The 72,089-nt window shown below is 44.6% G+C and overlaps 2 protein-coding genes and 1 long non-coding RNA gene across 3 annotated transcripts in view; 1 reads left to right on the top strand and 2 right to left on the bottom strand.

The window, feature by feature from the left end:
* LOC108925854 (uncharacterized) overlaps positions 1-6,561 on the bottom strand; it is a 7,445-nt gene extending 884 nt beyond the window's left edge. Inside the window, exons 1-2 of the long non-coding RNA XR_001965438.1 lie at positions 6,373-6,561; positions 1,717-1,876 (exon numbers count right to left, since the gene is read on the bottom strand). This is a non-coding gene — a long non-coding RNA (uncharacterized LOC108925854). The remainder of the gene's footprint in view (positions 1-1,716; positions 1,877-6,372) is intronic.
* Positions 6,562-47,175: 40,614 nt separating this feature from the next.
* opn3 (opsin 3) lies at positions 47,176-54,467 on the top strand. Its single transcript, XM_029254366.1, has 4 exons — positions 47,176-47,686; positions 50,656-50,975; positions 52,695-52,946; positions 53,305-54,467. The coding sequence occupies exons 1-4, from the start codon at positions 47,275-47,277 to the stop codon at positions 53,566-53,568; spliced, it is 1,248 nt and encodes a 415-aa protein (XP_029110199.1). The 5' UTR covers positions 47,176-47,274; the 3' UTR covers positions 53,569-54,467.
* Positions 54,468-54,852: 385 nt separating this feature from the next.
* On the bottom strand, positions 54,853-71,625 carry kmo (kynurenine 3-monooxygenase). The gene is made up of 16 exons (XM_018738014.2): positions 71,570-71,625; positions 71,012-71,096; positions 69,811-69,880; positions 69,434-69,531; positions 68,448-68,537; positions 66,807-66,855; positions 65,538-65,625; positions 64,376-64,541; positions 63,836-63,907; positions 61,770-61,891; positions 60,901-61,048; positions 60,006-60,063; positions 59,645-59,727; positions 58,862-58,963; positions 58,176-58,235; positions 54,853-56,826 (listed from the first exon to the last, which is right to left on the bottom strand). Exons 2-16 carry the CDS (start codon positions 71,063-71,065, stop codon positions 56,686-56,688), a joined length of 1,401 nt encoding a protein of 466 aa, XP_018593530.1. The 5' UTR covers positions 71,066-71,096; positions 71,570-71,625; the 3' UTR covers positions 54,853-56,685.
* Between the last annotated feature and the right edge of the window lie 464 nt (positions 71,626-72,089).

Raw genomic sequence — 72,089 nt, 5'->3', positions numbered from 1 at the left:
CCTCAGCAATGTGACGTCTAGCTCAACGCATAAGAGCCCAACGCTGTAGGCGGCTTGAAAGACAAACCAAATTATTAAACAGTTTTTAAAAATCGATTTCTAATTTTAAAACTAATTTTGGTGCTTTCCATGTGAACCTGCACGACTTTTTTGTCTTTACGCGGAGCAAACGGCTGGTAAACGGATTAAGAAAAAGAGCCGCAACGGCGACTCCTTTCTGTCGCAAACAGCCTGCGGAGGCGTTCGACTCAAAGTGAGCCAATAAAAGTGGGGAAATAACACAGCTGTCTCCTTCTAGCTCCCTCGATGCCTTTAAAAGCGAATGTTGTTGTAACACTTTGAGTAAAGGGCTCAGCAGAAGACACTTGTAATGCCTTCATATGCTTTGCATTATAGCTTCAAAAGAAAACCATAAGCGTCCTTAAGTGCTGATGTCAGCAATCATACATCGGTAGGTTTAAGACTCGCTGTGAAAGGGCCTTGATGATCATTTTGCAAACACCTCCGAACGCAACGCATCACGCATTCCTGAGCTGCGCGTGCACGTTCACGGAGGCAGCACGGCTTCCGAAGTTCCTGCGCTCTTGTGCGGAGCCTTTCGTTCGAAATTCTTCACGTTACTCTGTTTTCACATGGTCGCGGAGGCCGTTCCAAGGGCCGAAACAACAGTTGTTAACAGTCGCTCTCGCGCCAGCCGCACCTCTGCTCTTCGTCCAAAGTTCCCTCCGCGCCGCCGCTTTGGTGCCGCAGAAGGCGCTCGCATGTATTTTTACCGATCGAGTTCATCTCGAAGTCGCCCCGGACCAAGGCCGAAGGCCAAGTGAAGAATTAAAAGACGATAACGGAACCAACGGAGCGACAACGTTCTCTTCGGAGGGGACGGCCGGAGAGCGAAAGAGCTCTCCCGTTTTCGGAGGGAGCCGGAGCTGCCGGGTTTTTGATGAAAAGGCACTTTGGCGAAGGCCGGCGCGCCAAAGCAAGCACGCTTCAGACGGGAGGATTTTTCCAGCCCCGTCCAGCGAAAGCCTGGAATAATGCGTGGATTGTGCGGCGTGTGAGGTGCTACACACACTCTCGGTCAGAGCGCCGCCTGCATGCGCTCGCTTGGGCGCCGACGCTGGAAAAGTGAATCAGGTATTTCCACAGGCTCCGCACCTCTGCGCGCCGTCCAGAGGCGTCTTCTGGGGCACAAAGACTTTCTTGTGTGTTCGGTCCCCCTCTCGGACGAACCGGCACACCTGCGCCTCCCGAATTCTTCGGAAAATATGGCCGTGGTTTCACTTGCATTGCTCAGCAAGATACGTTTTACGCGACTTCCAATGAACTCTATGTAGTGTTACTATGAGCCCACACACCTTTTCGCCGCGGTGACTTACACTGCTAGATCCGCTACTTACGATGGGTCACTCATCCGTGCGTCAGTGGAACGCACACACCCTCTACAAATAAAAATAAGATAAATTACGATTAGACAGAAATAAGAGCTGAACGTAGCCCTCCTTCAGCCCAACACAAGCGTCGGGGAATTTACGTCGCGGGGCTATCGCTGAACGTCCGGGGCCTCCCAACCCCGCTGACTCGGGTAAGGGGATCGAGTTGACCTCGGAGACACCGCCACGCAGAAACGTGACTTCCAGCAAGGTGGCCGGGAGCAAGAGAGAAGCGTGATGAGAAGCAGGGGTGGGCAGCAGCGGTGGCTGCGGGGGGTGCGCATACCTTAGGGCCGCTCGCCGTGATGTGTTGACTGCTGTTTTGGCTGCCGTTGCCATAGAGACCATGTCCTGCTTCTGCGGAGTTCCACATCCCCCGCCCGGCGCACGGTAAGTCCAGGCTTTGAAGGCCAAGGGCCACAGGTTGGCCTTTGGTGCCACGTCAGCTGGAAAACAAGGTCGGAACGAGCAGATAAAACAAGACATTCCGGCGCAAGGCCTCAGCAGAGCAGCACGAGCACGATGTGCATCGCAGGTATGAGGTTCGGCTTCGGTTCTCCAAGGAACGAGACATCGTGTGTCTCGTTGCTTCCGTGTTCACAAGTTAGTCCCATTATTATGTGTGCGGAAGAATGTCTGTCTCTCTCTCTCACACACACACACACACACACTGTCTGAACCATTTGTCCCATACGGGGTCGCGGAGAGCCAGAGCCTAACCCGGCAACACAGGGCGTAAGGGGACACACCCAAGACGGGACGCCCGTCCACAGCAAGGCATCCCAAGCGAGACTCGAACCCCAGACCCACCGGAGAGCTGGACCCGGTCCAACCCGCTGTGCCGTGGAAGAACGTGATCCGTGAATTTGTGTGTGTGCGTTCAGCACAAAACAGATCAGGTCACTTTCTCATATTTGGTTTGGAAAGCAGTTGCTGTACAGCAAAGACAGGGAGGTTAGATAATTCTTTCGGGAATATTTTAATAGGCAACATGATTGTACTTACTGTTCTGTCATTGATCCACTTGATCCGAGACCACTTTCTGAGCTTTACAGCTTGAAATCCGTAAGAAGAAAACGAAATGTGCAAACACACACACACACACACACACACACACACACACACACACAGTATTGAAGAAGCACAGAACCTTTCCGTTATGATTGCTACAGTATCGCCAAGAAAGTGCGAAGGTGAAAACAAAATTTAAACCTGTAAATAGCAAAAGTGCTGCTGTTTGGGATATTTAACAAGAAATAAAAGAGCTACTTTCTGCAAATTCACCTCTTGCTCAGAGACAGAAGTCAGTACACTAAACTGGAGACCTTAGAATAACTATCCCTTCTCGTGCAAATGAATCTGGGCGTAAACAAATCCCAAATATTCTTCATGTGCGCACTTAATTTTAACATTTATGTTTGGCATGTGCAAAGCATGCATCAGTCAAATGTTTGAGTACACCTGGGCAACACTCGCGTGGGACAAACTGGACGGAAGGGTCAGCGGAAGGCTACACACACGTGTCCTTCATGTCTAGGAGTAGCTGCTGAAGATCTGGGAAGATCTGGGAAGGCGTGTTGACTGATTTCCTGCCCAAACGTGTTCATAGAATTTCTTGTGAGTTTCTAGCCAGTGTACTGATGGAACTTTTGACTTCTACTCTACTCTGTGTTTACAGTTACCCGTAAAATTTGGTGAACTGAGGCAGTTGCCTAAGGGCATTGAAGTTTTGGGGGCACACAATTTTTTTTTGCCTAAAATCAAAACATACATTGTAAAGCAAAAATTAATTAATAGAAATCTGCCTTAATAATAAGCAGCCATTTTATTAGAAAATTCACAATTTGCAAATCCTTGTATATTATGGAAACATTGTGCGATGCGCCCCCCACCCCGTGTCCTTGAAGTTTCACAAGTTTCTATGAAGGTAACATTTTTTATTAAATAAACCGTCAATCTACACAGTAAATAGTATATATCTCCCGATCCCCTCAATAAACGTTAATCTTTCGGCTTTCGATCATCAAGTATCTCTGTGCATTTATAAAGTTCTCATACATGTCATCAGAAATACAGTGGAACCTCGGAACTCGAACCTAATTGGTTCCAGAAAGGCGTTTGAGTTCTGAATCAATTTTTCCCATAAGAAATAATGTAAATTGGATTAATCCGTTCCAGACCCCCAAATGATTGCCTATTTAAACCTATATACATACATGCGGCCTGATGCTAAAACCATAAATAAAAAGTGTAAAAAATCTATTTTTCCCATAAGAAATAATGGTCTGGCCAAGCTCGCTGCGGCACCACGTCCCCGTGCTATGAACAGAATTTTAAAAAATTTTTTACATTTTTCTAAGTAGTTAAATGTGTATACATTGCAGTCTAGCTTACAATATACAGTACAGTATATAACAACTACAGTGGAACCTCGGAACTCGAACGCTTCGGAACTCGAACAATTCGGAACTCGAATGAGTTGTTCGAGAAAAAAATATCTCAGAACTCGAACGAAATTGCGGAAGCTCGGACCGTTCCGAGGTTCCACTGTAATTACATAAAAAATAATGTATTTATAAAATTATTTTTACCCTTATGGTTTGTATGGGTGTATATCTAGAAAAAAAAACTGTTTTGTCATATACATACAGTATATACATATTTAGAAACTTCTAAAAATATATAATAAAAACTCATCCATCCTTGTAACCTTCTAGTATCAGTAACTGAGTGTCCACTTCAGGTTTGCAGGAGTTCAGAGTAAAGGATGTTTAAATCATTGTTTAAATCAATACAGTGGCCTTAGCGTTCCGTTTTCTTTTTAAATGCATAAAAAGCGAAATTTTCTCAGATTCTCCTTTTAACTCATTTAAACTGTTATGCTGTGATAAATATGACAAAACGTGATATAACACCGCACAATGTGCACCCCACAGAGTTCTCCCTGAAGCTGTAGGAACTTGCTTGGTATCTGTGCAGTGATTCCGGACACAAAGGGGCCGCAAAGTTTAAGGGGTAAATCTTACAGCTCTCGCTTGGCAGCCCATTCTTATGATTTATGGCTTTTATAACAAAAATACTGTGAATTACTCATATTCGCCCAGTGTGAAAAGAATCAAATATTTCCGCGTGAACAGAAGAATTTAAAATGTCCTCATTGGCTCTCAAGAGGACGCAGAAACAGTAATGAAATAGTTTCATGTCAGAATATTAAATTAGCCATTGCCAATAACGTACACTCTTATTTTATTTCATGAAATATTTGAGACACACACCCCAGTCACCTAATAACTGAAGAGAATGTGATTTAAGAAGCATCGTACCACTTTACCCGGCTGTTATAAAGTAAGAACATTACTTTTCTAGTACCGATCCTTAATATTCTGCAGCTTTCTAACCGTCAACGAATATTTGCCAATATCCTGACATTGTAAATTTCAAGGTTTGTTCATGATACTGAACAATTCATGCCTCCACGGTAGGGAGGAACAAATCCAGCCTTCCGGAGAAGAGGGAAAGTTTCCAGTTTCACCTTAAGTATTGAACAATGTGGGGGTGTGTTGTTACATTTACATTTATTTATTTAACAGACGCTTTTCTCCAAAGCGACTTCCAATGAACTCTATGTAGTGTTACTATCAGTCCACACACCTTATTTACCGCGGTGACTTACACTGCTAGATACACCACCTACACTGGGTCACTCATCAATACATCAGTGGAACACACACACACACACACACACTGGGTGAACTTGAACAGCATGTCTTTGGAGTGTGGGAGGAAACCAGAGCACCCTGGGGAACCTCACACAGACACAAGATGTGAACTCCAAACGGACTGAGCGGGGGTCGAACCCATATCCTCTCGCACCACCCAGGTGCTGTGAGACAGCATCGCTACTCGCCGTGCCCCACGTTCACGTAAATGTGTTTGTCACTTGCGTAGTAAAAGGTAAAAGCAGAGAAATGGTAGTAACCAGCAAGAAACAAGGTATGCGCAGAGTAAAACGAAGGTGTGAGGTGTTTCCTTTAGGAGTTCCCTGCGAGCAACAATAAACCAGGAGCCTGTAAGACTTAAAAGACATCACAGTATCGGCCCCCACCCTCAGTCAACGTCTTCAGTCGGTTCACGTCCGCTAAAAAGTCCGTCAGATGAGACACAAGAAGCTACGAAGCAAAAGAATGTATAACCACAAACGCAGTATTTCACCCGGGAAGTAAATCACATGTGAAGCTGTCATATGAACGGTTGATCTTTTTGGGTTGGAAAGGTTCACTGGACAAAAAAAGAAAAAAAGAAAGAAATATGCAAACGTGTATGAAGTTCTACTTCTGCATCATACATTATCGCTTTCGAAGGATATTTGAGATCCTAGCGATGCAACAGCATGCGGCCCTGGCAGGCGCGGTTGGGCTCCCGCCGTCGAACCAAGGCGAGACACGCGGACGGGGACGGTAACGCTTCTGTAAGCAGGAGACAACACGCAGATGGAGCAGTTCGAGGCGCCGCGAACCTGAGCGCAACCCGCCGCTCCGCTTTGTTACGCGGGCAATAATTTGTGTTGGAGAAGAGGAACATGTTTCCTTTCTCCGCTTTTTCACGTCGAAGAAACTTAAGGGTTCGGGTCAGAGGGCCGCATTCCTCCCGCGATGGCGGAACCTTCGCTCGTTTCTGCCTTTTAAGGTAAATCCTCCCGTCCCGTGCGTCCCCTCATCCGTCGGCCCGGCCGCCACATCCGCAACACATTTCGAACGGGTCTTTCCGAGCGCCCCGAGACCCCACGGCTCGCGGTCACGGAATTTCTGTCACCCAGTACATTTACGCAACATGATTTACCGCGTTAATTCGCCGCCGTAACACCGAGCAACGGACACGTCTCAACTTCGTTTCTAAAGCCGAAGGCACAAACACCTCAGCGATTCACTTTCTTTGTATTTACCTCTAAAGCCCCGTAATAAAAAAGGAGGACACGACACTGGAAGAAAAAAAAAAAGTGTAGAAAGCGCACAAAGTTCTTCCACATCTTACACTCAGAGTGTGTGTTTGGGTGAACGAGACGCTTTCCCCTAAACCGTGGACGCTACCGCAGCGCCTTCAGCCTTGACGAGCGTAAAATGACGAAAATGACGATGAAAACATGTTACCACGCAACACGGCACAGAGATGAAGTGCAAAGGGACTAACGCTGGGCTCAGGGAGGGGACCAGATCAACTCCTGGTGTTTCTGCAAGGAAATAGTGTGAACAAGCAGTGCCCCCTTCAGGTTGACGGTCCCGGCATCGGTCCGCATTTCACACATTTCCCTGCACTAAGTCAATGTGTTTTCAACTGTGCTTACATACATAAAAGACATAAACTTTGGGGTAAAAAACAAAATATGCATATACTGTATATTTACAGTATTGTCACGTCCACACCCACAACTCAATCGACAGCACCCGACTCCAGTTCAGCACCCACCCTTTAAGACACTCCGCAACTCCCAGACCTTTGCGGAATCTCGTCAGGGACGACCGCCCTTTCTTGTGACTCTTCGTTCACGTCCTCCGCTTTCCGACTCTTCGCTTCGTTTCCCGACCACGTCTACGGATCTCGTTCCTGTCCTGCTCGCCGTTCGACCGACCCTTCGCTAAGACCCCTGACCTCGGCCACGGATCTTCGCTCTGACCCTGACCACCGTTCGACCAACCCTTCGCTAAGACCCCTGGCCTCGGCCATGGATCTTCGCTCTGACCCTGACCGCCGATCGACCGACCCTTCGCCTGTCTCCGGACGAACGATGCTGCACTTGGGTCCAGTCGTCCCAGGCCCCTAGGGTGTGTGTGTGTGTGTGTGTGTGTATTTTATATACGTCTACATATATATGTATGTATATATATGTTTAGGATGTATGTGAGCTGTACACAAACACTTCACCCTTCAAACACTGGGAGTGCTGCACAAATCAAAACCCTCAAAAGATATAATCCTGCTCATAGGAAACATTGCGCCTGAGCGCTCCGACTGTATGTGGGTTTCCCGTGTTACATCACGGGTGTCGGGGTAACACAGCGAGTAGTGCTGCTGTCTCACGGAGCCTTGGTGGTGTGAGAGGACGTGGGTTTGATCCACGCTCAGTCTGTGTGGAGTTTACATGTTCTCCCTGTGTCTGCGTGGGTTTCCTCCGGGTGCTCTGGTTTCCTCCCACACTCCAAAACCGTGCTGTGAGTCACAGAGAGAGTGTGTGTGTGTGTTCCACTGATGTATGGATGAGTGACCCAGTGTAAGTAGTGTATCTAGCGGTGTAAGTCACCGCGGTGAATAAGGTGTGTGGGTTCATAACACTATGTAGAGTTCGTTGGGAGTCGTTTTGGAGAAAAGCAGCTGCTAAATAAATAAAAACACATTAACGCTGATGGTGTCGAGGTGACTTGAGCAAAAGTTACACAAACCGAGATATAAATTCACCGGTGACCTGCTTTGTTAGCCGTTTTCTGCAAAGGCAGCGTGACTCTGAGTTAGCGTGAGCGGCGGAGAGGTCACTTAGTGAACTTCAACCGCTGTCAAAATAAAGAGAGAGGCTTTGGGCCGCTAATCTGACAAAGTTATGTTTGCCTAATGTGATTAGAAGAGCTTTGCCCGGAGAAGCCGGGGGGGGGGGGGAGCGTTTAACGGGGCCCTAATGCTTCACGAGATCTGGCCGAGGCCTCGGGCCTTCGCATGCAACGCGCTCATTTAGCCGCTAACGCCTCCCTTGCGTGCCTGCTGATCGCTTTCGGACTCGCCGGCAATAAAAATGCATCAGATCGGTCAAATGACCGAGTCGCCCCGATCTAGAGGCGATTGCCCCCCGCCCCGAGCAGCGTAGCACGGCGTAGGTGAGGCCAGCGGGCCAAGCTCCTCGCACAGGAATTTTAATTAGCAGTCAGCAAACACGAAACGCTTAAGGGGCTGAGCGGCGGAAGACGAAACAAGCGCTACTGTTTGGGATTAGCGCGTCTCGCAGCCGCTCGGAAGGGGGAGGAGGACGAAAGTCTGCTGATCGCCGAGATGGAAATCCGAAAACAAAACAGGCTTTCTGACGTAAGCTGATCGGAGGGACTTTGACGAAGTATTAAATGCACATTTGTGCTGCTCTTGACAGTTTTCCAAGTTAAACGAAATGTGAAAAGCCTATTATGTTGCACGCACAGCGGGCCGAAGCGGGAACGAAAGGGGAAGGGGAGACCGACGAGTTTCGCTCACTCTCGTCTTTTCCCACAATGCACTGCTCTGCTGCCCTGGCCGCACTCTTTCGTCCGCCGCGTCTGCTTCGTTACCCGTTCGTGCAGCGACCGCGCGTCTCTGTACTGTGCACCTTTCCCAGCATTTTGACCGGACACCAACGCAGCAACCAAGTCTGCAAGCACATCGAGTGATGTGTTGTAAGCAGTATGACACTTCGGGTTAAAGAAGAGCTGCCATGTCCATCTGTACGTGAATCCATCACGTGACACTCAAGGCTGAACTAGAAACGTTAGCCAGAATCCCACACGTGTTCACCTGCTCGGCTGTACTTCCTCTCCCCTGGCCTTCTCTGGTTCATTCATTCATCCAGTTATTGTAGAATGACAACTACAGTAATTCACTCGACTGTTTTTAACGATAATATGAGTAATTAGGACCACTGCAAACCAGCGTCTATCATGGGACTGAAAGGCTATGAGGCGAGATGCCTTCTGGATCAGTCGCTTCGCTCTTACAGGCACAAACTCACAAAGGGCAGTTCGGTGAACTGAGTAGCAGATCATTTAGTCAAGGGCAAATCAGTGCTTTGTGTGTATTACATGCAGAAAGACTTACCTGGATTTACATTCCCGCTCTGTTTATACATCATGTAGGCAAAAAGAAAATGCTGACTACAGACAGCAATGCTGAAAGTTAAATTTTCAAGAAGAAAAATTATGCTACATCAGCCACCGCGAGACATTTCACCTGCTCAGTAGGCACGACACACTCCCTTTGGTTTATACATATCAAACTCACATCATCTACAAAGCGAACCACGTAACACACGCTTCCAGTTGAAAGTGTGAGCCAAATGCAGGAACAGTTTGATGAGTAGAAGGTGGTCAGATGGACCCATGAATCAAAAGTTGGAAGTTTGTAAGGTGCAGAGAAGGTGACTGTATGAGTTCTATCTGTGTAGCTGCCACGGTCAAGCATGGGGGAGGAGGCAGTGTCATGGTCGGGGGTACCTTTGCTGGGGAAAAACCAAGTTTTTGGTCTTGATCAAACCATAGTAAATTTAACCAGCATGTCTGTCACAGCCCTCGGAGACCCCTTTTAGCACTTTTTCATTCCACCAGGGTTATGGCTAGTTGGGTAGACCTTCATTCTTCGGCAAGTCGCAGACCTGAAACACACACCTCAAAGTTGCGCAGAAAGTGAAGAACAACTGAGACCAGTGGCCTGGATGTAACAGCATCAATTACGAAAGATAAAGTTTCCAGGTTTTGACTGCTGTGAGCTACTACTAGTTTTCGTCTCAAACCTCTTTTCTTTCTTTTTTTTTTTAAAAAATTGCAGATAATGTGATCGGTTTTGGCATGAATGACTCTAATTTGTGGTGTTTACTCTGTATGATTATGTCAGGCACAGGCAATTCATCTTTTGCACTTAAACACAAATAAAACACCTTATAGTTCTTGTGTAAACTAGTTTTATTCTTAATGAGAACTTTTTTTTGGAGCGGTGCAGGCTACGTAGAGCACTTCACGCAAAGGTGTTACGGCAAGGCTGCTTTGGGACCTTCAGTCAGCTAAGTTGAGCTTACGGGTCCATGTCCTTAACCGCCTGGCGGCCGCTACGTGTCGCTTTGTCATATCGGCAAGTAAACAACAGTATCAGAGTAAACCAAGGGACAAAGGGACACGTGCATTTTGGCCGCACTGATAATACTTAACGCCTAATGATCTAATACTGCTAACTGTGAGAAGGGACAAAACAGCTAACCCCTTGCATGTTAACTGATCTTTTTAAGGCCCAAAATGATCCCATTTAACACTGCTTTCCTAAATGGCATAAACCGCATTAGTGCAGTTAGTAACGAGCTGAAAGGAGAACGGTCACCGTGAAGCACAATGTCGGGAGGAACGGGACCGGTTTCCGAGGGCCGTTTCTCACTTTCGGTTCAACTGAGATTTATTATCTGAGAGCTATTCATATATGACCTGAGCTAACAGGCAGCGCATCACATACAGCACTGCCTATGACTCACCTGGGCTGATTGGGGCTGGCAAGTAAATGGTAAATACATCACTTGCTACAAGTCTGGGCCGTGCGACAAGGTGCGATGCTGTGCGGTAGGGTAAAGCGATGCGCACCGAGTGCGATTACCTCCTAGGCCGGTCCCTGTAGGCAAGAATCTGTACCTGGTATAAATAGACGATCCCACCCATCAGCGTGGACTGTCACTTTCAGGGTGTGATGCTCTTCAGAAACACCACGGGGGAATGAAACACAGAGGAGAACATCCAGTATGTATTCAGTTCTGCCACAGATGAGTAAGAGGGGCCCAATATTACCAAAGGCTGTGTTCAGAGGTCTGAGAAGCACTTTGACATAAACCTGCTGTATTAGGTTTCCCAACGATCGTTCCTGTGGAAAATTACCTTTGCGGTAAAAGCCGCAGAAATGGGAACGTGTTTAGGAAGATTGAGTTCTGCACCACACCAGGATTTGAGCAAACTATTGCAAACGCCCCCAAAGATATATTTTTAAAAAAATTAAAAGAAACACACCCATAGAGACTTATTACGATGGTGTTATTATGTATCAGGATGTGGACTTCCAGGGGGACCGAACCTTCTGGTAGACATTAAGAGTGCAGACATGCAACTGTAGTGCATGAACTGGGCAATTTTACTGATAGACACACAATTAGCATTAAATGTACTTTATTAAACTCATAAATGTGTTGCAACTTCACACTGGCTTTTCATAAGTGTCTTGCGCCACCTGGTGGACATAACAGTTAAAGCACCTGTTCAAAGTTGCAAGGACCCCTCTTACTGGCCTGCTGTATCACCACATGCTTCAATTTGATCTTTGCAATCACAGCTTTTTCATCCACATCAGAAAATCCCATTAAACTCTCAGACTTTGCTTCTTGCTGGGGAATCTCAGAGGAGCAGCAAAGCTCCGTGTAACTCGGCTGATGACGGGTGACAAACGCTGGATACGAAACCTCAGGCTCTCCGCGTTGGAGAAAGTTTGCTTCCGAGATCCGTGTTTTGTCAAGCGGTTCATTACTTTCGCATAAAATAGCTGATACTAATGTTCCAGTAGCTAAACACGTCCCGCTCTGCGTTAGAAATACTTACCGATCACTGCTTGAAATGCACACGTTTAAACGTAAAACTGTCGACCGTCAGCTGCCAGTGAAAATTACCCCGTTATTCCCACAGGGTCATCACTCCTTATGTTACAGTTAAGTTTAAAAATGTACATACATTTAATAATATCAGCAATGGGACAAAACCACCAAGGGGAAGCCTGCAGGCAGTCGTTCCCCAAAGGTCACCGGAGCTTCAGGGCACGCAGGTCAATGTCTGCACAAAGACCAGCGTTTAACGTGTAAATATTTACACATCCGTAACGTGGACCCAGAGGGTGCTGCGTAGAATGGATTTGTGATTTGGAGTAACGCATCACATACTCTTGCGCGAAATAAACGCCTAGGGTAGGCGGTACCTGTCCTGCTGGACGTTGTTTGCGGCGCGTGGGCGCAAAGGAGGAGATGATGAAGCAAACCGTGCGACGCACCTCTTCCGTGGGGAAGGTGCCACTTACCGGATGGGCTCGGCCAAACACCGCAGCGCCGTGCCCTCGCGGCCTTAACCTTGCAATACCTTTGCAGATTTCATTCTGTCTGTACATGGGATGGGGGGGGTGCGGTGCTACGGTGCATTTGACCGGGTCTCGCTCTCCGTGGGTCTGGGGTTCGAGTCCCGCTTGGGGTGCCTTGCTGTGGACTGGCGTCCCGTCCTGGGTGCGTCCCCTCCCCCTTCAACCTTACGCCCCGCGTTGCCGGGTTCGGCTCCGGCTCCCCGCGGATTCAGAAAATGTGCGTGACTGTGTGCTTTGCACTGAACTCTAAGGCATCTGTGCCTGTCGGTGTGGCAGAAGGGCTGTTTTCTTGTGATGTGGCAAACGTTCCGGATTTGCCCGCACCCCCACCGTGGGTTAATCCTTGCCGAAAATGGGCGCTCGCAGCTCTGACTCATCCCTCGTGCCGAGTGCCTTTCCGTGTTGCTCCTCGCTCCTCCCCGTGGTGGGATTTCGCAGGCTTCTCGCTGGCGTCGCTTCGCTCCCGGAGGCGCTCGGCTGGGAGGTGCGTGAAACGCCACGTTTCTGACACCGTTTTCCGTAAGAAGCGCTCCGGAGACCGCAAGTGCACACGCCGAGGCCTGCGGTAACAGCAGTAGGGAATTTTCCTACAGGTGCTCACATCATTTGTGATTAACAAAGATATGTTGAAGGTTTTTTTTTTTTTTTTTCGTATAAACATGCTCTACATTCCCCCCCCCCCGCCCCCACAATCCGGTATTTCAGCACAACTGATGCTGCCTTTCCGAAATTCCAACAGATGGCAGAGTTCGTGCAAAGCGAGCTGCTTCTTAAATGTAAAAACATTCTCTCCTGTAAAAACACTTTTGGGTAAAATGACTTTTCTAAGGTATATTTAGCATTTTCATTCCATTTAATTCTTCCAAGTCTATTTCACAGGGTCCAGGAGATATTAAGACAATAATTCAAATAGCACAGATAGGAATGCAAAAATAAAAAATGATACGGGGGGGGGGGGAATTGTATGTGAAAGAGCCAGAAGGAAACTGAAGAGAGGAAATGAAACTCCAAAGACTGCGAATTGAGGTAAATCGAGGTAAAAACTACTGGGGGTCTAAGCCCATCTAGCTAAGTAGCAACAACCAGGGGGTAAAAGCAGCAGCTGTAACCACTACGCTACCAGCTGTCCCTCCCTGTGTCCCATCACATGTTCACTGCACAATTGAGACACGATGAAGATCCTGGAGACGTCAGGCCAAGCTTCATTTTAAGACGAGCCTGCATGTCATTCGATGGGTTGCACGAACACTTTTACCGCGTTCCTATGAGGTAGAGAGCATTTCGAGGAGAGGCCCTCCTGTAATCGGGACTTCGGCCCCCCGGAAAAAGAGAGAGACGGCAAGAGGAAGCCGAGGAGATGCGGACGCAGCCGAGCAGTTCGAGAAACGTTGCTGCCGGCCTCATTCGGAATTCGTCAGCGCAATATGTAGCACGTCGGCTTTTACGCCCATCATCGACCGTGTCGCTGTACGCAGACATGAATAATTTATGGCTTAAGAAGAGGAGCAGATCTTTGCCATAATCCTGCTCGGTTTCCAGCTACACAAGCGGTCGATCTAGTGGGCGCCGTCACATTTTTCATTTTTTTCCCCACTCCTAAGAACACGTCTGCCGAAAGTGGGTCACCGTATCGTGCGGGACGTTCAAAGTGGGGGGATTTTACTTTCGACGACCCACAGCTGTGTTCCGTCTCCGAGTTTGGACACGTTCGGGCAGCCGACGTGGTTTAGAGACGAGCATCGTGCGGGACGTATACCTGGTCGGACAGGGGCTAATACCAGATCAACACTTCCTCGTGGCACGTTAATAAAAACACGAGCAACTCACCCTTCCTCCTGCTGCGAAAAAGAATCAAAGGGCTTCCATCCCCGCAGTTCGGTGCGCTGCTCTTCGTTTTTGTCCTGCAGTGCAGAAGACCTTTCGAAAAAGGGCCTTAAAACTCACCTTTTCCGGACTCGCGTCGCCCATCATCTACTAAGTCCACGTAAGGTGTAAATGTTCATGCGCCGTAACTGTGAGATGATGCCTGGATAAACCTTTACACAGCTACTCCTGGAACGCACGTAAATGTTTATATGTATCGCCAAAGAAAAAATAAAGTACTAGGAAGGCGATCAGGAATTGATATTCGGATAAAGTTTTATGCAGCTACTCGTGCGATGAACGTCGGCTCACATGGTGGAAAGGAACAAACTAACTGCGCTTAAGAATCTGCATCTAAGTGTCTCTTCCTGCTCATGTAATGAACACGCTGTATTTTCTACGAGATGTTCGTCGCCTTGGAGAAAAGCGTCTGATAAATGAACACACGTAACTGTAAAGGTTCCAATCAAGGCAAGGAGCGAAAGTGTCCAAGCAGAGTCACGGCAGGGTAACCAGCGGGGTGCACCCCGGATGGGACAGCAGCCCTTCGCAGGAATCACACACACGCACACTCGGGGATATTCGGAGCCCCGGCACACAAACTCCGCAGAGCCAGAGGCGGTTTCCGACGCCGCCAGGCCCCCTCGCTACCTGCTGCACCATCCTGCCTATTACATCTGACAGCCCACAACAACATCGTAGTGCTTCATTTCCAGATGAGCTCTCTGTTCTCAGCTTTCCTGCTTTTAATCCCTTTTCCCGGAGGTTCTCGCCGTCTCGGTCCTCGGCGAAGGTCGATGAAAAAGGTCTTATCGATCCAATCACGTTGGAGACAGCTCACAGGTTCGCAGCACCGCAGGATTAGATCTAGGGGAGAGATTTCGAGGGCTATAAACACACACACTACTTCTGACGGAGTGTGGAAATCCTCAGATGCAGAGAGAACACGAAAACACTGGTGTTATTTCCCTCACCTCAAACAAATGCACGTTTTTTAGTGGAGTCCGCACTATAAACGGCGGGACCTGTGAGAAATGACGTGCCACGAAGAAGCACCTTTCTCTACATATGACTGTCTGTGCGGACACGTGCAGGAGATTTTGCCGCAGGTGGGAAACCACATTTTCGCTCGTCTTGAGCAGGTCCCCTCCGCGATGATCTAGTAAAGGTGGCGCTAGAGCGGCAATTAGGTGGAAAACCGCTGCTGAACAAAGTGTTCTCCGCATCTCAATAAGGAGAAAGTGCAATATTTTGCCCTCGTAACTGCTACACATAGTCGTGGACACGGGGAAGCGCCGTCGCCACGGACACGGAAAAGTCACTCTTCCTCCAAGGTAGTCGGTTCGAATCCACCCCCTCTCGTTCGTGCAGTTTGAATGCTGGGCCTCAGTTAAACGTACACTTGCTCTGGTTACCACCCACGCTGAAAAAACACACAGTTCAGGCGCTTTAAATCGGCCAGACTGCGTTTCGAGTGATTGAGTCAAACCGTTTCAAGCTCCGTGCTTCCCAGAATTGGCCCCGTTTTGCCGTGGTCCCGATAGGATCAGCGGTTACCTTGAACAGATGGATGTGTGTCAGCGGCGGCCGACAGTTGACGCCACGAGAAAAGCGGTTTGTAGATGTGGCCGAGAGATGGAAAGGGGGAAGGGGGGTCGGAAAGAGCGGCGCCTCTCCAGTTCTCCCCAGTGACAGAAGGTCTCTCCCCGATGTGACCCCCCCCACCGATGATAGGCCGAGACGTGTCGCCGTGCGGCTTCCCACATGTGTGCCGTGCCGGGTTCTTGGAGCAGCATCGCATCTGGATAATGGATCTGCGGGGGAGCCTGGAGTCGACTCAGTAACTCAATAAACACCATGTGTAACGTCTTCATTGCTTACTTATTTATAATCATACAATCACTTTGGTTCCTGTGATCATGGAGTTCAAGTCTTTATAGTGCTCTCCTTGGGCGTTGGGCGTTGGGGGGGAGGGATTGCAATGCGGTACGTCAGCAAACAGACCACTGGGTCCACATCACAACACAAGCAACAGCTGGGCCAAGTTTATGGATATTTCTAAACATTGCATAGAGTTTCATGTACATATGACACGTTGACTATTATACTGTAATAAATTCAGCCTCTAACAGGGAGCGCACATCTAACACCGCGTGAAATCCACAGTAAATCGTTGCACTGATACCAGCATGACATTACAAGAAAAAAAAATGAAGAAAAATTTCCTTTTTTCTCCTGCGAAATATGTCAGCGCAAAAAGTTCCCCTCTGATGCAGTCAAACTGCTGGAAATAAGCAGATTATGTGAGACGTCATAATTTGAGAAGTTCTGCTTTCAAATCTGGCAGGTGTGAGTCATCCACGACGTACGTGACCGGACACACATATGCACAACACACGAACGGAATTTCAGCTTTGCAGACTCTGTGAATAAATACGTAATTTTAGGAATGCTTTTTTGCGACCGAGTCCAAATACAACATTTACCACATTAACAAAGCGGGAACTGTGTGACCATATTATGCAACTTCCATAAACTCAAAGAAAGGTTAGAATAGACTGTAAGATGTGTTTCAAAAGGGTCTAAAGGGTCGATCCTCTACATGTTTGTCAAGAGTTATTAACATGTACAAGACAGAGTACCTCTTCGGCAAACATAGACATAGATTTAAGATCAAATTTAGATTTCAGATCCACTGCTTTCCAATATCTAACCAAGGAAAACTGTTCACATGCTGTCTGATATGGACAGTAAAACTGCACTTTCTCACCCAAGGTGAACTCTGCTAGATTGAGATGTATAAGCCAAGCCATCCAGACCATCCGAAGGACAAAGTCGGAGCAGATAGGATGTTGTTCTGCCCTAGAAGCCGCTAACAAAACAATGACACGTAAACGTTGCACGAATAAGTGGGATTTGAACCTATGCTTTTGACCCTATCCATGGTGTCACGGAGAAGGTCAAGGGATGGAGTTCTATAGTCATTGCAAAGGTATCACCTTGTCATCTTATTCTAATGTCGAGCCTTTTCGCTAATTATGTTCCTTATTGACCTAAAATCACAGCTAAAATGATACATTTTCTCGTTTAAAAGGGCCACTCATTGTAAGCAAAACGTAGAACACGATTTCCGTTCAGCGAGTTTTTAGGTGCGAACGAAAGGAGAATATTTCGCTTTACGAGACGTGGCGGGAAAAACCGGCTTTGGAGAGCTTTTAGAATGGATGGTCCGGTATAAATAAAACGCACGAAACCTGGGTGTAGGGATTCCGCTGCTCTCCGCGGCACAGCATCTCATCCCATTGTCTCTTCTGAGCGGAAATCACCGGAACAGGACCCACGATGATGGGCGCGTTCCTGAAGGCCACATTGCTGTCAGTCGCGAGGCTTGGAACCGGGGTCTCCACGACCCAATCCTGGTGTGCTTGGAGGCCCCAGAAGAGGACGGGAGAAGGAATGCAAGTGGAGTATAAGGACTTTGCCACGATGTACAGTCCACGCAATAAGCCGTGGTTCTGGCTCAACCTCCACAGTCGTTTCTAATAAATAATCAATAAATGGATTAGATGTAACGGGTTTTTTCTCCAAATGTGTGTATGTATGACGTCCTACGCTGTATAAAGAACGTCCGATATCCTGCCTAATGTCATTAAGCAGCATATCGGTGGTAAGACAGAGCTCTGTCCACGAATGGAGCTTCTTTCTGGAGGGTCTAAACGATATTCCAAACATGTAAGGCCTGAAAGTGGGTCGTGGCGCGTGCGTGCAGACACACACACACGCACACACACACCGTGAGCAATGCACAGCCTCCGCCCTCATGTGTCAAAAGCGTGATTCAGTTCCAGCACACGCTCTGTGCCGCATTCTGGGACCCATTTCTGGGCAGAATGGCACAAGTTCAGGGCATCATCTCATGGTCCTTGTAGCTCTGGACTCTTTCCGCTCCACAAAGTCCTCAACAAACAAACAGTTGACCAACGACAATCGGAACATCGCATGTCGCTGGCGTACGTATCCTAATATTCTTTTCACGCAGACGTACCGTTTGCGTGTTGTGTTTCTGGCTCTTAATGAGCAGCTCGATTTTATGCAGGATTTTAGCTTCTCGTGTCAATATAACGAAATGCACCCGTTCGCACCGACGAAAGACCGCATTCCACCCTTTTAAAGCATTTTTATTTTCAAGTGAAATAGACCTACTTCTAATAATGGCATGTCATTTTTAGAGAAAAATAAAAACACGTTTATTTTTAGACTGCGCCACCGCGGAAGTGACGACTTGCGAAGGTGAGAAGCAGGACTAATTCCCGAATCAATATGCGAACGCGGTTTCTCTTCTGGCCGCTCGTACGCTTTTGCTGCAACAATTTCACACTCGCATCCATTTCCTGCCGCCCCCAGCAACCCCCGCACCTCAGATAATTCTGTAAATGCCAGCAGATCCCTGCGTAAATGTCTGCGAGGATTAGAGGCATGAATAGGAATGAGCCGAACCCCTCAACTGGGTCGAGGCACGTGAGGGAAAAGCAAAGTGCACTTTCATCACTATGCATGAGAAAAATAAACAGCGAAAAGCACATTGCGAACGGCAGAGGAATCGATCAGAGCGGAGAGAACGTCCCATTATGGCTTTCTTTTTACTCGCTGCTTTCTTACATTTATCGGACGCTTTTCTCCAAAACGACTTGCAGTGTAAAGGTTGCAGTTGTTCATCCATTCATACAGCTGGGTAATTTTACTGGAGCAATTTAGGGTAAGTACCTCGCTCAAGGGTACTACAGCTGGAGGCAGGAGTCAAACCTGTGACCTTCGGGTCCAAAGGCAGCAGCAGCACTGACCACTAGGGTACCAGCCGTCCCTGTTGTTCCCGCAACTGGATCACTGGGAACCTGGAGCTTCTTCAAAAACAAGTTTAAGACAGTATTAATTTTTTTTTATATTATAACTATAGATTATAATGGCGGGGGGGCGCGGTGGTGTAGTGGGTCTGGGGTTCGAGTCCTGCTTGGGGTCCCCTCCTGGGTGCGTCCCCTCCCCCTCCGGCCTTACGCCCTGCGTTGCCGGGTTAGGCTCCGGCTCCCCCGACCCCGTATGGGACAAGCGGTTTCAGATGATGTGTGTGTGTCTGTGATTATAATGTATAGATTTTGGCACTACTGAGGAGGAAAAGCCCAAAAGAAAATATAACGCTGAACCTTTACTTCTTTAAACGGGGACATGTCCTGCACTTCAGCACAGACATAAACGTGTTTCTTAATACAATATTAGGGAAATCTTTTCTCTGCAGGCGTTCAGTCACCGTCCATCCTGTCGTGGCCCGTTTTCCCTCCGAAATCCATCGTTTGAGTCACTTTGATGCTTTCGCGACAAGGAAAAACCCCAGGGATACAAAGCATTTCTTCTCTAATAATGACGACTGGGTTTGTGTGGCCAGTTAAACCTTCGATAGTGAAGCAGTTCTAAATAAATGTTAAACACCGTTTTGTCAGCTTCCTGAAAGGAAACTTGGGTTTATCTGGCGTCCCGAAGCAGGAATGCGAACGACCCTAAACAAGTACAAAAGATTTTACGATGCTCCAATAAGTTTATCAAAGGCAACAAGACAGACAAATAACATCTCCTGTGCGTGTTTATTCCCTGGATGGGAAATTAATTTTGTTCCTGCATTTTTCTCTGGTCTCCGTGGAAGAAGCCCTTGAAGTGACCGGTCAAGTGCACCGAGCGCGAATCCCACGGCGACAGCGCCGCTCCCGCTTGGGAATCCCGTTTCATTTAAAGTAGAGAGACGAGGAGGATGGTGCCGAAACACATCTCGTCCTCCAGGAAATGCTAGAAAATTCTCCCTGCAGAGGGTAATTGGGCTCACAGGAAACCAGGACACTTATGAAACAGGCAAAAAAAAAAAAGAAACGGCTTGTAATACACGATAATGTAGCATACATAAGAATTACATAAAGGAATAATTTAGGGAAATTTTAAGAATTATATGCCAAATTGAAAAAAGAGCAGTAACTGCTTTACACTGCACCAGTAAAGATGATTTAGTCGACTTATGCAGAGTGATGCACACTGATCTGCAGCATGAGGCCCCGGGCTGGAGTCAGAGATGCGTGGAGGATGAAGGCTGAAGTTCTGCTCGAAGGCCCAGAGGAGGTTTTACAGCTCTGGTACCAGTAGGAGGAGCCACTTCAGCTTCCCTGGCACATGCTAACGGAGAGGCTGGTCTCCCTGGCCTGTGCCCACAGAATGTAGGACCGCAGTATCATTTGGCTGGAGAGCTGGCAGCTTCTTGAGTTAGGCGCCAGGTAGCTAAAGGGGTGGTATGGGGGGGGTCCCTATGAATTCATCCTACCCTCATTCACAGGGATGCTGAGATGGTTCAGATGCACTTGGGCGGCGGGAGCCCCGTAATCACAACAGTGCTGAGATGAAAAGACCACCAAAGCCGTCTACAGCTGTTACCCATCACAGCCACCCAGAGGTACCGGTGTGAAACCACCATCTGTATGCTGAGAGGGAAGTGCAATGAAGGACTATAAGTATTGATTATACTAATGGGTTTAATGTTGTGAGAATTTGGTCTGAAGACCCTGGTGCTCCTGTTTCTCCTTCAACTTCTGCCTCCAACTTCATAAAGCAGCCCAGACATACATGAACACACACACACACGTTTATATACATATGTATATAAGATATAGATACATATCATCTATTTGTTGCACAGACTGACAGTGTAGAAAATGTAACCTACAAATGTGCAACATTTCAAAGACACGGGAGCGATGGCATCAACAATTTTAAGCAACATCTAAGGTGGAAATTTAAAATTAAAAATCTTTTTCAGGAAGATTTTAATTTTTCCAGCATTACCATTTATTGCTCAGTTTTAGCAGAAAAATTGTGACCCCGCATTTTGGTATCCCGCAGTTTCACTATGTTTACCTAATTACGAAACCTACCCCATTTCTACAGAACATACTGCAGCTGAATAACAACGAACCACAGTTATAATGTTGTTTTTTTGAGCATTTCTAAAGGTGATCAAAACCAGGTTGCGTCCTTTTTCAGATTTAGCATCTGAAACCCCACGCAGGTCAGCAAACTGTAGGCCACATGGAGCATTTGTGGAAAACACACACACACACGCGGTCTGAAACCGCTTGTCCCGAACGGGGTCGCAGCGAACCGGAGCTTGTGGAAAATATATATTAAATAATCCGATGAACCTTCCAATAAACATGTGACGTCTGACACGTGATTATACTGTGTCTGCTGTGGCTGAAGGTCATTTGTGTGCGTGTCATACGCAGCACACTTGCCGCAGTAATGTTCGACCCTGCACGGTCATGTCTTCGTTCTCAGCACGTATGGACTGTGTGGTACGGTCACGTTCCAAACTCTGGTCCAGTCCAGAGCGCGACTTTAATAGAATATGTCTGCTGTCCCTCCAAGTCCCTCCCCCTTGGAGGCGGATCAATAAGCCGGCAGCGGTTAAAGACCTGGACTCGTAATCCAAAAGTTGCTGGTTTGAATGCGAAGTAGTCATTAATTTTGTACCCTTCAGCACGTCGTTACACAGAATTGCTGAAATACTCAGCTCCGCAAGAATAACAATTAAATGTAAATCACTCTGGGTAGAAATTTGTGATAAAGAAGACAAAGAGCGGGGAAAACGCGGCAAAGGAGCTAAACCTGACACCTATAATAGAAACAATTACATGCCATCATGTCACTCTGTCCTCAACTAAAGACTGACAGCTTGTTGACAAAGAAATATATTTTTAAGTCAAAGGGAGTGGGTGATGTTTTCCTTTAGGAAAAACTGTCATACACAATAAAACAAGTGTCTATAATTTTAGATAAATCTCAAAAAGTGTGTATTCATCTAATTTCTGTATTGTGCATAAATTCATGCTGGTGTTGACAATCAAAGCAGATAAAAGCATTTTTACAGATTTAAGAATATTATATTCAGTCATGGTTTGATTTCATTATCACAGCCAGCAACTCGTGTAATTATTTTGTCCAAATTAATTACTTTGACAATCTTTTCAGATCGTACTCAACGCAAATGTCTCCTGAGCTCCTGTTTTGAAATTAAGAAGCTACATGTAATAGCAGAAGGTCCCAGGTTCGACCCGCGAGAAAAAAACTGAGCTAATGCTCTGCTTCTAATCAAAATTACGTAACATTTCTCAACAGCAACATTCTTAATAAAACGGCACACTGTGCATTGTATAATTGTTAGAGTCAGTTTGCACCTGGCAGTGTGTATAAGGGCTGCTTTTCATTTAACAGCCTCAATCAATTATTCCATCACCTTCATAATTTTATATATTTTGGAAAAAAAAAATAACTTGTGGATTGCAGTATGCTTACAGTTTTCATTAATCACATGTGATGCTACATTTAATGGCACCACATCACAATAAAAGTGCAGGTAAGGAATAATAAACAGGACCAGCTGAATATTTTGAATCATGACAAAGAAAGTGTCTAAAAATGATTACACAAAAACTGCAGCTCCCAGACATATGATTTTTACTTATAAACCATATTTGAAAATTGTGTTTGCCCCATACAGTCTCAGTGATTTAAGATTCAACCCTATGTTATAGACAGACAATTTTGTTCATTTCGTCATGGAACCATGTAGCTGGGAGCAGAGTGTCTTGCGTTCGACTCGTCTCGCATTTCCGAGGGAGGCGGAGCGACGGGAGTGGAGCAAGAGGCAAAGACTGTGAATATTGTCAAGACCCCTGGCTGTTTGCTGACAAGACCTGTGTGCACAGACCTTATTTTGGGTTCATTTGCACTTGTAAATAGTGCACCGGAAGTGAGGGCTTGTGGATGTGCATCGCTGCACGTGGATAATCTGCTCACGGCTCTGAAGCCACAGTCCCCCGCCACAGTGCATCAGTGAAGTCAACTCAGAGACTATTCGTTTTATTCTTTGTGATCCCCAATGAATGAATGGAATCCAAAAGTTGACTTAATGCTAATTTTACATGAATAAACGCACGTTGCTGTACTGCATAGCTCTGCGCAACTCGACAGCAAATTCTCAGACTGCCTGTAATACATTTTTACTGCACCTTGTGCACTGATGAGGTCAGCTGTCACTTTTACCCAACCCTCCCTAGAAGGGAAATAAAGTCTTCTGAAAGCAGGTTCTCGTTCTTGTTATTTTCAGTAACAGCAGGATGCAACTTTTTCTTCTATTCCCAGAATTTCTTTCATGTCTTTTCAAAGCAGCGTGGAGAAACAAATCTTGTCTCAAAACGGAGGCTCTGCTGTGAGCACAGCTCCGGATGACAACGTGCAGCAGAGTCTGACGAAAAGACACCGTGAGCATCCTATAAACAGAACGAATTCTGCTCTACAGCTCCTTCCAACACGTTCTGTGCAACACGGTGTACCGGCCGACCTTTTCATCTCTGGGCTGGAAACAATGCTGATTTCTGACATTGATAAAAATCAGAAAATGATGTCCTATTTCAGTGTGTTAATCAACTTTGCAGTGTTAGAAAAGTATAAGCTCAAGCTGCAACAGCCAGAAATTTTCACCAGTCTTCCGAGTCCTATGAAAGGACATGGTCATAAAAATATAAGCATCCTATCCTCTGCTCAGCAGAAATACAGTAGACTGACAAATTTGTAATGGACACGGACACCGCATGGACCGTGACCAGCCAAGATATTTTTCCATCTACAACGAGACTCTAAGACACCACAGATGGAACAAGAAGATCAAATTCAGGCTTTAATATGAGGCATACGCTTCAGTCTGAAGTCAGGATGGCTCCTTTAACAATCTTACTAAGGCTTCTTTACAAGTCTTTTTGGAGACACTACCTGTGATAGTGATGACAAAACATGGAAGTATAAGAAAAAACATTTTTTACTCTCTGTTGTAATTGTATTTTAATTATTTTGTTAGGAATCAGATGCAATACAGTTGCATTAATGACAAAAATTCTGCCTATGGTACAGAGTCCATTAACCATAAGCAATCAGTTTTGCAGGTCTTGTTCTGGGAAATGCACCATGGCGGGGGGATTCAGTTTCATACAAGTTGGCCATCTGGGTGTTATGACATTTTCGCAGTGTTGGTGGAAATGTCAGGGTGTGTTGTGACTTTTCCTATTTGAAAGGTATTAAAGACTGTTCTGACATCACAGATGTGTGGCATTGCCGCGCCCGCACACACACAGAAAACGGGACACTCTTTCTTGCATCAGAAACCTGAAAAAACCCAAATGTTCCATCAACTTCAGAACATGTACCTCTAATACCGTTCTTATCCGTCTGTAATTTAATCTCAGACTTTACCAGGGTACTCCCTGTATGTTCATTATACACACACACACACACACACACACACACATTTTCAGAACCGCTCGTCCCATACGGGGTCGCGGGGAACCGGAGCCTACCCGGTGACACAGGGCGTAAGGCCGGAGGGGGAGGGGACACACCCAGGATGGGACGCCAGTCTGTCGCAAGGCACCCCAAGTGGGACTTGAACTCCAGACCCATGGGAAAGCAGGACTGTGGTCCAACCCACTGCACCACTGCACCCCCATGTTCATTATACCTATTTTCAAATCAAACATAGCAAGCCAAATGAATAACTGAAAAAGGAAAACTTAAATTCATTTAAAGTGTTAGATTGTGAAAATTTCCAGAGGTTGATTGATGTGATTTCAGATGTAACACGATGACAAGACCATGTCGCTCTGTTGTGACCTTTGCTCAGTTACCTTCCCCAGCTGAGTAACTGTGGTAATAACAACACAGCACTTTCTCACTAAGCCCTAAAGACAAGGGAAAAAATATGGCAAAATGGTCCTGCTCAAAAAGTGACTTTTATTTTTTTTTTTTTTTAAACATAATGCATGTTCGGGTTGTTGCAGGAAATGTTTGTTTTTGCCCAGCTACTTTGGAAGAGATGCCAAAAATAAGTGTCTGGGTTGAATTCAAAGCATGTGCCTTTCAAACATTTCTTTAACCATGATTGGGAAATAGGGATGGAACTAGTCTTTGTGCAGATATGGCCATTAATTGGACCTCTTTTCTTGCGTCTCCATTCAGAGGCACTGTGTTGAAAGCACACTTAGATGTTGTTTCCAAGCAGTCGAAATGTTCCCTCTGTGAGCTCCTCCAGTGCTTCTTCCTTCATCTCCAAATCGTGTGAGTCGGACAACTTTCCTATTACAAGAAAAAGTGCTGTTACCTTGATTTTCAAGTGCTATTGACTATTGGTTCTGACATAAACAAGGCCTTTTTTTTCCGCTGAGATTTAAAATTGTTTGTATAGTAAGTAATTCTACATTGATGGTGCTCTAGTGCTGGATTCAGTTGAGCTGAAAGAAATTTGTTCTCCTTTCTTTTTTCAGATAAACAGTTGCCATATCAGTATTTACACAGAAACTGAGCAGGAAGATTCATGTGAGATCAGGTTGAGATCCAAAGCATGCTTATAGCTACAAGAACTTTTCACCATAGCAATGATACCATGTGAAATAATTTACCACAGATCATCATAAATAGCTCATTAGATGCTGACATTTTGTTGGGTGCTTAAAGTTGCTCAGAAAAAATGATTGACCCAAAAAAATACCTTGTTGCAATGTCATTGTCTTCTCCCCACATTTTTTGGGAACTTTAGCTTTTGACAGTCATCACATGCACTACATTACTCACATCTAGTAAGGAGATGCCTGTTTATTAAAGGCAATAACAGCATGAATTCTGAAACCAGTATAAAGATTTGTTTCAATTCTGATGACAGTTTGTTTCACTTGCACTTAGACTCTTTCCAGGTGAACTCATTCAATGCACAACCTTGGCTTCATTCAGCTCCCAAAGCTATGAATTCTGAAGAATCCTTTGAGAATACCACAGCCTTTTCAGACGTCAACACGCTGCTGTTCCCAGTGTCTGCTCAGGAGTACAGACAAACTGTAATGAGCTTGAGTTCCCATTGTATTCAGAACTTGATACATTCAGGTAAATGGCCTTTGAAATACTTACTTGGAGAGCACCGTCAAGCAATAGCTGGAGCAAGATTTTAACCACAATTATAGACACAGACGGCCGACAAGATGAGAAAGTCACAGAACCAATAACGTGTAGGTGAGCAGTTGGGGGAAACAGACGCTGGGAGACCTCCAACGGGCCTCTCATGTTCTCCCAGATTAAAGGTTCTATCAGTGAGATTATCGAACATCTAGCTTCAGTAAAGTAAACAAATGTAAAAAGTTGAATGCACTTTGTACCCTGACTGACATGAGAATTTATGTTTTTTTTGCTTACTGGACTAGTGCATATTTGTGTAGTACATACATATGGAGTATGGACCAAAAGAAAAAGTGGTTATGGAAATGGATTCATAGCTGCAAAGGTGACAGGCTAGAAGAAGCACTAAACTACCAATAGGAAAGGTACTTTGCCTAAATTTTTAAATTTGATAATACGGTACAGTACATAGTATAACAATAAAAATGTATTTGGGTCAAGTGTAATTCTTCTGTTTTAATCAAAATTCCTTTGAATGTGAGGGTGTGCATGTACCAGTCACCAATTTGCATACAGGGATGATTTGGGGGCAGGTGCATTTATGATGACTGTGGCATAAAGGTGCTGGGTATATCTGTTATGTTGTCCCAGAGATGACTGATAACCAGGCATCCTGGCTAGTCCTGGGCAACCCTGGGAATCCTGCTAAACAGGATTAGACAAACATTACATGAACAGCAAAGGATGTCAGTAGGTGCTGAATAGGGTTTTTCTACCCACACATCATTCAGGATTCTGTGTCAGAGTTATGAAATTGGCTTCTCTGTCATGCACTTGGTTAAGTGTGGTATGGGTATCATGGGTGGCACTAATCTACGCAACTCAACACCGAACTATGTTCGGGGGGGGCTGAAATTATGGATTGGCCCTGTCAACATTTTGACCCGATTCCAACTGAAATGGTGTTTCAAGACTGTAAAAACAGCTCACACTCCAAAACCTGCAAATATGACTAAGTTAAAGCAGTTCCACATGAAAAAGTTGGTCAAAATTCATGTACAGTGATGCAAGACCCTGCCCAGAAGCTACAGAAAAGTGTTTAGTTACAATGACTGCACCTTGGAAGCGGCAATTACTATGGTTGCACATTTCATTATCTCTCACACCAAAAACATGGCACCAATACAACATTGTTTGTCATTTATCTGTCTGCATTTATGTACCACTAGAACTCACAAAAAGAGCTCATCAAATTTATCTTAAAGCTCCAAAAAACAGAACATTTAGATCCAGGCTATTAAGTACTTACCTGTTCTCAATTTGCCAAGGTAAAATTCAGTTTGCTACAAATGTGGACTAAAGAAGTTACCTGAAACATTATGACCCATAAAACTTGTATAAGTCCACAATGCCTGGTATGAAATTTACTTTTTACCTGAAAGCCTCAATATAAACACTGCTGATTTATAACTGGTTTCTAGTCCCCATGTGATGCGTTTCATAACTCCAGTAAACTTGAGCTGCGTTCTGTATAAAACAAAATGTTGTTCAGCCCAATTTTCCTGTCACCGTTAACTTGATTATTTTTCCTTCATGAGATTTCAGGTCAATACTTTCCCTGGTGGTCCCACAAATTGCTTTGTCACTCTTCTCTTGCTGCTTGTTGATTTTATCATAATAAAAAAATTTATTCAAGACAGAAAAAGTAAATGTAATCTGAAAAGGTTAAGTAATCAGTTATTTATTAAAGCAATATGTATTATATGAAGTCTACACATATATACTGTTGACTTGAATGAATGTAAAGGTGGTTCCTTCACTAAACCTACTGTTGAATAATCATAAAGCAATGCTTTGCTGCTCAGTGTTGACTTTCTTGGATATTTCAGTATTTTTTGGATCATAACCCTTCACTGACTTCTCAAGCCCACATATACTGCCTATAAACTATCCTTGTATGGTGAGCTCTTGTTAAGAGCTAAAATGTTCTCGGATGCACAGCCATGTCTCATATAACATTATAGAACAATTCAAACTATGTACTTATGAATAATTCATTCCCTAACACGATGTATTCCCCAACACAATGAGACTTCAAAGACTTGATTCATCATCACAAGGCTGAACAAAAGTGCTGATGGGGCTTCTTTCTGCATCAAAGCATCTCAAAAATGTGCAATGAGGAAAGGCGAATTCTTGCTGTCTGACCTATATAGCTGTGTCAGATCAGCCCATGTGACCCAATGGGTCTACAGTCGGTGAGATAAACCTTCTGGAATTTCCATTTGCCCATGTCTTGTTTTACCAATTTACAGCCGCCGCTAGAAAGGTGGTTCACCTGGATGTCAGGCCATATCACTTGTGATGTGAAACAGGTAAGGCAACCATTTTGCAGTAAATAAGGAGGCTCCCAAAAAAAAAAAAAAAGAGGCAAGTTCTTCAAGAGCAAGGATGCGTTAAAGCTCATCAACTTTTTTTTTTTTTTTTATTATTAGCATAGTTCTAATCGGACTGCTGATAGAATCATCGGCACACCCCCCAGCTCTCCGAGAACTGTACTCGTCCAGAGTCAGTAAAAGGGCTAGCAAAATCATTCTAGACCTCTCACATCCAGGCCACTTCCTCTTTGAACCTTTGCCATCTGGCCGGCGCTACAGAGCACCGAGCACCAGGACAGGCCAGGCACAAGAAAAGTTTCTTTCGTCAGGCCATCTACCTCATGAACAGCTAAATTCCCCCTAGAGAGTAAACCAGTGCAATACACAATGCTATTGATATTTATAGTAATATCTATTTATCACATCATATCTCTCACTCACATTCCCTTGCACTTGTATAGAACATACCTTACATACATATAATGTATGGTGACTATTTTTGTCTATTGTGTACTTTATAATTTTTTTTCCTTTATTCACATATTCCATCTTCTCATCTGTGTCTTGTCACTGTCATTCTGTCTGTGCTGTGAAAGTTTCTGTCACCAAGACAAATTCCTTGTATGTGTGAACATACTTGGCAATAAAGCTTGTTCTGATTTAGATTTTTTTGGAATTGGGGTTGTAACTGTTTTGATTGACCAGACACAAATTAAACAATCTGTCTTCACTCCATTCAAATAATAAAGTGGCTTTACAGAAGTTAATTTTTCAGAATGAATGTCACTGACAATAGCAACTTCATGTATATATAGTACTCCCTTAAGTAAGTGCTTTTTAAAGTAGTTTACAAAACTATGGTACTTCTTTGAATGCAAGTACATTCCCCTAAATTGTGATATGCATGAAAGCCTGTCTTTTACATGCATTCCCATGCCATTGCTGTTAGTCCTAATATTTTTAGAACAATTTTAAGGTTTATGAAGCAAAATATTTCTGAAGTTCCCAAATGTATTAAATTAAAAATTTAGTAAAACTTTTCAGAAAACCCATAAAGTGCTAGTATGCGTTTAAGCACCCCAGCAAGATAAAAGCTCACACTGGCCAACAAAATATACTGTATGCTTTATAGGCTACCATAAGCAAGAATCAAAGTACTGTGAATTTCATTAATTTATGGTCTTCTGGAAGCTGCCAGGCAACAGTTTAAAGTTTAATCTCAGATTATATATATATATATATATATATATATATATATATATATATGATAGTAACTCTGACTGGAAAGGTTTTGTTTAGTCGGTCAGTTTCAGTTGCACATTTAGCTTTCGCCAGGTGTTTTCCTCTCACTCTTTGAATCCCATATCGGACTCAGTCAAAACCTCAATTCCATCTGAAGAGACAGGAGATGAGATTTCACATATAAAACAGGACAGTTGTATAAATCGTTTCCACTTGATCTGCAAAAACCTTTGTTGCCAAAGCAGATGACAAAAAAAAAGAAAAAAAAAAAAAAAAGAAGAAAACATTCCAGCCCAAGTAAAATTACTTTTGAAGCAGATCTTAAGATGGTTAGAACTACTGCCTTTGGGACCAAAGGTCACAGGTTCAATCCCTACCTCTGTAGTACCCTTGTTGAGCAAACGTGATGATGATGTCCTAAAACTTATGCACTCGACGACTTATTTTCTCCTAAACCACCTGAGACACGCTTCCCTAAAACATTACTCGGCTGTTTTGGTGACTTTTAATAAAGTCATGTATCCCGCCCAGCGACCCACCCAACTCAATTCTGATTTTTTTCAATCATGTAAGAAAAACTAGTATGAATCACGTCATGATACCCGCCCCTGCTGGGTTTTCCCATTTTTAAACCCGTTTATGGTACCACGTGATTATATCGTCGCTGGTGCGCTTGTTGGGGCTCATCTGCCCACCTTGAGGAAAATACTGTGGTTACTCACTGACACTGTTCCTTGGGGAAAAAAAACTCTACAAACGGAGAGCGACCGCGGTCCTCAAGCCCTTAACCGTCGCTCTGCACACCGAGAGCGATGCGATGGCGGCGAACCGCGGGCGCGCGCTCCGTCTTTCTTATGTCCGCGTGCGGCTCCCCGCGGATTCCGGCCTCCTCTGACGGGCCGCGGCGAGCGGGTGCCGAAAAGTCGGTGCAAAAGTGTCTTTTTCTCACACTCACAGAGTTCCTTCACGTCCAGACTAGCGCGGGTGATGGCTAACTAAACGAAACGCGTGGTTATATATCGCTCACGTAGTTCAATCATCAATAATAATAACATTTCCGAGTGAAGACCCACCACACCTCCGTTACACACTAACTATAACAACCCCGTTTCTTAACGTGACCAATAATTTTAAGAAACGATATGAACTTTCAAGCAGCGCTTCGTGCCTTTCCGAGTTGTGTCTCTGTTTTTTTCCTTCCCGCTCCCCTCTCTGACTCTCTGAACCCCGAGGTTACGATCCCATCTCCAATTAGCACTGTGGCTAATAAGGAACTGACAGCAGCTACTCGATTATAAACAACACACACACACACACACACACACACACACAATGCGAGAACTACTGAAACACAGGAAAAAAAAAATATTCCAACAGCTTACTAAACCATAACCTCTCCATCTTAATACAAAAACTATCACACGCCAATAATAATTAACCCAAACAAACACGCAGCAATATAGCAGGGAAATCAGGCCAGAGTTAAAACCTCTGTGACAATAATGATAATAATAATTTAGGACTTGTTGGTTCGAGTCCTAAATGAGTCACTGGTAGGACCCACTCGCACATCTTACTCTTCTCATCAAATATCCAGCAGTTCAGTCAGTGTTTCTCCCCCCTGGAAAAAAAGCTAAATAAAAGACAGAACCAGAAAATAAACTTACAGCCTCATTTATGGCAAATTTTTTGGACCAAATTAAGCCATTTCAGCTACATTAAATGGCTTTGTTTCTCTTTTTTACATTTCTACATGTGTTACATTTAAAGAGGACAAATGCTTCTATGGCCAATTCAAAGAACTTGAAATGAAATCTTCTAGAAAACAATGCCTGTTCCCCCTTACACGTCTTTTCCCTGTAAAAATGTCAGAACAATTATTTCAGCTCCCCTCTTCACATTTTTTCAAACTCTTAACGCACCTAACACCTGTTTTCTGGAAATGAGCAGTAAAGACAGTCGTGCACATTGTTGTGATTCTCAGCGATACCTCATAATTTAATTTGTACCTCATCACGGAACTCGAAGAGCGCAAAGTTGCTCTAAAAGTGCTTATGACGCGGAGAGCAAAAAGTATGAAGAGCCGTCAGAATTGCTCCCGTCGGTCATTTTGCGGAGAAACGGCCAGCCGGAATATTTCTCGGGCTGCGTTTTTTTCCGGAGACTGGTCCCGTCGCCCCCGTTCCCCATCGAATCTCCTACCGTGTTCTCTGAACTGAGTCGCAGGGCGGGACGCAACGCGTCAACCCATGAGCCTGTGATCGATACGGGACTGATTTTATCAACGTAAACTGGAATAGAAATTAAACCAGGCCTGAATTCATGTTCCAGTCCCGCGTCCCCACCCACTCACCCAGCACTGCTCAAACACACTCGCAGAATCTGTGAGCTCAACTGCACACTCTATGCCGTCACACAGATGTTGTCGATATACTGTGCACAGGATTTTACTCATGAGAGCCTTAACAAGCAAAAGCCATCATTAGCCCTCTCATCATCAACATGCCAATAAATAATTAAGCGCCTGCTGACAGCTTCTGGGTAGTGGAGCCGGGAGTGTGTGTGGATGGGGGCAAACTCCGGGCCCCCCGCACCCAGGGAGGGAGCAACACGGGGTTTCTTTCTTGGAAGAAGAGCTAAGTAACACGTTAAACAAAGACCTCATTTTGGGAGCAGAGAGATACACTTTTGTTTTTGTTTAGCAGAACTTACATTTATTTATTTAGCACACTCTTTTGTCCAAAGCGACTTCCAGTGAACTCCATGTAGTGTTATGAGCCCACACACCTTATTCACCACGGTGACTTACACTGCTAGACTCACTACTTACAATGGGTCACTCATCCATATAGCAGTGGAACACACACACTCTCTGTCAGTCACACACTATGGGTGAACCTGAACAGCATGTCTTTGGACTGTGGGAGGAAACCAGAGCACCCTGAGAACATGCGAACTCCATATAGACTGAGCAGGGATCAAACCCACGTCCTCTCACACCACCCAGGCTCTGTGAGACACAGTGCTACTTGCTGTGCCACTTTTCATACATACCATGAGCATCAGATTCATGTGTATCTATAACAAATTATCTTGTCTGTGTGTAAGCAGGTACCTGGGAGGTTTGACATAAGTAGCGTCTATATGGTAGGTGCACGTTAATACGTTAATGTAGCTATATTTACGTAAGATTACAAACTAATTAATGTTTTGCTGGTAGAAAACTGTATGTTTGTGCCTAAAATCACAGGCTTGACCGTATGTGTGTGTGTGTGTGTGTGTGTGTGTGTGTGTGTGTGTCTCTCCCATTGGTGACAATGCTGTGGTCCTAATGAACACTGAGCAGCAGGGGTGGATCTCCAGAACCCCTCTTACTCACAACCCCTCTGGAACCTACTAACAGGAGGCAGTTCTTTGGTGACACGCGCACACACACAGACAGGCAGTCAGTGTGACGCTGTCATCAGCCCGCCAGGTCAAGCAGAGGCCAGCGAAATGACAGTTGGCCCCTTGTGCTTCACAGTGCTGATTGTGCGTTTCACATGAATGTGATACTTCCTCCCAGGACTGAACTGTCAGCTCATCTACAAAAAATCCAATCTTCCTACAGGGGCTCCTCTTTGACCCTGGAGGAGGAAAAAGTCCATGGAGTCACGGAAGCACTGATGTCTCTTGATGCCTCTCCCCTTAGGATCTGTGCAATCTCTCACCTAGGCATTAAGGAGCTTGGTGAACGTACATCCACAATGCACTGGCAGTATCGACGCCAGTAACTCACTGAAATGCTAATCCATACCAGTTCAAGTAATTATAATCCTGATTTATATTCTGCCAATTTTTCTTCATTGAAAGAGGTTAAATTATGCTTTTATTTAGATTATAGGCATCACACCTTGTTCTTTGATGGCCATGAGCTTTCACCCCAACCACTTGTCTAAGGCTCAGAAGAGGTGGCTGGTAAGTTTACATTTATTCACTCAGCTGATGCTTTTCTCCAAAGCAACTTACAGCATGAAGCTATTGACAGTGTTTTACCCACTTTTTACTCCTAGGTATGTTTAGTTAAAGTGAGCCTTTAGTATCTTGCTCAGGTTTATTTTTGAACACAATCTATGTTCTATAAGATAATCATTTTTGCACTATTTTCTTTGAATGTTTTTGTTATTTCTTTACTACGAACTGTTAATTTTGACTCATAGAGTCACTAACTGTCACTTAGTGTGTGGTTGTGCGACTGACTAGAGCGACACATGAAACCCAATGGCAAAAGAGACAAATCACAACCCTGAAAATTTCTTTATAAAACCAATAAAATTCCTGATTCTGACAATGACCCCTGAAGACAAGGCAGCAGCAGGTGCTTATGAAGGAAACGCAGTTCATTTTAGCAGTGATGACCAAGACAACATCAGACAGCACTGAACCCATCAGAACAGATGTATGTGGTGAGCGAGATACAAGCTTTCAGCATCTGTCACCAGGTCCATATCAACACATCATTTGCTTCCCCTTATGATGGGGAACTCTGACCTGAGACCTTTTCTTGCTTTGCCATCATCACCATTAGACTGAGTTGTACAAGATGCCTTTGTCAAGTATGCAGATGCGATGGAAAGCTTCGGGATTCGATAACATGCAGGTGGGTCTTGGTGTGTAATTTTGTATTTTTTGCCATCTTTGCCTAGACAAGTGGACGCTAACTCCAATTTCAGGTCTTGCGTTGGTTTTACTTCATTAAAACTATTCATAACAGAGGAACGGCGGAAGCAGGCGTACCCCGGTGCTCTCACCGAACCACCTAATGTACTGTCCTGTACAGGACGTGTTTTTCCACCGAAAGGTCCATTTTCCCCTACAAATATCTCTCTCGGAAGATCCACGAAAAGTCTCAACATCAAGCCTGTATGGGTTTCTCAGAGTCACCCAAATCACTAATGAGCATAATAATGCAGACAAGGATATTTACTAATCCAGGGGAGAAGGGATTTTGTTCTTGCTCACAGTTCACCTTCATATGTATGCAAATGACCCTAATATATTCATAACTGTGCCCGATTTGACAACGAGACCACAGAAAAGGAGTTGAGATAACGCAAATCACAGAGATTTAAGAAAGCCCGTGATTGTCGCTGAAGGAACTGTCATATTATTATTTTAAGAACCAGGACATATTTCTCTTCCAGAGGTACAATATGTGAAAAAATGAAAAGTCTCAGCTCACCAAAAATGTGCTCAACATTTCAGCAGTTCACAGGTTTATAGGCAATTTGAATGTGAAAAGCATTAACAATGTGAAATAGTGGTATAATTAATATGTTTCTTGTGGTGTCAGCTGCATTCCTCATTTTTGTTTAATTCCTGATCTCGCAATGATGGGCACATAACTATTTATGCGTTTTACTTTGCTTGCAGCTGGCACATTGAAAGACAGCACAACAGCTACTAAAATAGATGCTGAAATTCTTCTGGAAGAATGAAATGCATTGTCATTATGGTCTAAATAAATAGTATTGATTAACATGATTAAACTATATTCACTGTTAATTGCCAAGACTAATATAGCAAAGCCTTTCAATGAATGTTTTTTACTTATCTTTCTGTTCTTTGCATTTTCTCAATACTTCTTAATATTATGCCTAAATAAATATAGACTTTACTGATCTATTCCATTATGAAACTGTTCAATTTCCTAATAATGGAACATAAAATAATACAGCGAAATACAGTGGAACCTCGGAACTCGAACTTAATTCGTTCCAGAAGGGCGTTCGAGTTCTGAATCAATTTTTCCTGTAAGACATAATGTAAATTGAATTAATCCGTTCCAGACCCCCAAATGATTGCCTATTTAAACCTATATACATACACGCGGCCTGATGCTAAAGCCATAAGTAAAAAGTGTAAAACCCAGTGCAAATCGTAGATTTAGGCATTCCACACTGACTGTGCTGCAGCCAGATGAAGGACACCAACACGTGTCTCTCAATTATTTCCTTTTTAACCTCTATCGTGGCTCTCATTATTTTCCTTTTTGGCTTATTTAATGTAAGATATAAAAAAGCACAAAAACACGTGCAAATTCACAGCACAATGAGCGAGATGTTCACTCCGCGAGTTTTCAGGCAACACCGACTGACTCATACCGAGTCGTACGCGTCATACGCACCCTTTGTTTTACGGGAAAAAAGACGCGGCACGTGTCCCACGGGTTTTAGCCTCAAAGGTTCATCGGTTCGAGTTCCTACATTTCCTTCGGGTTCTCAGACATTTTTTTCTCCAACAACTCGAGTTCCAAGGTTCCACTGTAATTTACACAAGGAAATAACCACAGGAAGTTCAGTGCTCACAAAAATGTTTTCCTAAATTGTGGTAAGATACAGCAAGTACTTAAGAATTTCACATGTACCTTCGGTGAGGGCCATGGATTTATTTTTGCAAGCACTCTTACCCAGTTTTTTACAAGAAACCACTGCTGTTTTTGAGTGAAATTTGTCACCTGATGTCTATGCATATCTGCTTGTTGCATTTCCAAGAAACACATTAGACGAAAAGCTCGAACTTTCAGAAATGCTCCATCGCAAGGGGCGCGAACTGCTTCAGAGCCCGAGAACAGCCACTGTGCCGTCGCCATGACGCCGAGGAGTTCGCAATGAGCGACACATCGAGCATCGAGCATCGCTCATCGCTCCTTTTCTCATCACCTGCTTGGGCCTCGGTTGGTTGGCCCTGGAGCCCCAATTCCCTTCAGCACTTGAACAGACAATGTGCCCCCAGCAGGACTGACTGACGTTCACCCTGCGAGAGGATAGTGTGTCCACCACGAGGTCCAGAGGATTATCCCCTCACACAGTGAAAGACACACACACACACACATTCAAGTGCCACACAGCTCTCCTGCTGCTTCTACTCTTTCCCCGCATAGGCCTACACGCAAACACACACACACACACACACACACACACACACACACACACGCACCTCTCAGTGACTTCAGCGCCCTCATCACCTGTCCACAGGCTGCTCTCCTTCTATTTTCCAGTGTCCATTTCGCTGGCACACCTGCTGAACGATGCTTCTCGTGTGTGTTCTGTTACAGCTCCATCCGTACAGTCTGTCTAGGGCATGTAAACGAATTCTGCCGCTTGTCTGTCTTCTGAAATGGAGCTTTTTGCCTTAGGTTTCCAGCATTTCCTCATCATTGAAAAATGCCATTTTTCTGCAGAAATAGCACAGTGCAGCAGTAGAGCAATAGAGTGACACAGTTACCATGAGTGCACTTTAAGGAGCGATGTCACAATAGAAAGCTCAAAACAATAACTATTGACTCCTCTAGTTTCATTTTGGGGCTGCCACGCATATTCGGAGTGACTTGTATTTAAATAATCTCAGAATAATGACTATCCTGTCACATAAAGAGCATCCATGGGGAGAATTAGGTTTATGTGATTTACAGGGCTCTTAGTAGGGAATAGGCTTGTTGAAATCATTTTATTATTGTTTTCGTTATTTCTGTCTTGCATGAGAAAAGGGCTATAAGACATTTTATTCAGCATCTTAATTGCATGATCTTGCTCAGCCCGGGTCTTGCATTTCTATTGACACATTAGATATTTATGAGTCCTTTATTGCCCAAAAACCTACTTCTTTTAGAAAGCACTTTGGTCGTACAACCCAAAAAACACCAGAAACTGTAACGTGTTTAAAAACACAAGCCCTCGATGGAAATTAGATGTCATATTTCTTGAACTGATCACTGCAATGGTTCTGAAGTTTTGCTCCTTCCCAGTAAACATGTTTTTTGCTGAACAAGCAATAGAAACAACATACACTTTAGCCTATTCTCTTGTAGTTTTAGACTTTGAGTTAAAAAAAAACCTCATTAATGGGTTATTTACACAAAATGGATCATTACTGGTCATAGAAACATCTGGCACTGTAAATACAGATATGCATATTCTTTATTTTCTTTATGCTAAGACAGAATACTTTATAGGTTTGCTCTTGCGCTCAAAAATCGGCTCCAGGTTGAATGAGGCGAAAGACAAGGTTTTCTGTCCTACTTTCTACACTTCTTTTTTTCATACCTTTTCATCTTCACCCTGTTTTTCCGATCTGACTAATATTTCGTGGCGTTCTGTGAAATGGGCGGCGCCACAATATTCTCACTGCCAGCTTGAGACCTGATTTATGTAAAGAGCACCAATCACAGTAATTATTTGTAAAGGGAGTAATTCAGTAATTCAGATGAGTAATTGAAGTAATTGGCACTCTCTCCTCGATACTGTGAGAGTCCTGGTCCCCGATGACTGATGATGACAGATGTCTGTAATCTGTGACATTCTGCAAGTACATTTTGAAAAGTCAAAATTGTTCCTCGTACAGTTTTCCTCGTACACTTTTTCAATCCCACGAGTCGCATTTTGTGAGACGAGTCAGGTGAGGTTTTGTTCTCAACTAGCTCTCTTTTCCAGCGGCCGCTACAAGTACCTGTTGTTTTGTGCCAGTTGCCAGTTCTTGATTATTTGTCATCACATTTTGTTTTTCTGCTGGAAAGGGAAAAGTATTGGGTTGGGGGGGGGGGGGGGGGGGGCTTCAACCCAGCGGCTCTTCTGGACATCATCTCCACAAAAAATACTGTACAATTTCATTGACCTGCTCAAAAGACAGGAGTGCTGATGAAGTATCTGGTCACTGAAATTACCGTGGTCCCTGAAGTATTATTTTCTTTTTGAATATTTCAACAATTCTTCTTGCATTCCTGCACATTTATACATGAAATTATACTGAAAAATATTCCATCAAAAATAAAACATGCTGTTCTAATACTTACAAGTAACAGTCATACCAGAAGAAATCATTTAGCTCAAAATCCTCCATGGGATACACACACACACACACACACACACACACACACACACACACACACTCTGCCAGCTGGATCGTTTCTTTATATATGCTGAACACCTCTTCTTTAATTTGCATGAAAATTGAGGCGCTGAGGATGTGCGTTGGATTATCGCTGTCACACAAGGGACTCGGCAGAGGCACCTCGCCACTTCCCGCACTGCGCTCCTTCAGCTTCATACTTGTGTGATTCCTGGGCTCTCAGACCGTGTGGCTCTTGGCTTCTGCCGCCCTGGTGCCTCCATCTGCTCCGACGAGGATCGCTTGGGTTCCCGCTCTCGGCCGCTCTCCAACATCCCGCTGCTCCTCTGCCGCTCCCCTCTCTCCTTTGCAAAGGTCTTCTACTGTTCTCAGACTTCTCATTTCGCTATGCTTTTTACTTTTTTTTAAGCTCCTTTTACAGTGGTACAGAGCTGGATGAATGCAGTCAAAAGGTCAGGAGAGGTCAACAAAAAAAATCAGTTGAACCAAGCAAATTATTTATAAAATTTTTTGAGCAAATTAATCATTGACTTTTAATTATTAATACAATTACAAAATTATTATTTTATTAATTTATTTACAGATTATTTATTTATATTTTTTGCCCTGTACTCATCTCACACCGTTGTGTATTTGCACTGTATGTAGTCCTGCGTACTCTTCCGCGTTGCACCGCGGTCTCCGGAGAAACAACATTTCATTCCCCTGTATACAAGCTATATAGAAGAATTACAATAAAAACCACTTGAACTTGAAATTATTTTTCATTTATTGCTTTATCTTCAGTGAACAGGAGTTCCTCTGAAAAGCGTCTTGAAATGTGAAGAGCACTGCAGCATCACAGAGTCAGTAGTTGCGGGGAATAACCGTGTACCTCAAAAGCCCGTGGAGAACCATGTGGGACCTTACCATGTTTGAAAAGGGTACTATGGGTACTGTGAGTCACCAACCCCATCTTTACAAAACATCTGCAACATCTTCAGGCATGTCACACATGTCAAGTTATGCATTAGCCGACATAAACGTTTTCCAGTTTGTTTATGTATTTTTATTTGCATTTACTTTGCTTATAATTTCTAAGACGTCCATTTGTTGCCAAGCAAACACCCCCTGTATTACTCCCAGTGCTCAAATGTGATTAAAATGTGTTCCACCTGAATAGGAGCGTAAGATCAGACTAATTCAATTTGATTCCACTGGGTTTACAGGTTGTGTCTGGTCTTCAAGTGTGTCTGCGATCAACGAGAAGATGACGCTACTGACTCACATACTTATGAAACTGATGAAACGGGAATGATTCAGTTTGAAGAGATTCTGTATTTTTCAGTCATTTTAAATTTTTAAAGATTTTGACTTTAATATGACTACAGATCCAAGTTCATAAAAATTTTAAAAGAAAAAAATCTAAGTAATTCTTTTAAATTTTTACAGCTGTTTCCAAGATTTTTACAGCTGACTAATCCATAAATAAAACAAGGGACTGTAATATTATTCTTTTATACATTTTGACTTAGTGGTAAAAGTGCACACTTAATTTATGAAAAAATAGCCAAGTGCCCAGTGATTCCTGGATAGGCTCCAGACCACTGTGACCCTGACTACAGTGAATGGGTGAGTAAGCGGTGTTATAGACCTCTGGTTCCAACTGAATTCGTAAGGTGAGCAGCCAAGGTGCAACACGCACATCTCTTCCCAGGAGAGCTTTTCTTAACAAATAGACATTTCAGTAGCTGTACCTTAAGTCTTTAAATAAAATCTCAATGAAGGCAACAAAAGAGAACTTTGATTACTCGATAGACACTGCAGGGACCACAAGCTATGAGCTTTTATAATGCGTTCGAAGGAACTACACTGAATATGAAAAACGGAATGACATCTTAAGCCAAAAGCAACAGTAGCTGTAATTGTAAATTTGTGATGCACGGAGTACAGGGTTCAGCAGAAGTTGCGCACGTCTTCCGAGAATAGCAGCAGTAAGAGGAGGAATTCCACGGATGGGGACGAGCGCTAAGACCACCTGCCGGAGCCACTCTTACAGCGTAGCTCTTTCATTATTGGCGCGAGTGCTGGAGAAAACGCTGGCAGCGGGTTCACAGTGTGAGCAGGGAGATGTGCGATATTGTCTTCAAAGGTGTCTTTCACCATGTTCGTGACAAACAGGTCTGTGCACATGTGCCGAAAGGCCAGGAACCACCCGAGGAACCTGTTATTAGTCTGTTCTCAGCAGCTCTTACGTAAAGATCTCAGAAATTTCTCCCCTCGCATCCTTAACAACTTACGATAACAGCTCCTGTCCCTCTGCTGATGTGAACTTGCAGTATGTCTGCAAATACAGTCCGTTGAAAGTCTCTGTTCAGTTTTGATTTTTTCAAAGTGTATGAAAAGCAAATGCAGGGTAACTGTTCCAAATTACTGATTATTAAGAAAGCATCAAAAGTTTCTGTTCTTGTCTGCAGAAAAACCTACATTTGGTGCTTATTTCCATTGAGCAATACCAATATACAAGACAGGTATTGCACAACCAAGATAAAGTAGTTAAAAACTGATCCGCTTTTAAAAATTCCTTTTAAAGCTTGTGGTTTCAGTTAATTTCGAACTCCTCTGAAGACTGCGTTTCGATTCCCGATGACCAGCCATGCAAGGTTCAGCTAATGAAATCCTTTTGCTGTCCAGAAATGCAAAGCATGGCCCCTGGCCACCACGTGACTGGTGTTGTTATGATTGCAAATGCTTCTTTTGTCTCCTGTCACACAACGATATGCAGCTTGGTGCTACTGCCTTAAATTGCTTTGCTCTGAGGAAATGTTAAAAGGAACTAATTAAACAAATTGGGAGCAGAACAAGGATTCCTTGTATCTTTCTGTAAACCATTTAGTCACCACAAACCCCAACATTTCAATTATCTCTCCAATAATGAGGATGCAGATTTTTTTGCAGCTAAATGCCTAGAGCAATGCATTGGCAGGAGTCCTGTGGAGCAGTCACATTTTTCAATTAAGTTTAAAAAAACTAAATGATGAGAGCTGGATAAATCAGTCAACGAGGTCAGCAATAGTAAGAGACGTCTCCAGGTCCTCCTTGAGTAATGAAGATTTGTCCTGTTCAGCAAATCAGTCAATAAGAGGACATTGACTGACCATTAAGGGGGTGCGGTGGCGCAGTGGGTTGGACCGGGTCCTGCTCTCCAGCGGGTCTGAGGTTCGAGTCCCACTTGGGGTGCCTTGCGATGGACTGGCATCCCGTCCTGGGTGTATCCCTTGCACCCTGTGTTGCTGGGTTAGGCTCCGGTTCCCCGCGACCCTGTATGGGACAAGCGGTTCAGAAAGTGTGTGTGTGTGTGACTGACCATTGACTTCATATATAGCAGTTAGTCACATTGATTTTCATGCAAATTGAATGCAGAAGCATTTAAGGGCATTATTGTAACACAGCTGAAGATATACCTGCTAAAACAGCAGTGTATTCTTACCGGAGGATTCAGGTGAAGTACTCTGATCAAGAATACTACGGTACGGGAGGGATGCGGCATTCTTCTGATTTTAAGGGAGCAGGACAGTGTAATTTCCCCACATTTGTCCGTCACCATGATATTCAGTACACCCCATACTGACATATACTGGGTGTACTTACGCTATGCATGCATACATTTCGGATCAAGTATTCAATTATTACGTCACATTACCTGTGATAATCGATAGTAGAATTTGCAAATAAATAGTCTGTAATAGGTCAAAACTCTATCAAAACTCTTCTCTTTCTTGTCATAACCATGCATTACTGAAGCACTTGCAAATGAAACATTAGCACAAAATGTAGTCTAATATTGTAGATTTTATGCTGTATCCGATCTTGTTTCACTATAAGATATTGCCTTGACTGTTAAGAACCTGTCAGCGATAACCTTGAAAAACACATGGGTGTTGTGGGTGCAAATGCTCCTTCACACCATTTTTTTCAATAATTCGATTCTATTTTTTGCATATGCAAAAGCACGTGGTGGTTTGGTGTCTTATCCATGCCGAAAAAACGACTGGGCGATACCTAAGTGGCTCTCATCTGAAAAACAAATCCTCCCCAGAGAGCCACTCGGCACAGACTGCACGAGCACAGACCCAAGGCAAAGTTCCACAAACATCTTGTCACTCAGAGCCTCCAAGAGTCAGAGCTGTCAGTCCGTGTTGAATGTCAGATTGGATTGCAGAGGGCAACCTCGGCTTTCTCCAAGAGCTGTCAAAAAGAGAAGGATCAAGGAGGAGACAGAAAGAGCGAGAGAGACAGACATGGGACAAGTGAGACAAGTGAGAGAGTGGGACATTAAGACAAAAGAGGACGTGAGAATGAATAAGAAGTAGATGTTTTGTTACAGGGACTCATACCTCATTCCATGTGCTTCGTTCAGCTTTTGTAGGCCTTGCGTGAACGAACGGGTTGTGTAATACGTTCAGGTGTTGTGCAGCTAAATGCTCAAGCATTCAAGGAGCTCAAACATGATGAATGGTACTGTCAGGAAGCCGAAATGCTGAGTTAAACGAAAGCGGAAAAACTTGCTTTTTAAGCTGTGCAGAGGTTCTGGAACACGGTAAATGCCTTCGTCACAGGAGGTCGGTGGCAGCTTCCGCTGGCAGGTCCCCTGTCACATTGTGTGTTTACGTAAAAGAAAGAGATGGAATGAGCCTCGTTCTTCTCGCCGGACTCATTTCCTGTCCTCGGCACATTGCCACAGCAAACTGGCAGAATACTGAGAGCATTCTCACAAGTTTCTCGCCATTCATCATGAAGTATGAAGAGAAATAAAGGAGAGATTAATGAATAAAGGTCAGCTAAATGGAATAAAGGTGAGGTAAATGACAAAACGGGGGGGAGCGCGGCAGATTTGGCCGGGTCGCGCTCTCTGGTGGGTCTGGGGTTCGAGTCCTGCTTGGGGTGCCTTGCGACGGACCGGGTGTGTCCCCTCCCCCTCCAGCCTTGTGCCCTGTGTTGCCGGGTTAGGCTCCGGTTCGCCGCAACCCTGCTTGGGACGAGCGGTTTCAGACAGTGTGTGTGTATGTGTGGGTGTGGGTGTGGGTGTGGCATCACGTTTTCACTAGCGATACCAGGCAAAGGCCGTCAGCTTTTTCACAGCCTGCAATAAATATCCAGAAGCAGGTAAAATTACCATTACTAAAATGAGATGGTAACTTACCTTGCTTTCCATCATGAGCTCTTCTCTATAGTTCTCACTGGGTTTCATTTCAGCATCACTGCATTTAAATGATCCTTTGGACCAGAGCTTTTGGCCCCCACAATAAGCGCAGTTTAAGTGGGTAGGGGATTAAAATTCCCTGTAAAGTGCACCGGTATTTGGAATATTACTGAGTGGGCTGCTGTAACACTAATTCAGAGCAAAACGCTGCCCAGTTACATTTCATTGAGCAGAGCCAACAGCTCTCTCTTCACTCAGACTCTGCCTTTATAGATAAATAAATAAATAAAACTGCTCTGATGAAAATCTGACCTAGTTCCAGAGTCTGGAACTGAGGCATGCGTAAAGGGAACCTTTTTCTTCTGGTAATCACAGCATATTTTTCTAAAAAACATCAGCTACATAAAAGGGAATCAAGTATGAGCCAAAGCACAGTATGAAATAAGCAGATGAAGGTGAACGGAATGCTCAGCCGGACCAAAGAGCAAGAAAGCGAGGAGTAGATGTTCCCACATAGACCATCTCGGGCATACAGTCAGTCCCTTACGATATTGATAATGACACGGCCAAAGTACATCCAAATTGCAGCATGTGTCCGCTTTCTAGCGTTACGTGAATGTTCATATTATTGGCACTATGCATTTACGAAATATATGTTGCCTTGGATAACAAGCTGTTCATAATGAGGAGCTACTTCTCAAAAAAATGTTGGTAGGCGAAACAGAAAATCTGGGTCACATTTGATATGTTACGAAATTTTTCGGGCGCGAGCGTAAGTTTTGTTCCGGGAGTCTGGTTTTGCTGGAGTTTTTCAGTACCATTTGAAACTCGAGGATGAGAGGCACTGTTTCTGTTGTGAGCCTTACTTATTTTTATTCTGTCCACTTAAGTTATTTCTATTTGTTATTTAACAAGTTTTTTTTTTCCTTTGCATAAATTTTAGATTGCGTCCAAGGATTTGGTGAGGCATATGTTTCAGGATGGCTCATAAATGCCACCCCCAGAGCGTGAGAAAATGCCTTAATTTGAATTTCAAAGGAGATTTTCCAGCGATTATTTGCCGTTTTGATGTTTGTCTCAACAGAAGAATGAAAGAAAGAGAAATCATTTTAGATAAAAATACAAAGTGCTAATTCTGATTTATTTTCATGTGCCAAAACATGCTCTTAAATTGTGGTGTTGTAAAATGTTCAAATTTGCTATATTCCAAAAGATTTCACCTAACTTTACACTTTTGGCAAAAGATCCTTCGTCCTTCAGTGAAGAATTTATAAGGAATTTTTGATCAATTCTTCACATTCATTGTCATCACCCCTAACATACACACAACCTTTGGACCAGAAACAGGTAAGTGAGGTTCTTAAGGACATGGCATTGTCACCCGAAGGTTGCTATTTTGAAAGCCACTGCCTACTGTTTACCACAGTAATACCCGACAGGTAAAGTACTTTTTCTGAATGGCTCCAGTGAGGAACTTCCTGTAAAAATGAGTCTTAGTAAGTAGCTAAGGAATAAATTGTCAGAAGCCATTAAATCAATTCCGATTATTGCCGTCCCTCTTTAACCGCTATTTTATACACATCTTTAGCTATGCAATATCGGCTTCCTTTTTATTGACAACAGAGGTCACTTTCAAGGGTCATATTTGCAAGTACCCCGCATGTAACGTCCACCTGGAAGTGTCTTGAGTTACAACTTGACTAAGATATTAAATAGCACTTGATGGCATTGAGTGTTCCGCTTATGAATAAGACATGTAGGAGAGCAGAGGCATATGTACACTTTTACATTCTGCTAATTTAGCCTGCAGTTTGCAGCTTCTTAGCGGCGCACTCGTGCACTCGTGTACTTGGTGTGTGCGTGGAAGTGACACGAGCTGTCGGATGCTGCAGTGTGCTGGAGCCAGTCATTATTCCCCAGTGAGTTAATAAAAGTGTAATTCATCATAGCCTTGGGTTTCGCTGTGACACATTGAAATGTGCCTTCGTCTACACGCGCAACAGCACTGAAAAACCATTCAAACAAATGACGGGTTTGAGTTGGGTCCCGATTACCTGACAACGCACAGGCGTGCGAGCGATTTGTCCATGAATATGGAAAAACCCGCAAAGCTCCCGACCAAAGCCGGTGGGTGGCGAAGACGTCACCGATTCTACTGGTACAGCAGAAGTGAGACGTACTGATTTTAAGTTAAATAACTTTGGAGCAAAACAACACCTGTTTCTTTTACTGCATGTTTTCAGACACTTTAAGCTCTTTCAGGTTTTGTCAAATGAACGTATCAGCGCATATTCCAGTATTTCCACTTTTACTCTATTCTTGTATCACTGTCCTCATGGATTCTGCTCTGTGGAAGCAGCTGTACTTTGGAAGCGGCCAAGAGGGCTGTAGGTTTCGAGCGGACAGTCTCCACCCAAATGTGATCAGTTACATATGGACCACCGTCATGTCTTCCTTGAAGAGAGAGAGAAGACTGAGAACGGCGGTGTTATATTGTATTACTGGCAGGTGGTCTGTGAGAGGTATAATATACAGGCTCATTCTGCTTTCTTTATTTTGTCCTTGTGCTCAATTACGTTTACTATCCTTCCAATTACTCCTTATTTACTATCCATCCATCCATCCATCCATCCAATTTCAACAACTGCATATCCTGAGCAGGGCCACGCTGGTGTTACCTTGACTAGTTACATTTAATGCGTTATACCCAATATACCTCGCTGGAATATAGTGTCTGCTAAGGGCCCATCAGAAAAAAAAAAGTTGAATGTATTTTGCAAGATTTTAATCTCATTCTTTAAAGTAGTAACACATTATTGTATTAATTCTAAGTGAAATCATCGAAAAGGTGTCAGCTGAAAGAATGAACGGGCGAGCAAACGAATCATGGACATGGGTGGACAGACAAGCACGATTACGATTATTACAATCTATTATTATTATTATTACTAAGAAAAAAACAATGCAGCAGGGCGCTTCAGGATTCACTTTAGAAGTGCTGTGCGAAGGGTGCTGCGGAAGATGTGCGGAGGCAGGTAAAAAGCTGCAGGTAAAACGCTGCGGCTCCGCGGTGCGATCGGGACACGAACCGCTGATGGAAACGCGATGCGATCGCGCGGAACTGAACGACCCCACGTCGCGTCGCTCTCCGTTCGCTCGAGCGGCGCTGACACACTGACTGAACCGAGAGCCCCCCCCCCGCGCCCCGCAGCCACACGCACACGCGCACACACACACACACACACACACGCACACCCCACCCACCGCACCCGACTTCTCCTTCGCTCCCTCTCGTCTCTCAGATTTGCCTCTCCGCGGCTCGGATCGATCCGATCGGGCTCCTCGGCTCGTGCGGTGGCGCGATCATGCGCGCAGCCGCGATTCCCGCCCGCACGCGATGAGTTCCGCGAACGACACGCCGCGGGCGCCCGAGTCCCACTTGGAGTCCGAGTGCGAGTTCGCGTCCGCGTGCGCGAGCCACCGGCAGCAGCACGAGCAGCAGCTGGAGCAGCTGGAGCAGCAGCAGCAGCAGCAGCACGTGTTCGCCGCGAGCACCTACAGGCTGCTCGCCGTCACCGTGGGGACCATCGGGCTCGTGGGCTTCTGCAACAACGTGCTCGTGCTGCTGCTCTTCTACCGCTTCAAGCGGCTCCGCACCCCCACCAACCTGCTGCTGCTCAACATCAGCGTGAGCGACCTGCTCGTGTCCGTCGTGGGCGTCCACTTCACCTTCGTGTCCTGCATCAGAGGGGGGTGGACGTGGAACGCGGCGACGTGCGTGTGGGACGGATTCAGCAACAGCCTCTTCGGTCAGTTTTAAAAAAAAAAAATGATGATGATGATGATGATGATGATGAAATAGCACTTCTGGTGCTTTGTAACCCATTCCAAATGTTCATTATTAGTCCATTAGAGTTACATCAAGTATTAATGCTTAAGTTAAGGGGTCCTGACTTAAGTGTTAACATTTGGAAAAGCTCCAAAGTTGGGAAGAAGAAGTGCTTTCGAAGCCCAGTTGCTGAAAGTGATGGGCAGGACAGCGGCGCCGCCTTCCCTCACATTTCATCCTTCTGCGCCGGAGGGTTCTTTTGCCCATTTGTTCCCTGTACAGATTGCTGCAATGTGGTTATTCGTCACTGCCCAGTTCATATGTGCTTTTAATTCAGTGAGATTCCAGCTGGAACGAAAGGCCACCAGTTCAGGGATGGTGATGCTGCACCTGCTCTCTTCTCAGGTTCTCACCTCAGCGTTTACAGTAAATAAACGTGGTTCGTAGAAAGTACAGTACGTCAAACCAAGTTTTCTGAGATCCTCACGAATTGCTGCAATGCTGCCGTAGGCAAAAGGAGTGTGTGTGTGTGTGTTTGTGTGTGTGTGTGTTTTCATCTACCTTTATGTTCAGAGGGGGGACTGCTTGTACTTGTGAGACTGCTCTCCGACTGTGGCTCGAGGCTCCTGCTGAACAAGCCTCTGGTTTTGCTTCTTGGGCCTCAGCGGTATCGCTAACCTGGTTACGATACGCTCCTCACCGCAGGATTCGGCTTTCGCTGACACACTTCGCCGCAGGGCTTTGTGCGCAGACGTGTGTCACTCCAAGGGCAGTGTGATGCGCTCGGTGTCCCGTGTTTGATTTCCCTCCTGCGGGCACACTGCCATTGCTCAGGGAACAAGGTCATTGCGGTCACGGTGCTTCGTCACATCTGACACAGACCCTGACAGATTGCACGATGACCGATGCTCTCGGTGACCAATAAGCATGAAATCTGAGCATCGTAGCTGGGCTGAACGGTGGCGGTACTCGTCCTGCGCTCTTACACCTTCGGTAAATGCAGCACAACAAAGAGACTGGATGCTGGAGAGGTATTCATGTGAACATACATTTTGGGGATGCAAGCGTATGAAGTTTGTATCCAGTTATTTAAAGGGTTATTTTATAACCCTTTATACCTTAATTCAATAGTTCAGAGTCTCAAAACTGAAGGCTGATTGCGTGTGCTGTTTTAAATATTCGGAATAATTCTTAATTTACAATATCACTTTTTGATCTGTATTATTCAGTTTTTTTTGTCTTTTTCATATTTGTGCTTCTTAATATTTTTTACACACTTTTAAACCTAATTGATGTCACGAATAGAGTTATCTTATTCATTACTGTTTACTTAAAAGCCTCTAGTCCCTGAACAATTAAGTAACAGCGTGACTAATTAATCCAGGTTGGTTTGAATATTAATTTAAAATTTCTTAGATCTAATGACTTCCGTAAGTGACCTAATTTAGCCTGCTAGCAGTGTGAAAACTGGAAAACCTGCTCTTCATACATATTACAGTGGCCCAGGAGGAGCAGGAGCAGGAACCCTGGACTTAAACAGAAGCCTTTATCTAGCACGCAATACATATTCCTATTTTGCACTATAGTATTAGATTTTACCGCAGTATTTGAAGTGAAGTATGTTCCCCAAAGTGCAACATCAGGACTTCATCTGGTTGTTGAGCCATCAGGTCTACTTACCTAAACCTTCATATCATTTTTATTTTGTTGCTTACTGGTTAAATTGCTCTACTTTAACTTGAAATATTACGACATTAAAATCATCATGAAAATTCCCGGGAAGTTTGCTCTCTGCACCAAAACTAATTATTTGTTCCTTGAACGAGATCTTCATTCAAAGTGACTTCATCAGAGTAGTTGTGCAAAATGTTTCTAGCCGAAATATACAAAACAAAATCAGTATTAATAATGAGATGAAAAGCTGTCATTTGGTTATTCAGCTCCAAGGTTCCTGAAAAAGGTGCTAAAGAACATGTTAGTATATTGAAACAATACAACTGTAACTTCACTCTGCATGAGCAAATTCTCTTGTGATAAAAGTCGGCTGAACTTCGTTATAATGGCCCTGAGTTACAAAAACCGAACGCATACTTTGCCGCGTGAAACCCGAAGGCACTTTCACTCAGTTTTACACGTCCCACGCTCTTCGTAGTCCGTTTGTAAAGCCTTCTCCAGCCACGGTAAAAAATACATTACTTCATGAAGACCTTCAGCATGTCCACCCGTCATTTCACTTCTAAACACCTCGATTATCTGGACAGCGCCTCCCCCACGGTACCCTTCCTTTTTATACACAGATACAGTACATACAGTAGCGTCACACACTCACACGTAGTCCCGCATACAACCCCTCATACAAACACACATTTAAAATGCCCGGCTCTTACATAAACAGAGAACGCACACTTTGTAATGCCATTTGTTAATAAAATAGATAACCATGACATAAATTATCGTAATTACCATCAAATAAATTACCATAACATAGCTGGTTTTTCTCAGAAATCGATCTTCTAATTTAGTAGTGAACTACCACAAGGCACTGAATTTTATTAATCTTTAAACGCACTGCCACTTGATATCAAAACGTGCTGCCTAAAGAGTTAAGCTGAATTTTGTCATGTTGATGCCGGAGGGGGAACGTTATAGCAGTCATCTAAGAACTTGTGACTCCAAACCCTTTACAGTATCTCTCATATTAGTCTGCAGAGACTTAATTACTCCTGCAAGACGTCAGTAGAGCTCTGAAGTTGCCTGGATTTTATGATTCTGGTCCATGAGGAAAATGCTCGGCGAATCTAAACGGTTGAGATGTGGTTTCGACAGAGTTTTAGTGTCAATCCGTAGTTCTTGTGAATCCCTTGATGATGCTCAGAGACGGTAGGTAAAGGAGTGTTCCTGTGGAAGTGTTTTCTCACACTTATGTTAACGTGTCCTCTCTACCCGCAGGCATCGTGTCCATCATGACTCTGTGCACCTTGGCCTACGAGCGCTACATACGGGTTGTGCACGCCAAGGTGGTTGACTTCCCCTGGGTCTGCAGAGCCATCACACACATCTGGCTCTACTCACTAGTCTGGACCGGGGCCCCGCTGCTCGGCTGGAACCGCTATACCCTGGAGATCCACCGCCTGGGCTGCTCCCTGGACTGGGCTTCTAAGGACCCCAATGATGCTTCCTTCATCCTCTTCTTCTTCTTGGCCTGTTTCTTTGTGCCAGTAGGGATCATGGCTTACTGCTACGGGAATATCCTGTACACTGTGAGAATGGTAAGGACGCACCGCTAAGTTTCCGTTGGCCAATACACTGGGTCAGAGCATCTTCCCAGGAAACACACCATGGATCTGCAACCTACTGCATTGAAACTCAAGCCTGAAGGAAGACTGGTGAACTTGAAAAAGCATTATCTTGCGATGCCCATAGCAAATTAGTGGCATTCAGAGCACTGGTCATAGATACCGCTTAGTTTCCGTGGCCCATGCAGAGCATTGATCATATCACCTGCATCTCAAAAAAGGGTAGATGGTCACAGCACAAACCCTTTATTCTAGTTTGTGGTGAGAAAGGTTTCCTAGGGTTCGGGTCAATGGAAATTCGTTTACTATGCATTGATCACCACACATGATACTGTGGTTGTAAACTCTGGGTTTCGGATACCTTCATCGTCAGCTGTTTTTAAAAATATTTGTAACCTTGAGGAGTTACTTCTAAAGAACTGCATCCCTAACAGCTACTCTCCAACGTAACATAATATCCATCCTTTCTCTCCATACTAAATCACGTAGGGACCCCATTAGTGCATATTGTTTCATTTTGCCATTTTAATTTGGTTGTTTGTTGTACGTTTTAGGTGATACCGAGTTGGAGATTACATCTCCGGGAAATTTGGTAGTAAGAGGATGCTGCACACATCATGTATAGGAGGTCAACACAGACATGAAAAAGGAGAAGTTGATTTTAACTTCTCTTATAAAGGTTGTTTCAAAACAGGTCTATTTTAGTTGATCGATGAGAATTTCAGTAAAAAGCACGATAACAAAAACAATCTCATCGTTACCTAAAGAATATGTTAGCAAGGATACCAATGACCTTAAACATGATACCTATAGCTAATGGCGTTGTGGAGGTGTCCATAAAAATTCAAGTGGACCGCTCTCTTTTTCACATATTTTCTACGAAATTTTGAAAAAATAACCCTACATTAATATCCCTTACTGTTGCCACTGGTTTGGTTGAATCCCATGGAGTCTAAAAATGACTTGCCAATGCCACTACTCTAATTTCGCTGTAACAAAACTAAAAAGTACCATAGTTACACTAGGTCGTTTGTATCCACTTGAGGGCATGTCCGCAGTGAGGAAAAATAAATCCATGCTCCTCAGACACAAAGAATGTGTGCAGGATTAGTAACTATTTTTGCATGGTTTATGATGCATGAATTGTGAATATAGGTCTGAAATGTCCATGACTATCAGCAGAGCAGCAACTCATAACCCGAATGTCACCAGTTTACAGGAAGCAGCCTGTTGTAGTTTTTTTAATAATACGTGTATTTCAGCAGAATTGCTTCAGCAAAACATGTGGAGGTACAAATGGGTGAAATGTTGCGTTGGAAAAAAGCATTAGCTGAGCACTGAAATAAAAACAACAAAGCAGAACATCATCCAGCACAATCTGAAGAATATGATACATTTACAGGTACATTTATTCATTCAGCAGGCGGTTTTCTCCAAAGTGCTGTTCAGTGAACACTATGTAGCTTTTAGACGACACCTTCGTCCAAGGTGACTTACGCTGCTAGATGGTAAATGCGCTACAATCATTAGCCCACCTGGAGACCAGAGCAACGCAACACACACACGCACACACACACACGCACACACACACGCACACACATACGGCAAATAAGAGTTACAAATTCACCGCTTTCGAAAGTGAGGTTATTCTCGTGTTTCATGTCTCCCTTTTCCTTTTTTAACACTTTACAGCTTCGGTCCATTGAGGACCTTCAGACAGTCCAGGTGATAAAGATCCTTCGTTACGAGAAGAAGGTGGCCGCCATGTTTCTGCTCATGATCTCCTGCTTCCTCATCTGCTGGACACCCTACGCCGTGGTGTCCATGCTGGAGGCCTTCTGCAAAAAGAAAGTCATCACACCGGCCATCTCCATCATCCCCTCCTTTTTTGCCAAGTCCAGCACGGCGTACAACCCTCTCATCTACACCTTCATGAGCAGAAAGGTGAAACTTCCCAAAGTTTGTACCTGCACTAGAAAAGGTTATTATTTACTACTGGAAACGCTGCAGGTGTGCTTTTCTCCTGCATTCTGTAAAGTGTTCACAGCTTCAGGAACAATTCAGGGCAACCTGACTACAATTAGCCACCCCCCTCCCCGCAAGAAACATTTGTAAAACGAAACCTCAGGAGGTCCTGCTGTGTTTCCGTGGTGCCGCACTGCTATTTAAGTGCAGGTGTTTTTCCGTCCAAGAGCAAATTAACAAACAGTTAGCAGCCTATTGCAAGAATGGCCACGTCTGCCGGAGTATTTCCTGTGCACCCGACGTTGATGTTTGTGCTCTACACCTCTTGCTCCCGCAGTTCCGCCGCTGCTTGCTGCAACTGCTCGGCTCCCGCCTGGCTCGGCTGCAGCGCAGCATCAAGGAGCGACCCCTAGCCCGCGCCGATCATCCCATCCGCCCCATTGTCATGTCCCAGCGGGCTGCAGACCGTCCAAAGAAGAGAGTGACCTTCAGCTCCTCCTCTATCGTTTTCATCATCACCGGCAACGAAAGCGACCAGCTGGACATGATCCCCAGGTGGTCCAAACCAGACGTCAACGTCATCCAAGTGAGGCCCCTGTAATGACCCTGTCCGATTTCTACACGTAGCTCCCCGCGACCTCGTCACGTCTTCTTTAAGATGCTGAGCGCCAAAACAGCGCCGACCAACGGGTCGTAATCAGTCTCAAGGATTCGATGCCTTACACAGATCCCTTTCTTCTGGTTCTGGACAGATCTGTCACTGTTCTACTGTGGAATATGATGCACAGTATGCGGCCCAAGCCATTTCCCGTAGGTGTTCAGTATATGCACAATTTTAATATGGTGTCTCATCTCATGTTCGTGTTGATGACGTATCACGTAGCTGCAGTGTAAAGTTCACTTTCACTGACATATCAGTCTCGATTTTAACGTGTCTGTGATGCAAGTTTCCGGAGGTGGTAGGTGTTGGGTGTTGAGCGAGGGAACCTCTGAATGCTATTATCACGCATTTCTGGATCTGTCAATGTCCAGAGAATGCAGTGCGGCCAGAAAACGATTTCACGCGCTCTAGGTGTGCGTCAGGTGACTTGGCTGAAGAGCCTTAAAGAGACTGCTTCTGCAAGCTTTGCCTGACAACATCTTCATCGTCAATAGGAACTATAAATAAAATATATTTTAAGGTTTTCCTTCCAGTAGAGTGTTTTGCTTGACATGGCTATGTTTCTTAAAGTGACTCTCTTTTGTAAAATGATACACCAGGTTTGCTCAGTTTTGTTGCAGAACTACAACAGACATGGTCTTAGGCGGCAAGGAGTCAAGGAGGTGCAGGTGAGTCCAGAGTGCACAAACACTGTGGGTGGAGGTCAAGAGCTGTGCCATGTCTGGAAGCAGTTTCTGCAGCTCGTCACTAAGGAATCCTGAAAGAAAAGCATCTGACACCAGGGTGTGTACATGACCTCTGTGGTACCATGAAAAATATTCAAAGAAATAAAATTTTTTCAAGCACTGCATGAAAAACTCTGTAAAAATTTTCTTACACAAAGTTATGAATAAGTAATGAAGCACATGACATATTACTATTCCAGAACATTTCATGGCCCATGGTCCAGAATGCAAACAATGGCACAAAACATTTACATTTACATTTAGTTGTATTCATTTAGCAGATCACCTTCCTAGTACTAATTTTTTTTTTTTTTTCGAGATACATAAACATTTACGTTGCATTACAGGAGTAACTGCATAAAGGTTTATTTGGGAATCATCTTAAATACAATACAGTCTTGTGATCTTAATTACAATACATTAATGTTAGGAACTTAATCTTTAAAGAGAAGAAAGAAAACTTTGAAGATACTCATGTTTAAATATCTGAAATCAGCGGGTTTAAATATACTGTGTCTATAATGAATACATGGGTGGATCAGATCGTATTGCTTATGATTAAAAGAGGCTTTTTTACTTTCGAGTTCTGGAACACAGTCCATGTTTTTCTGTACTGCTGCACTTAAACTGGGAGTAACGCCCATTGGGTTAAAGGTGGCAGGACACAGTGCACTTTTGCACTGGAAACACTTTGCGCTGGGCACATCACACACCTAACACATAACTGTACCGTATCCTTTTTCTCTCAGTGGTGTAAACCTGTCCGGTATTGTGGGGTAAAAAAATATGAGCGATATACTGCAGACCGCTTCATGCACCGTTGTCAGGAAACAAGGTATGTGAAACACAAACTGTATTCACCTGTAAGCATTCAAAGCAGACTATCTTAAAATGGCACTGAATCTTGCATCTGATCATAAAAATGTCAAATATGTAATTAAATGCATTTCTTATTCACATCAAACTTGGTACAAATGGCCCATTTAGCAGGTAAAAATCCCCACTGCTGTATATAGAGCCAAAGGCCCACTATGTGAGCCAAAGGGCAGCTATTTTCATACGCTGCTTCATCGTGCATTTCTTCTGAAAGACCCTGTTCTGCAGGGAATGGGTACACTTTCAGTGGTAATATTATTGCTTAATCAACGCTTTGTTCATGGCTTCATGACGCACACGCTGTGGTCCAAGGTGGCCCAAACACATGGCACAGGAAGAGGACAACAAGTGTTTAAATAAGGTGAGCATCTGGACTATTGCTGAGGACAGAAATGACACATGTAGACAGTGAAAGGTGACTCAATGTTCCTTCACCGAAGACTGGCTGCTCTGTGCCCATGATGCAAACCGGTACTTCTCCGTGGTCCGAGAGGCCTCACATACCTGTAGAAAATCTCCATGGCTGGAGAACCGCATGTCTGAGCAGATATTTCAATACGTGTCTGGGAGGAGCTCCAATGGGAACAGTAGTGGCAATTGTCCAACGGTCATCAGTTTATTTCACAGATCACGCAAATTAATATTATCTTCAAAAGTCTGCTGCTCAGGTCTGATGCTCCCAAAAAATGCAAAGTCAGCAGTTTTTACGTTCTTATTTATTTTTCAAGCAGTGAGAGTTTCAGGGGAGCACATATCTCATTTCAGAACAGATGTTTTCTTGCAGCATTTCTTCTGATTGGAGTTAAACCTCAGCGAGGGTTCAGCGAACAAAGATTTCACTTGGAAGCCTCATATTTGTGGCTTCTGTCACCGACAAATTACCTGCAGTTAGATTAAGAGGCTTGAAATAGATGGACAGAACAGTTCGATAAGAAGTTGAAGGACGACAGAGAGGCTTTTTATCTGTGGTAACTGCCGTCCTCCTATTTCTTCGCACGAGCCTTTCCTCGAGAGCTCTCTACCTCGCTTTGACAGCATAAACCTACTACAAGTAGGCTTCCATTGTCAGGGAGCAACACAAAACAAAAATGTGAGTCTGAAATCCATAGCCAGATACCACCTGTTTTCCAGATACCACCAAGGCAACAGTCTGCTGCGGAAAGACCCGGAACACGTGTACGAAAAGCAAGGCTGATGACACTGACCTCAGCGGAAACAAATGGGTTAACTGCCAATGAGCTAATGATTCGCGATAACTAACGACTGGGGCTGAGTTAATGGCCTGTGGCCACACATGCCACCGTAATCCTGCCAGAACCCTTGAAATGAATGAAAACTGCTATTAAGCCCTCGTCCAAATGTAAATTATAAGTCTTGTAGAAAGATGGCGTTCTTGAATGTACCAGGAAGAAACTGCAGGAAATTTGGCTTCTCTTTATGATGCCTAGGCGGAACTTCAGAATTTCTTGAGGGCCAGAACTCGGCTTCGGAGATGCTCCAGGAGGACACTGGGATGCTGAGGGAGGTGTTTGATGACTGTGGAGGTTCCCCCAATCGCCAAGGTGACACAGCACAGAAATATACCTCTGTTGATGACCTGAGAGTGAGAAATAATAACAATAATTTCACTAATCATTTTCCCACACAGTACACATCCTACCCAGCATCTACATTTATTTGACACTTTTCTCCAAAATGACTTACTATGTTAACCTACCTACAATTATTCACCCATTTATACAGCTGGCTAATTTAGGAACAAGTACTGTGCTCAGTGGTACTACAGCTGAAGGTGAGATTCAAACCTGCAACCTTTGGGTCCCAAGGGAGCAGCTTGAGCCACTACGCTACCAGCTGTCCCCCACTGCACTGCTGGGATTCATCATTTTCAAATGAGCTTTTTTCTGTGAACCTCAATCACTATGTACAGTTGGAGTCGGGACACTTGGTTTGCCGTTATATTCGAGGGCGAAAGTGTTGCTCTTCTGTTTATTCTTCTTCCAAGACTTTGAAACTGAGCTACTTTAGCTGACTTCGCATCTCAGTTTGCTTTCAACAGTTCTATTTTCCCCTTTAGCCTTACATACTGTATGTGTTACACTACACCGTACATATATTTTTTTATTGTGTTATTTAATCTCTGCAGGGAATGAGTGCACTTTCACTTATAATATAATTGCTTCATCAACACGTGTCCAATTGGAGCAATAATATTATAGTGAAAGTGCACTCATTTCCTGCAGAGATTAAATATTAAAACATAATTAGAAAGCATCCAATTTACTTATGAGTTCCCTTTAAATTTTGCAGTACCGCTTTATCTAATTTAGTCTTTAGCTAGTCAATACAAAATCCTTAAATAGTCTTTATCTGGGCCAAAAATCTGCAGTCACTTTATTCAAGTTGACCTTTATTTCCCTGACATCTGACCTTCTTTCATTCATTCATGATCAGTAACTACTCAGCCACGGTGCTCTTCAGCAAGTGACGGAAGTCCGGGGCGTGAGGATGGGTACACCTCGGACGGGACCGCAGCCCATTGCAGGGCAATCACACACGTTCACTCACAAATACGCAACACGGGCAGCTTGAAGTCACCCGTTCAGCTGAACGCCTTTGGAGTCGAGAAGAAATCTCGGAAGAAGCATGTGAAGACGTAGAGAATACGCAAACTCCACGCAGACCGATGCAGATCTGAACCCTCATCGGAACGCACAGCCCAAGAGCTGTTAGGTTACCCGCTACCCGCTGTCACTTTGTGCTGTCAGAAGAGCAACTAGAAGGGACATTTTTAGTCATTTTGATAAGAGAAATGAATTCTGAGCACGCGGTCCTGAAACGACAGCTGGATGTCAGAGAGGGAGGTTATTACTGTTGTGAACGAATAGCCAAAATACATGCTCCCAACACATATATTTATGTAAATTTGAAACATCTTATTCCTACTTTGTTCTGCCAGTGCCAGCGTTTCAGTGCTTCATGGTACCTGGTCCTGGTGAATGTTACCTAGGGGTGCAAAGTCAAAGGGAAAAGAAAAACAGATATGGCCGAAAAGAGAGAGGAAGGGTTATTAGATTGGGATCGACACAAAATAACACGGTTTACAAATAATAATGAAATCAAATAACTGGCTCTGCTTTCTCTCCCAAAAGACTGTGGCGGCAGGATTGCTTAGAACATTTTCAGTTTTAGAAATGTATGCACGATGGTTAAAATCAACCGACATGTTAAAAAGACGCCGCAAACATACAGATGGTCTCGACTAAACAAAATCCATATATTCAAATGACAGCAAAGGGGCTCTTGGGCTGGAAAACCCTGAGGCTCAAAGTGCCTTGTTTGCTAGAAATTTGAGAGTGCGCTTCAGAGTTGAAATTATGCACTGTGTTATTCCTTAAAATTAGGTATAAAAGTAGCAGTAAAATACAGCATTTTAATACGAAGAAAGAAAAAAAACGGCTGCTTATGTATGAGTATTTTTTTGCCGTCGTCACCCTTAAAAACGAGGTGAAATGAAAGGGAATGTACTGTAATACTGAACGTTTTCCTTTAAATGACACAAGTGCACAGCAAAACGTAACACAACGGACACATTAGAATGGAGGACGTTCCCCGAATAAAATTGGCCTCACCATGGTGTACAATGGGATCATTGTAGTCGGCATGAGGAAATGAAGAAAATTATCGAGATGTTTCCGGAAGCGAAACCACCTGGAGTTGACATGCGCCCGCATCTGCAGTGAACGTACGGTATGTGTCACGGCCCATCGCTTGCCTTTCGGTGAATGAATAATTGTTGAATGAAAGAATTATTCATGGAATTTACTAAATATTCACTGAATGTCAGCATTATTAGCATGTCAGCCATAAACAAAACTAAAACTAAACTAAGAGTATACACACTGCATTCGTGTTCGCTCCCTCCAATATAGAGCGAAAATGTGTCTAAGGTGTAGTAGCAGAGGTATAACAGGGGAGTGTTGTCTCTGAGGATCATGACAAACAGACCTAAATGCTTACACACACACACACACACACACACACTGACTGAAACCGCTCATCCCAAGGGGGGTCGTGGCAAACCGAAGCCTAACCCGGCAGCACAGGACGCAAGGCTGGAGTGGGAGGGGACACACCCAGGACGGGACGCCAGTCCGTCGCAAGGCACCCCAAGCGGGACTCGAACCCCAGACCCACCAGAGAGCAGGACTCAGTCCAACCCACTGCACCACCGCGCCCCCGTTTTACTCCGAGTAAAGATATTCTTGTGATGTCCTACAGTTATGTATATTGTTCTATGAACTATGAGAAATGTATCTGAAAGCTAAGCAATTTTCTAAGCAAAGACATCATGTTATGAAACCCCATGATAACCGCGCTCATGAATATAATCTGCTGTCTGCGTGTGACGGCACCTCGATGTAGTTGTACATGGCAAGATCAACGATGGCTTGGGCGTCTGGTACTCTGACTCTGGAGAACTCGGGAAGGACGGCACCTGCACAAAGGTAAGCATGACCGGCTGTTTTCTACACATTTCTTTATACACATCTACATACTATGTCTCTCTTCATGTGCAAAGCAGTACGATCAGCTGTCCTTCCGCTCCGTTAACAAATAAACATGAGCGGCCGCTGCTCTGCTGCATTAACAAACATGAGCGGCTGCTTTTCTACCATGTAAATCAGTACAGACTCTTCCCCGTCTCGCAGACAGGGCAAAACATTCACTTAGCGTTCCTTGTAAAGAACCCATGGACGTACAGTATATACTCACCGAAATCATCATTGAGCTGATCCATTAATTCATCGAAAACCAGACAGTCCTCGAACCCCTGCAAAACAGTCGCGAATAAGTGGTCCGTCTGCCAGAGCCGACAGACGAACACAACCTCCTCTCCATGTGTTCACACGAAAGAAGAAATTAGGGTTCCAACTTATCCTTGAAAGGACGTTCACTCCGATTGCAGGACATGACTCCTTGTTGTTAAAGGTTGTTAAAAAAACGAAAAAAACTATTGAATGAGCTGTAACACCTAATAAATGTGCTGAAGCAATGGTGTTTTAGATAATGCTTCTGTTCTCTCAACTTAAATAAACACTTCAGCAAATCATCAAAGTGAATTAAGCAATTCAATCTTGCTTTCCAAAACTAAAACTAATTTAGAAAAAAAAAAAAATCAAAAAATTTTGTTCTGATTTTCGATTCTGTACACAAACAAAAAACTTAAAATCTGCACCCAAGGCTGTCATTATGAAAAAAAAAGAACCTGGTTACTTTTTTCATGTCACTCTTTTCTCAGATTTTTACTGTTCACAAATAGATCATCATTAATTAAAGTAATTATTTCTAATCTGCAGTGAAAAAATATTGCACCTAACACTGTAGCTACGCTATGTACGACATTTCAAATAATTCACAGCTTTAGAAACTATGCCAGAGAGTCTAAATAAAACTGCTAATGATAATACCTACATATGTAGCCCATAATCACGCCATTGAAAAAAAAAGAAAAAAAAAAAAAAAAAACAACATCTCACACATCTACCAGAAGACAGTGAGAAAGGTCAGAGCCTCTGAAACTTGCCGGTCTCTCAGCACCTCACATTCTATGAATGTAGAGCAGCAGCCTCACGCCGCATTCCCCAGGACACGCCGTCCTTCCACTAACCGCATTCATGCCCTGGCCGTAGAAGGGCACCATGGCATGGGCGGCGTCCCCCATCAGGACACAGCTGTCACCTATGTGGTACGGAGAGCACTTGACGGAGACCATGGCCTGGGCTGGCAAGCGGAAGTAGTCCCTCTTGAGGGCATCTCTGAAAGGAGCGGGAACCGACCCTCAGCAGACATCGAGGAGAGTCACGTGACGGTATACAGGAGACACGTTTACTGTATGTACGGTACATGAATGCTTTTTGAGATGCTCTTCTCCAAAGTGACACACGACTTAGAAGCATAAGAAAGAGAGAAAAGAATGGAATTGTTTTTATAAGTGAGTCGTAATCCCTTGATCCTGCAACAGCCTTTGTTTTAGAATTTGAGAGCCAAAGGATGGAGCAGTAAGTAATGAACCTGGAAAGTTACGCAGAGCCTGAAGATGCTACACAGCAGATGGTTGTGGGTTGCAGCTCCCAGCAGGAGTTTGTCAAAGTTCATCTTCAGGCCAGATGCTCTAAATGCATTTGTCCAACTTGGCAACAGGAGCACGAATGTATGTTTCCAGTTCGATAACTGCACACCGAGGACAACCGTACAACTGTCCCTGAGAATGTCAATAGATAGGCAGTGATTGGTTAAAATGGTTTAACCCTCTTTATAGTTCCACATCACGTTCTCTCTGCATCTCCATGGCAGCAGTTCTCTGCTGTCTGGGGACCATTTAAAAACCCATCACTCTGCCTTGTATCCGCAAGCATATCATTTCACACCTTATGGGCAGAAGCTGGAGTTTAAGGCCTGGGGCGCAGGAAACAGGGCCAGAAGGGGGCGGCTTTAATCCCAGAGTGCGAGAGAGGATGTAGAGCGAACGAGACTTACGCTCCAATTAAGGGGACGGCATCCGGGAAATATGTCTGGAAAAGATCCAGGACCTGCTCTCCCGTGGTAATTTTGTCAAACTCATCGAAAGGCATGAAGAGGGTGCAGGTGAACGTCTTGTCCTGTGGCAGCAAGTTCAAGAGACTGTTGTGAAAACACGTGATTCCTAAAGGTTATTAACACTGTAGCCTTACTATGCAACATGAAACAATGAAAAATTACACACTTACACTTACTTAAACACACACACACACACACACACACACACACACACACAAACACCTCAGTCCGTCGCAAGGCACCCCAAGCGGGACTCGAACCCCAGACCCACCGGAGAGCAGGACTCAGTCCAACCCGCTGCGCCCCCCTCAATGAAAAATTAGAAATAAATATTCAACTTTATACACAATACATGTAAAATATGAATAAACTTGCTTCAAACTAGTTTTTCTCCACAAGGTTTTTGGTTGACAAATTTGAGCAGAACGTCAGTGAACTTGTCTTCCCAGCTCTACTGTGGCAGACACTCGAGATGTATCGTGTGTGTTGTTTTACTTTGCAGTGTGACTCTACTTTCCAGTTTGTCCCATAAAAGCACTGCCAGGTTGCCCAGGTGTGCTCAAACTTTTGACTGGCGCCGCACGATCTTTTTTCTCTCTCTTATTCGTACACTTCTCACCGAACAAGCTGTACGATCACAGCCCTGGTGAAGTCTGGGGAATATCCATAGTTAGTGTCACGTTCTAATTCAGAGAAAGGATCCATATACTGTAGGTCAGAATGAAGAAAGGGATTTACACTTATTTATCTGACACTGTTGTGCAAAGCGACTTCCAACGAACTCTGCGTAGTGTTGCTATGAGCCCACACACCTTATTCACCGCGGTGACTTACACTGCTAGATACACTACTTACAGTGGGTCACTCATCCATACATCAGTTGAACACACACACACACACTCTCTCTCAGTCACTCACACACTATGGGGAACCTGAACAGCAAGTCTTTGGAGTGTGGGAGGAAACCAGAGCACCCGCGTCCTCTCCCACCAACCAGGCGCTGTGAGACAGCAGCGCAACTCACTACATAGATTATTTTGAAATGATGGAGATGGAAAGAAAGGTCAGTCTGTTGTCCTTCTTTCTACAACCAACCCGTGAGTGACGCATCATTATAATTTTGCCAGGGGAGAAATGGAAGGTTATCAGAAAGTCATCTTACTGGCACCATGACTGAGTATGACTTTACAGATGTGCCTTCGAATGAGGTACTTTAACAGGAAGAAACCCCAGGTCAGTAAATTTGATTCGACCGGATATTCTTACCCCCACAGCAGTGTCAAAACTGCTGAAGTTGTTCTGCTGAAGGGATTATTTTTGATCATCTATGAACGATGTCGTGTTGGAAGTCAACTAAAGCTTCATAGCTGGGTCACCCTGGTCTTCAAATACTACAGCGCTTTCTAACTGAGAGCATTCAACAGCGGTCCCAGGTGACCGTGGTGTCAGCCGGACTCCTCAACAATTGTCCTTCGCATCCACGGTGTGTGTAAGAAGAGCGCAAGTGCCGAAGACCATGGTTTCTGCAAGGGCAAGATGTTCTAAAAAGCCTGGTCTTAACACTGGGGGTTCTCTTCACGTATCGCTGTGGAATTTTGAGCAAAACGTTTTCACCGTTGTCCTTGAAGGATAAAACGGAGCTGAGTCAAAGGAATACGTGAAATGGGAAAACCTGATTTACTGCGACATCCAAAAATAGCGTGTCCTACAGTAAGCGAATTCTGACCTCAATGAGAAGGGCAGAAATCTTACTATCCAGGCTTTGGAAAGGTTGCAAGCAGAACTGCAAGGCATTAGAAAAGAGAGAAAAATGGCAGAATGGCACAATATACAATCTGAAAACTTTGCTGATTGTCGAAAAGAACTTAATATCCACTCGTTTAGCTGAAAGTCAAGAAAGTGAAGTTGCTAGATGGGCACAGTTATAAGCAGTGAGTGTTGCTAGAGCAGCTGAAAAGCATAAAGGTATACATGCGTAGAGTGCAGGTTCATGAAAATATACCCACCAGGTTTGGCAGAGCAATCATCATGAATGTGTTCCGGGGCCAGATGTGCAAGAAGTTGGGAGCGAGAGCAAACTGAATGTGAGAACATATAAAAGTGAGTAGTTTTGCACAAGATTGCTTAATCTTAACATAAACGTTTTCTAACGCACTTCATTTAGCTGATGCTTTTCTCCAAAGCAACTTACAATTATTTACCCATTTATAGAGTTGGGTGACTCAGCTGGAGCAGTTCAGGGTAAGTACCCTGCTCAAGGGTACTACAGCCAGAGGTGGGGATCAAACCTGCAACCTCTGGGTCCAAAGGCACCAGCTCTTATCACCGCACTACCAGCTGTCCCTCTATTATTTGTCCCTGTCCCTCGTTTGTGCACCATCACCACGATTCCCTGGCCAGCTGGGCGAAAGGCCACCTCTACTTGGCGACCAGGGCTGCATCTTAACCACCGCGCTTCACACACCTTGGGACACGAGACACGCTAAGCGGAAGTGCGGCGCGCAGCGCATTTCGGGGTTTGTTCGCCCGACAGTTACGGCAGTCACCTGACCGTCGAGGGGGGGCATCGTGAGCTCCATGTATCCGTGGGGAATGTACGTCTGGCTGTAGTTGAAGCGGCTCTGACGGAGGAACTGCCTCCTGACGACGGAGAAGGCCCCGTCGCAGCCCACAACGAAGTCGGCGTTGACCTGCACCTCTTCGCCCCCCGGCCTGGACAAAGGAGTTTGACACCGTAGCACGGTTATATTCATCACGGTCATCAAGAAGAATTCTCCCCAAGCGTGCGCATGGGGTCGTTACCCCCGCAGCTACGAACGAATCCCTGCTGGGTCACAAATAGCCGTACCATCGTACTGCGTAAAACCGTCCGTGTACAAGAAGCCGAGCGGAGGGACCGGACGTCGCGAGGAACCGTGCCGGCGTGAGCACCGGACACACGCGCCTTCGCCCGCTTTCCGCCAATAAACCCGTGCAGAGATTCATGAGCCTTTCCATTTGGATACGGCACTTGGCGTTTTAAAAAATGGAAAAGAAACATTTACACGCAATTTTATCATGGGAAACCTACAGTTTACCTACAGTTTTTAAAGGGCTGCACAAGTTTCAGCAGCTGATTTTTTTTTTCCTTTTGAGATCAGGCTTAATATTTTTCTATTTCTTACAGGTTGCCATGCAAACCCACAACCCTATAAAAAGGTATCTTGTCCAATGACAGGTGAGCTATTGCATTTAAATTAAACTGAATACTAAATAGATTATAAATTGCATTTATTCATTTAGCTGACACTTCTTCAAAGCAACTGAACTTGTTACAATTATTTACTCGTTTACACAGCGGGGTAATTTAGGGTAAGTACCTTACTCGAGGATACTACAGTTCGGGGGGGGATTTGAACCGATGACGTTCAGGTTCAAGAGGGGTATCGCTAATCCTTAAGAAATCAGCTACCCAACTAATGGATCTGAGCATTTGTTTCTTAACATGAAATTCCACAGAGACACACACTGTATCTCATACACACGTCACACACTGAATGTGCAGAGACAGAAATGTTCATAAACGCAGGTCATAAATTTCTTATATCTTCATGCGCACGGTGAGGATAAATCAGAGTCCGAGCGTCTTCTTTCCATTGTGCCTCGTCGCCTGCGACACAGGACGGCCTGAGCGAACAAGACCAAGCAGAACCTGGGAGAGAACATTACCCCTGGAAGGTCATTGTCCCACAATCTATTGTCCAGGCCAGCAGCTTGTGTCCAAAGTTCAGTGTGGCGTTGGGGTACCTCTCCGCCGCTATGGGGCAATTGCAAACCACATGTCACTTCAGTCCATTTCCCTACAGCAACTCAAACCACACACATAGCCAGCAGATGTGTCTGTATATATACAGTATATTTATACTCTTTTAAAATATAATGTATATGCACACATGTACATGTATATGAATATACAGTCATAAATGTGTATGTATGTACACAAATACACACACACACACGCAGCACAGTGCAGTATGCAGTGGGATTCTGCACGGGAGTCTCGCCACATCACCAATGGGTAACGTTCAATAGTGCTTGAAACATTGCTTTCGACACACGAAGAAAAAGGTGCGGTGCCAAGAAAAAAAGGCTCTGGGTAAGTGCTGTATCACCGCGTTAAAAATGAGGGTAAAAACGAAGCGCTCGACTCTGGACCAACGGTAAAAAACGCAGCTCGGCGCAGACGTCCTCGGACGACCTCATTGTGACGCCGGCGCACAGCCACTCGTGTTCTCGGCACAAACGTCCCGAGCGCTTAATGTTACCTCGTGTCATTCAGGTCCCTCTCATGCCAGACACAGTGTCGCAGTCTCTGGTTACATGTTTTAGCTTTAAGCAATTTTTCAAAATAAAAATAATCATTCCTTGAGCTGATGTGTTTCTCTAAAGGTGATTTATAACATTAATGTTACAATAATTTACCCCTTCATACAGCTGGGTAACTTTACACTAAGTACCTTGCTCAAGCGATCTGCACCCGGAGGGGGGAATTGAACCTACAACCTTCGGATCGAAAGACAGTAACTCTAACCACTATGCTACCAGGTGTCCTGTAATGAGGAATTACAACTATTAATCACAAATTTTAATTCTTAATTAGTAATTGACATTGTCAAAGGTGACCTGTGATCAACAACACACACACACACACACACACACACACACACACACACGGACACAATACACACGAAAGCACGTGCAGTTTTGAAATATGTAAAAACCTTACTGAGGTTATAATTACTTGTTACAACTTCAAATTGCCATGAACTGTAAATGCTGAGGAGCTTTCCGGGAAAAGTTTACAAGCCCTGCCTGGTTTAGCAGGATCCGCCTATCATTTGAACATCACAGCTAAAGGAGCGACGAACGTATAAGAGAAACACAATATGACTTGAAATGAGATGCAGGTGATCGCTGTTGTTGAGTATTTTTCTCTACCTGTTAGCAGCTCCTTATTGAGGTTGGCTCGGTCCACAGACAGGATGTACTGCAGAGGGAAAAGGACACAAAGAAACCACCCGCTGAGCATGAAGCACTTTTCAGCGGATTTGCACGTTTTTCACGTGGAGACGGACAGAGGGCCCCGTTGCTCCGGACGTTCGGACAAACGTGTCGTTACGATGGATTGCGAGGAGCTCATCGCTGCAATCGGCCCTTTTGAAGACCGGATGGTTCAGTCCGGGGGATGAGGCAGGACTCTGGCCCAACACCAGCGTCTACCATCGGTGCACCTTTAACCTTGAACCTGCGCTGCTCTCCAGAAACCACCGCTCTTCCGCCGCTCAGCAGCCTTTCCCGCTCGGGGTTCCTCTTTCCCCGGCTCGGACGAGGAGGATCACTGCGCTCTGCTGACCGCCTCTGATGAGCCCGACCTAAATGTGGCTCCATTCCTTGCGATAAAGCCAAACCGTCACCAGGAGCTACCGTGGCAACCAGGCACCTTTCCCTCCGTCCCCGTACATCCGCCACGCTTCCCCCGAGAAAACGATCCCACGTGTCACATTTCCGCAGAGCTGAGCTGCAGTTCCTTCGGGTTCCGGAACGCTCAAGTATGCACGGTCAGCGCTCTTCAAGGTGCACATCAGCTCGGCTCAGGTCTTGCTTAATCGTACGACCGAGCGATTTCAGCACGTGTCGAACTACATTATTAGATCACCAGATATCATACTTCGGATGGACCGTTATCCCATCCAGAGCAGACCTCCGCTTGACTCCTGCCGGACCAGTGTGACCCTGAGCGAGGCTCCAGCACACGCTCTTGTGCCGTAGATCCTTCCACGTTAACATGTTTCACGGCAGCGTCTCATGAACACACCCTGGAGGGCAGCGAACCCACCTCGATACATAATGGGACTGGCTTCATACCTACAGACCTCTCCAGCTGCAAGGGCTGTTTCTAAGCTGACCCACAGAGGTCACATGGCAACATCAACATTGATTCGTGATTTCCTCCATGACTCGCAGCATGAAGCTGCTTACACTCGTTTACCCGTTTAAACAGCCGCGTAACTTTTTACTGAAGTAAATGAGGGTAAGTACCATTCTCAAGGGCACTAGAGCTGGAGGTGGGATTTGAACCCGTGAGTCTAAAGGCAGCAGCTCTAACCCCTATGCTGCCACCCCTGTCCATCCCTACGGAGCGGCTGGACAACAGCTTCATTTCTGACGTCCCACGAAAGCGTTGGTGCAGGTACCGAAGGCAACATTTCTGAGCAAACAGCAATCATTGACGAAACTGTCAGGGCTGCGGACCGAAGGTCAACGGCCGTGTGCGAGTGGAGCGTACCGCGTGTCTCCGTTCGGGGTCGTCGTGATTTGACCCGTTCTCTGTCCAGAAGTTTGCGAGAGCTCGCCGATGTGCAAACTCGGGTTTTGCGCGAGCCCAGAAAAACACTTTATGGTGTCAGACGTCGCTGCTTTACTGTTCTGTTCCTGCGTTGACGAATCAGCACTTGGCATATTGGCAGAGCGCAGAGACTTTTTGAACGCCGTTTCTTAGATGCGTGCAGCACGCATATCTCCGCATCGGCGTGCAAACACAGAGCACGGGTACACTACGGTATTACGGAACTGCCGTACCTGGTCTTTCTTTCCATAAGGAATAGGTGACCGCTTCCCGCTGAGAGAGTGGATCATCCGGGCCTTCATGGGGATCCCCTTTGAAACAATCTGCACCGTGATAAAAATATTTCACGCTGTGAATATTTGCATTTATTCATTTAGGAAACATTTTTCTCCAAAGTGACATACAGTGATTAACTGCTACTTATCATACATTGCTAGACACACTGCACTGCCCTCCGTACTGTCATTCACCCTTCCATAGAGCAGAGTCATTCTCTCACACACACACACACATACACATCACGGGCGAATTCAAATTCTCAATTCACCTGAAACACATGTCTTTGGACTGTGGAAGGAAACCCATGTGACCCATGCGACCCAGGGGTACCAGCGCAATCCACTGCACCACCCCACCTGCACACTGCCAATAATCTTCGCCACATTATCGTCTGAACTGAAAACAATCTTAACAGATGGTCTTCAAATCAGTAAGAATAAAGCAGAAGAAATGAGTGGGAAGAAAGAACAAACAAAGAGCACTTCGTACACCATCATCCCAGAGTACAGTGGGTTATTTCAGTGTTTACCAGAGTAACCCTGTGGAAGCGAGACTAGGAAGTCAGGGAGGCGTAAAAAGCCACGTGAAGAGCTCACAGTGGAGTGTCTCCGGGAGAGAACAGCTCCTGGTACCGGACCGAAAAACATTTACTGGGTCCGTCCTTCCTTTCAGTCCTTCGTCGCCTTCATTTTACATGTACATTTATTTATTTATCTGACACTGTTGTGCAAAGCGACTTCCAACGAACTCTGCGTAGCGTTGCTATGAGCCCACACACCTTATTCACCGCGATGACTTACACTGCTAGATAAACTACTTACACCGGGTCACTCATCCATGCATCAGTTGAACACACTCTCTCTCTCTGTCACTCACACACTATGGGTGACCCTGAACAGCATCTCTTTGGGCTGCTTTTTTTTTCTTGCCACACGCTCACCTTCTCCTCCATTCCGATGTGCTTCAGGGCTTCACGTCCTCGATGGGACAGTGCCAGGTTTATACTCCTGCCACGTACAATTTTAGCCTTTCGAATATCTGGAGGTAAAGGTCACAGATCAGGCATGAGAAGCAACGCAAGAACCAAGTGGACCCTCTTAAACAACTTTAATCTCCTTCAGATGACTCTTCGCTTCCTTCTTCACCTCCCCAAAGGGCCCCCGTCATCACCAGCAGAGCCCACAAACTGTTGGACACACACTTACTTGTCATGCCTTTTCTTAGATTGTTCTAGAATAATCGAGGAGGCCACATGGCCCCAAAGAGAGAGTCCAAAAGGGGGTCGTGAACGGTTAAGAATAAAAACATGACCTTTACCTTCACGAGACTCATAGAGCTGCACTTGAAACCCTCTTTTGGCGAAGAAGGAGGCATTCAAAGCCCCAACCTGAGAGGGAGATATATTTTATTACTTTTTAATGTCAATATTTGAGGGAAAACGCACAGTCATGCTGCAACACATCTTGTACCACATTATTTATTCAGCATCTTAATGCTGCTTGAGCAAGTGAGCTAAACTAGTGTGTTTAACAGGGAAACACAAACTCAGATGCTTCTCAAATAATTATGTGACATATAATTATTCCAAAAAAATGATTTTGCCCAAAATATATACGTTTGCACAGATGATGCCTGTCCCTGGATGTTGATATTGCTTCTCAGTTATTTCCCCCTCCTTTTAGATGTTACATGCATGTGAAATATCATAATCTGCCGACATACAAGCGGATGTAAAAAACAAGGCAAATATTGTATTATTGTAGCAAAATAACAAATTACTGTTTATTGTAGCAAAACCAAACGTTGCAGCCATTTACTGCGATACTACTTGTGGTTAACAACTGAAGTGTTTATTAAGAATTACTTTAAAGAGCTGTGAGAGGGAAGGTGTGGTGGTGCAGCGGTGCAGCAGGTTTGGCAGGGCCCTGTTGTTTGGCGGGTCTGGGGTTTGAGTCCTGCTGGGGCTCCCAAATGACAGACTGGCGTCCTGTCCTGGGTGTGCCCCCCCCCCCCCGCCAGCCCTGTGTTGCTGGATTAGGCTCCGGTTTGCCCCGACCCCGCTTGGGAGAAGTGTGTGTGTGTGTGTGTGTGTGTGATGTAACACAGGAGTTGAAGCTTGCAGACAGTGACGTAAACAGGCAAGATAAAACTATCATGTGATCTGACAAATCAATGCTTCTCAGTTCCTCAGAATGTAAGACATGAGCAAGAGTCATGCAATTCATGAACCTCCTATTACCGGGAAACTACTTAGAGGGTGAAAGAGAACTTCGAAATGTTTAACACGGCGTGTACAGGCGCTCCGTTTCTATACACTTGGCAGAGTAACCGCACCGCAGCTGGATTCAATAATATCCACAGACTAACAATATTACGGTTAGTGTGACATTTCAGTTACAGTGATATCTTGCTAGTCACTAACATTTTGTTCAGTTTGTAGTGAGCTTACGATTATTTTGTGCTCAGTTTGTGGTGTTCAGTGTGTGTGTGTGTGTGTGTGTGTGTGTGTTCCTCTTACCAGACCACCTCCCACTATGGTGACCACGGGGGTCCCTGCACGCTCCTGTTCCATGGTGCTTGTGATGCTCCTGCTGCTCCACACGCTGTGTAACACACACAGTGACACACAGGAGCTTTAAAGGATCTTTGTTGGCCTTTCACTGGGACAGAGAAGGCATTTCGAGGGAGGAGTCACTGCGAGGGTTTTGTTTGTTCAGTTCCCCTTTCTGTTCGGGACAAACAGATGAGGAACCGAGCAGAGTGATTCTCTCTCTCTCTGTCTCACACACACACACACACACACACACACACACACACACACACGGCTCAGCTTCCCTTAAGGGTTCAGGAAGGTGACAGGTCACACTCTGTGTCGCACAGTCTGTCTCCCTCCTCTAATAAACTATGTGTTCCTGCAATTTTTAAGTTATCCAAGACCTCACTATATTTTTACGCTTATTTAACGGCCCTTCATTTCTTCCTGAAAAGTGAGCCTGATGGCTGAATTACACAAACACTATTCACATACAGCACGCAGTCAAAATGTATGTCTGGGAATATCATAATAAATAATTACAGCAAGGTGAACGTACGGTCCTCTTTCTGACAAGTGGTGGAAAAGAAAGACGTCGATGAGGGCCGGCGTGGGTTTGGACCACCATCTAGTGTCCGTCCACTACGGGGCCTGTCTTCTTCTCCAAGGCTCCGTCTGATCCGTCGCCTTCAGCGGTGATCGTACCCTTCGTTCTAATCTTTTTAACACTTATGAAACGAACAATTAACCTTGAACGCCACTTTAATTTATCTACAGCCGTTGGACAAAATCATGGAAACAGATTATGATAACACATTAATGTCAAGGACCTAATACATGGTATGGTCACCCTTTGCCTGCAGAACAGTTACAGCTCTTGTGGAAATGCTCCTACACAAGTCCTGAACGTTTATAAAATAAACTCATGTTAATAAAGAAGAAACAGTAAAAAGGTTTGAAAAGACCAGCATAATTTCATGTAAAATGCACAGTGCCGTTACAGTCTGCAATAGTAATGGAAGTATTGGAAAGAACTCGAGGGGTATTGGGGGGGAGCAGAATC

This window comes from Scleropages formosus, chromosome 8 (genome assembly GCF_900964775.1).
Source record: "Scleropages formosus chromosome 8, fSclFor1.1, whole genome shotgun sequence".
Classification (NCBI taxonomy): Eukaryota; Metazoa; Chordata; class Actinopteri; order Osteoglossiformes; family Osteoglossidae; genus Scleropages; species Scleropages formosus.
The sequence above is the reverse complement of the archived record's forward strand: the minus strand, read 5'-3'. Positions and strand labels throughout refer to the sequence as shown.

Excerpts from the sequence above, each read along its gene's own strand:
- opn3 (XM_029254366.1), top strand. The coding sequence starts at position 47,275 with ATGAGTTCCGCGAACGACACGCCGCGGGCGCCCGAGTCCCACTTGGAG. Across the intron at positions 47,687-50,655 it reads ATTCAGCAACAGCCTCTTCG|GCATCGTGTCCATCATGACT; the intron begins GTCAGTTTTAAA and ends CTCTACCCGCAG. Across the intron at positions 50,976-52,694 it reads TCCTGTACACTGTGAGAATG|CTTCGGTCCATTGAGGACCT; the intron begins GTAAGGACGCAC and ends AACACTTTACAG.
- kmo (XM_018738014.2), bottom strand. The coding sequence starts at position 71,065 with ATGGAACAGGAGCGTGCAGGGACCCCCGTGGTCACCATAGTGGGAGGT. Across the intron at positions 68,538-69,433 it reads ACATCGGAATGGAGGAGAAG|ATTGTTTCAAAGGGGATCCC; the intron begins GTGAGCGTGTGG and ends ATCACGGTGCAG. Across the intron at positions 61,892-63,835 it reads TGATTGCTCTGCCAAACCTG|GACAAGACGTTCACCTGCAC; the intron begins GTGGGTATATTT and ends TTGCTGCCACAG.